The sequence below is a fragment of the Cucumis melo genome, chromosome 7 (genome assembly GCF_025177605.1).
Source record: "Cucumis melo cultivar AY chromosome 7, USDA_Cmelo_AY_1.0, whole genome shotgun sequence".
Lineage (NCBI taxonomy): Eukaryota > Viridiplantae > Streptophyta > Magnoliopsida > Cucurbitales > Cucurbitaceae > Cucumis > Cucumis melo.
The window spans coordinates 22,967,391-23,024,245 of NC_066863.1; the positions used below are offsets into that span (position 1 = coordinate 22,967,391).

Genomic DNA, 56,855 nt, shown 5'->3' on the forward strand with positions numbered 1-56,855 from the left:
AACATGGTGGGATATATATGTTTGGTAAGCTGTTAACTTCAAAGTTTGATTGAATATGGAGTGTTAGATAAATGGCATTTATATCAAACAAATTAAAACCTACTCTCCCTTCTTATAGCCAAAGAAGAAAATAATATAACTCTTCACTTTGATCAACCTATTCAAATTTGCTTTTTAAGTCCTATGTAATCTCAATCAATTATCTTCTTTTTCTTCTCTTTTTTCTTTTTCTAATTAATATATTTTTCTTTTTCTAATTAATATACTTCTCAATCACTAAATGCCATTTATAAATTATTTAATTTTCCTTCATTTATTTCATAATATTTCTTTATTCTTGAAAAATTCTTCAAGTCTAGTAATAGGATAGAGTTTCAAACTTAAATGATTGACAATTAACCATGAACCGAATCTTGGCTTGACCTACAACGTTTTATAAGATCATCAATCCTACCTATTTTATGGATTAGTATAAAAACTATAATATATATAATATTCAAAACATAAAGATATCTTTTTTCACGATTTTCATTCTTTAAAACTCATAATCCAAAAACAATTTCAAAATAACTCTGTTACACAAACCTTCACCAAACTAGTGGATTGAGTGAATCTAAAAAGACAACAATTAAAGAATTTAAATTGTTTACCATTGTCGAATAAAACCCTAAAAGTCCAAATCTCTTTGTGTTAATATACCTACTACTCACATTCGTATATAATTTAAGTATATCACTATAAATAGTATATTAATTTATTTTGTAAATCTCATATTATATATATTCTTGATTCCTACTATCATGAGAAACAATGAATTATGAAGGTTCCAGAAATTTTTCCGAGAAAAGTTATGCAAAAACCCTAAAAGCTCTTAGTGCTCTATCTACTTCCTCTCATTCAAACTCTTTGACAGTACATAAGAAATTTTTATATTCATTTGTTTCGTGGACTTCACATAAATTTAAGTGCTACTATTGTGACAAACAACAAATGAAGATAGTATGTACTAAGAAAACAAGAAACATTTAAAGATCAAGATAGGTATTTACGTGATTAATTATTTGGTATAGTGCATCAATAGCAGAAAGAGAGATTGATTTTATGAATAGAGAGAAGAATATGATAGGTAGCTATAAAGTTGTAGGGTTATATTAGATGTGATTTAAGAAAGACCATATACGTGCTTGGTTGGTTTTGGAGCGTTACATATAATTTTATATATGGAAAACATTTAATTAGAGTTTTCTCTCTCATATTGTACCCTATGTATGTTTGTTTGTGTCTCTCTACCCTACACGGCTACACCTACACTATTTTTTTCCCCTCTCTATCTCTCTATCTCTCTATCTCTCCACCCTACACTTTCTGAAGGGGTTTTGTGAATCATTGAGAGAAGAGGAGGGAGAGGAAGAGGACCAGAAAAAGGAAGCTCAGCAAAAGAGAAAAATAAATTGTTGTTAAAAAGAGAGGGCTGAGAAGAGAACACTGTACTCAATTCACTCACCCAACAACAACAAAAAAAAAAAAAAAAAAAAAAAAAAAAAAAAAGAAAAAAAAAAGGAGAATCTAATCAGTAATCAGTAATCACAGACCCCTTCCCTTTGGACTGTCCTTAACCATCTTCTCTCCCTTCTCTTTCTTTTTTGTTATAAAAATGATTTAGAAAATAAGTTTTGTCCTTTTCTTAGTTCTTAATAATAAATTTATATGACAAATGATCTCTCCTCTTTTAAAATTAGTCGAATATTTTATCACCATTGTAGTGGTTTTCTTCTTTTTTTTTTTTTTTTCTTTTTTAATTTGATTTGATTTTCTTTTAGAAAATGATAAATCTTTGTGAATCTTTTTTTAATAATTTATGAAAGGTGAGAAATTCATTTAAACTACAAATTTACTTAGTTAGTGATGTCTACTTTGAGAACTAAAAAAGGGGAATAGGTTTTGTTTTCTTGGGAAATTGAAAGGGAATAGTTTTAAATTTTACTTTATCTTTTAAATTGGTGTCTAATTTAATCGTAAAAAGTTAAAAATATAGAATAGATCTCAACTTTCAGTACTATATATACTTTGTTATGGAATAAATTCTTGAAATTTACAAGTATCAAATAAATTTGTAAACTAATCATTCTGTATTTGATAAAGTCCCCCAACTTTTTTATGTTGTGTGTGTGGATGAATACTTTGAATTTTTAAAAACTATTTTTGAAGGAAAAGAAAAAAAGAAAAAAAGATCCTCCAAGAGACAAAATGAGCCTTTGAAATGAAATGAGGGAGAGAAATGGGCCCAGAAATTGGAGTGTTATTTTTTTATTTTTATTACTATTTTTTAAGAAAAATAAAAAGGTGTTTTAAGGTCAAATAGCCATATCATTTCATTTCTCTCAAATTGAGAGAATACTTTGTTATTTTAAATACCAAATACCAAAAATTATTGAAATAAAAATATGTATAAAGAAAAAGGCATATATCTAAATTCTAATCTTACATTGGATTTTGTGGGCTCTTTTCATCACTTATACATTTAAAAACGTAGTAATAAATAAAATTGGGCAATTAATAATAGACTTTAATTCTTTTATTCTTTTCATTTGTTCATTTTGCCAAAGGGGCAATAAAGTGAATTGTGAGCAGACAAAATAATGACATTTCTTTTCTTTAATTCCCTTTTTTTTTTTTTTTTCTCCTTTTTGTTGGACAAAATAATGACTTAAAAAGTGTTTTAGAGATAACCTTTTCATATAAAAAGGTATGTTGAAATCAAATAACAATATTAAAATGTAGTCTTTTTTATTATAAAGTTGAAACCCATATTTTTCTATTATAAAAACCCAGTTTTTATTTGTTTCTAAAGTTTAAAAGTTTTTTACTTTAGTTGCTCCTATTCCAATCATTCTCAAATTCCGTTATTCAAAGTCAATAATTAAGAGAAAAGTATATATGTATGTATGTATGTATTTCATTTTTATCAAAGAGGTCTCATTATTTAAAAATTTTGTGCTTTTTCTCTTAGTTTTTATTATTATTATTATTTTATTTTATTTTTGAAAAAAAGAAGGAATTGTAGATAGTGAAAGTACATGAAGATGTTCATCAGAAGATTGTTTTCCCTTCCAATGAGATCTTTTTCACTTATTTATTTTTTAATGTTATGCTTTTTTGGAATAAAAACAAAGGCAAAATATATATTATATACAATCTAAATAATAATAATAATAACAATAATAATAATGGGAAAGGGGAAAATTGAAATAAGGCAAAAAAGAGGGTTTAAAAATATATATGGAAATATGAGTTGACATGACCTAAAAGAAAAACCTAATTTGTAAAGTACTTTAGAATCAACTTCCCCTATTGCTTTCTATAGAGATATTTTGATTTCTCCTAAGTTATGTCTTTCATGAACAATCATCGAATTTTTTTTTTTTTTTTTTATAAGGATAAAAAAGAATAAACAATATAAAGTTTAGTCAAATATATGATTCTCGTAGAGGAAATTTTAGGGTAGTGGTACACTCAAGTTCAAAATATGGGCTACCACCGTTTATAAAAAGGGATTTGAATCACATTGGGCAAAATTATTTTGTGAATATGATTCTCTAATTTTTCATTTTATTCCATCAATATCAAATTAGTCAACTTGAAAGTCAAATATTTAGTTAGAATGTAAATAGTCGAAAATTTAAATTTAGTGATAATTGAATAAATACAAACCATAAATTTTGTTATTATATTTGTGGTTCAACTTGAGGTAGAATGATGAATTTCTTTTCTTTTTTTTTTTTTTTTTCATTTTTAAAGCAACCAAATTATATGAGTGCAAGTATCATAATCATTGGTGAATTATTATTTGTAAAAGAATGCTTATAATTAAGTTATAACCATATAGAATCATTATGCATTTTGTTCTTAGAATTTTTTAAAAAGATAAAGAAAAAAAAAAAAAAAAGGAAAGTTAAGGAAACCAATGATGAAGGATTTGGAAGTGAAGTTTATGATAATAATTGATGAAAGAAAAGTTGAAGGAGTTCAAAGTAAGGAATATGTATGAGATGATTTGTTCATAACAACTAACACCCTCTTTCTTTTTGTTTTACCAAAACTATATTATATTTTCTATTTCTAAAATAAAGATGTTTACGGGGCGGGGTCGGAGATGACTTTTATATGTCCTTATCCTTAAAGTTAAAATGAGAAATTTTGTCGGTACTAAAGTGACCGGGTTTTTCTATGAGAAATTCACGGAATTCCTCGTAAAAAAAATTCTATGTTTCACTTTTAAAAAAATTATTTGAAATTTTCGATTATAAGTTATTCAATTTACCTGAAAATTTTGAATTTGCATAAAAATTATTTGAACTTTTTAGTAGAACAAAATAATTATCTACCAAAGTATTCAAAATCATAATTTGTAAGATCACTGTAAAAGTTAGATTTCAAATTCTCGTATTCTAAAAATTTTGTATTTAAATAATAAAAATTTAAAAGAATAATTAAAGTTAGAAGTTGATATTCTCACATCCTATATTAATGTGCTCTCATCTCCCACATTTGTGGAGACTATAATTCTATCAATTCAATTATTGAATCGTATTAGATGTGGATTTAAAATAAATATTACATCATCCCAACTTAGTTATTGCTAACAAATTTATTAATAAAAGAACATATTTGGAAAAAGTTTATTATTGGTAGGTGTAAGTATATGATCCATAATTGGAAGTTAGAGTATTAGAAATTTAAACTTGTGGCCAAAAGTTTTGTTGAAATTGAAAAGTAATGGACACATTTACATATTTTGCTGGTCATCAAATATGATTCTTTGGTGGCGATTAGATTTCTAAAGCTTCTAGTTCGTTTTTTTAAGTGATTTTTTTCTTTGAAAAAGTTTCTCAATTTAATTTGTTTCTATAAATATTTATTGATTTTGTAAATTATTCGAGAAAAAAAAAGTCCCCAAATTTTAGTTTTTAAGAAGCTTGATAGTATATGGTTGTTGGCATTTGCTTCATTACCTTGGTTTAGTGATATTTTGTTTAAAATTAAAATAATAAACATAAATTTACAAAAGGGTTTTGTATACAATATAATAATACAATGATTAATTAATTAAAACAAAATCAACCGACCAATCATAAGGCTTTTGTTTGTAAATTAGAGTGACTTTATAAAATTTAACTCAACAAACGTATGTATTATATGTAGGTGAGCATGGAGAAGTCCCAAATTCAAATTCACTCCCCCAATATACCTCCATGAATATAATATATTCCATTAACTTATCCACTATTATATTAATATTGAGACAAAATCCAGTAAACCACGTTAGAATTGACAGAAAAGATTTATGTTTATTTTAATCTTTATTTTTTCTTTTCTTTTCTTTTTCTTTAAAAAAAAAATAAATATAATAGAGAAAAAAGAAAAGATTCACAATGTTTACTTTCCAAAGCCACAAAACTCAAAAAAGAAAAGGATAAATTACCAATAAATGATTTATCGCATTTGTTGCCATTGGTAGTATGGGACTTTTTTATCTTGCTGTCAAAACTTGTTGAAGGATCTATTTTAGCCATATATATACTTGAGTTGTTAAATGATATATTAATTTATGAAACAAATTAAAAATAATGTGGTGGACAAAATTTTATTTTATTTTATTTTTATTTTTTGAAAAAATTGCCAAATATGATAAGGGGGTATTTTAATGCATCTTGATCCAGCTTTATTTTTGATCTTCCAACAAATGCATGAGCTACATAGGTCAGCTAAAGTACCTTTTGGAAACAACAAAGATCAAAAAAGAGATTTTAAAACTTCAATATTTTATAAATAAAATAGTAAAATAATAAAAAAAATGGTTGTAATTTACCAAAAAGTACATCTGCTGGAATATTGGCATCTTTTCCCAAACACCACAACAGACAACAATCACGGAAACCACCACTTTTATTATTCAATTAATTACATTTCTCTTCTTTTCTTTTCTTTTCTTTTCTTTTCTTTTCTTTTCTTTTTTTCTTCTACCTTATCATTTATTATTATTGGTATCTACTCAAAAACATTGTAATTGTAAACCCAGGTATCAATGAAAATGGTCTATATAACAGTAGTGGTTATGAATAATTAATCTTGTCACATTTGGGTATGATTTTGAAATGAAAAGATTTTAGTTAAGTTGATTTACATAGAGTGTGGGACTACGAATGTAAAGGTTGAAGTGATATATAAAATAGTTGAATATTTTATTTATATAAAAGAAAAAAAAAAAAAAGGGGGAAATGAAAACGAGAAAGGGAGAGATCCTTGAAAGGGACAGGGTTTAGATAACAAGTATGTCACACATCATTACGAAAAAAGCTTCAACAAAGACAAGAGAGAGTTGTGAACTCAGACGCTCCCACTCCTCTCCTCTCCTCTCCTCTCCTCTCCTCAGCGCGTGATTTCCAAACCCTACTTTTTGATGGAACAGCGAACAAACAAATTACTCTATCACACCATCTTTTTTTCCTCTCAGGTGGCCGGGGGACGGGCCTTGTCGGATTCTTTTTTTTTTTTTTTTTTTTTTTAATTTGGATGCCCATTCATGATGATCATAAAGCACACAATTCAAAATGGTGAACACGTTAATTTTACAAGATCAACAGATTAATAAGACAAACAAAAATTCCCCTGCCGTATTTACATAATACACGATGATGATGATGATGATGATTATGATGCCTGTTTTTGTGTTAAGAATTAGCAAATTCAAACCAAATCCGTCTATCATAAAGGGGGAAATTTCAGTATAATCCTAAAACATTGAGAGCAAAATGGAAAAAAAACGGGGTTTGGTTAGTGTTACCCAAAATTAGAAATCCCTTTTCTTCTAATACTCTCACCAATGGATTTTCCCTCCGCCCTCGGTATCCGTGATCCGTCGTGTCGTCGTCCGGTTACTACTACTACTACTGTTGCTGCTGCTATTCTGGTGGTTTCTGCTGCTTCCTCCGTTGCCGGTGAATAATAATGGTCCGAATCCGAATACAGAGACGGATTTTGAGGATCCTCTTAAGGAAGAACAAACTGGAACGTTTAGGACTGGAGTTACTCTCACGTTAGCAGAGTATGACCGTTCCATTCCTCTGTTTTTGAATTTTGGTCCGCCATTGAAGCTGCTGGGACTGCTTGAGCTTCTCTCCAAGTTGTGGAACACGATTTTACCTGACGAGTTCATTCGTGGGCTATCTACGGATACTCCTCGAATCCCTAATCTACTGGAGGATGACGACGATTCTCCAGGCGTACGCCGTATCGGGCTTCTCCCTACTCTTGTCGCCGATGGATGAGGATGATCTGCTGTTGAAGATGATCTTGGATTGCTCTCCGACTTGGGCCTCGGTTTCACCAGTCTCATCCGCGGTGGATTGTTGTGATTAGGGTTCCTATGGAGGGAAATCGGATTCGTGTTTGGCTTATTTTCGCAATCGAGTGACAGTCTGTGAAGATCTTCGTGTTCGTGACCTGAGGAAGAAGAGGAAAGAGATACACGAGAAGAAGATAGTGAAACAGACTCACTATCGGAATCCTTTAGTAATGGAAGGCTCAGAGACGAATCCAACGAGGATGACAACGACGATTTCGAACTCCGGTGAAGGAAGTACTTCAACGCCTTCGAATTAGCTTCGGAGAAGTAAGACGAGGAAGACGTCGTCGTCGTTTTGTGGTTTTCGTTTTTAGCGCTGCCATTGCCATTGCCATTGCCACTGCCACTGCCATTGCCATTGCCATTGCTGCTACTCTGGTACAGCTTTTTGAGCCCTAAAAGCTCCCTCCATCGACTGGAACACCGCGGCGCTTTAGGAGAAAAAAGATACGGATCCGTACTGCATTCTTCCTCAACTCTTCGACGGGACTGAACCGTAGTCTCTGGCGACGAAACACACCTGGTAGACTTCAAACCGTTGACTGAGGGTTTAACAGAGGAGACCTGAAGCGGCACGAGTTTCCCATCAAAAAACAGCTCATCTGCAGGGAGCATCAAGGAGACGGGATCTTGAAGACGGAACTCGAACTCACTAACTGGAACCAGTTCAGGATCCGGATCTCGAGTCTCGGACTCCCCAGCAGCAGGTTTGGTCTTAGATGAAGGTCCAACGAGGTTAGAAGGAGGGGAATCATCACGGCTGAAGGAGAGGCGAGGACCGAGCCAACCGTAGGAATGACATGGAACAGAAGAAGAGCAGTCGAGGAAATTTTCGGAGGAGATTCCGACATTGTTAACGCATGCGGAAGCCATGGATAGGGGTGGGGATGATCATGCGAAGGTGAAATGGAAGAGAGGAGATGGGGAGAAGGAAAGGAGGAAGAAGATGGTCAACGTCTATGGGGGAAATGACATGGGCTGAATATCCGGCGAGATCTGGAGGAGAGAGGGAGAGAGAGAGAGAGAGAGAGAGAGAGAGAGAGAGAGAGTTTAGGGTTTGGAGAGATGATGAGTTGGCGTTGTAGAAAGAGGACCGTGGTGGCACCGTACAGGAAACTGAGTATTTATATGTTAAAAAGAAAAAAAAAAAAAAAAAAGAAAAAGGAAATGTAAATTGATAATTGAAAAATGCAAAAGAAGCCAAAGATGGGAATGGCGCCATTTCCATTTATTTGTTAATTAAATAGGAATGACTAATGAGGAGGAGGCAAAGGAGGATAGGCATTGCAGCCCATTTACGCTCCCCTACTCCTTCCCCCTACCGCTAAATTATAAGATTTCATAATTATCAATTCTACACCCCAACCATTCACTATTCCACCTTTCTCTTTTCTCTTTTCTCTTTTCTTTTTCTTTTTCTTTTTCTTCTTCCTTCTTCCTTCTTCCTTCTTAAATTATTAACTTACGAACTTACCTTTTCATTTTTCATTACAACACACTTCTATAATTTCATTCATAAAATCAGTCTTATAACCTACCAATATCATTTCTCATTAATGTCCATTCTAACTATTCTTCCCACCAATACCAAATCTTCTACTTATTTTCATAAAACTCCATCCCTACCCCAATAAAATACCATAACATTTCCTAACATATAATACATCTTAACTGACTTATATTCATTTTTTTTAATATTTGTAACGCCTAACTTTATAAAATGTTCATCAATGAATTGAGATAAATATTGTTGATTGAAAAAATGGTTAAAAAAAAAATTATAATTACTATTTATATTAATAAGATCTACCTTTCTTTTCCCAGGCTTAATCATACCTTTATGTAATTCTATTGACCGACTTTAATCTTGATTTTAAAGGTTCAACTTCAAAGTGTTACAAAAAATAATTATTGTTTTCTTTATTTTTCTTTCCCTCTTTAGTGCCGGTCCGAATTACTTTAATATATATGTAATTATAATAGACAACAATTTTAGGGACGATAACTTAATGTATTACGACATTTTAAAAAAATTGCAAATGTAGTTAAATTTATCGTAGTTTATCAATTTATGGTCTATCAAGTCTATCTTTAACATGCTTTTTATATACTTTTAATTTTTTTAAATGTCGATATACATGCTAATACTTTGAATTTAATTGTTCTATTTGTCATTGTCTTAACATATATTCATCTCTTGTAGTTTGCTAGGTTTATAAAGTTTGTCCCCGTGAATTGAAAAAAAATTTAAAATTTATTCTATATTTTGAAAATAAGAGTTTAGTATATGTGATTTGATAAAATTACATAAAGGGTCCCCATGGTTTGATTAAATTCTAAAAATCATTTCTACCATGAGAACTATTTATGAAAGATTTTACCAAACCTTATGAACTAAATTCTAATTATAAACCATAACAACTAAACTCTAACTTTCTTCAAATCATCAATACAAAATTTGTAATTAAATCCTTTTGTTACTTAATTTTTTATTCTAACGAAAAACATGTTCATCATTCGTTAATTAATAGTCGTATATATGTGATCCTTCTTATGGGACATATTTTATATTGATATAGTAGTTACAAAATATTAATATACTTAGTATATATCAAAACTAAGATGATTTGCACCATAAATTCAAGTACAAAATATTATAACCCAAACTAAAATAGTATGTACCTTAGACACAAATGATTCTACATAAAACTATAGTCATTATTAGCTATAATAACCAACTCACCAATCCAAACACCTCTTTCTCAAATTTAAAATAACTCGATCCAAATAAATATATGTCTCCATAAAAGTTCAAAGAAAAAAGAAATTGAAATTTAACACTAAACCATTTAATTCTTTCATATTTTCATAAAATATGACCATTTTAAAGAGCTTATTATATTTGTGTATGTGAATGATAGAAAATTGAAGGATAGAAAGCTAAGATGATTACGAATAATTGCGAATTAATTCCTATGAACTAATTTCAGAAAGTAAGTTAACCAAATTCAAATTATATATATTTAATTTAGATCAGAATCTATGAATAAAAGAAACCTAATTATCATAATTTGATAGTTGAAAATCGACAAATAATAATTAAGGCAATTAAAATATAATTGAATGAAAGGTAGTGGGTAAACAATTTTGTCAAAGGAAACCAAAAATCAAAACCTATTGAAATAAAAACATCAATTACGATCCCCCAACCCTATAGTAATTAATAAATAGGTTTTAGGTTCCAAATTTACAATAGTTTTTCCCTATACACTATAAGTTTTAATCATTACTCAATTGATTTATCATATATAATTAATCTATGGTTGGCACTTAAAAATCACAAGTTACAAGAGTGGAAAAAAAAATCAATGAAAGACAAATATTGCATTACCATCAAGTAAAGTGATTGTTGGTCCATTATTGTTGTTGTTCTTATTATTATTATTATTATTATTACTGTCATAATTATTATTATTATTTAGGAATCAATTGTATAATGATTTTTCAAAAAAAAAAAAAAAAAAAAAAAAGAATTTCAAACCAACTTGATTGTTTTAAAAGTGATTTTATTCGCGGAGCAATACAGAATTAGGAGAGAAGCATTCAGGTCTCCCAAAATAGCTTAAAATGTTAATCCAAATATGTTTTTATTTTTTCGATTTCTTTTGTTTTAGTTTAACAAAAGATTATGCAATTTAAAAATCAATTCTCACTTGAACCATGAGAACAATATGAATACAATAGTATGAAATGGAGATTCTCTGATCCTTAATACAAGAAATTCAAATACAATACTTAACCAAACCAAATTCATTTTAATTCTCCTACAAGTTTTCTCCAATTAGTAATGGAATCTTAATTCATTGTTCTAAGTAATAGGGGCCCCTTCTAACCAACTAGATTCATAACAACTAACTTTACTTAAAAACTATCTCAAATCAAACCAGTGATTCATAAGAGAGAGAAAGAGAAAGGGAGAGTTAGGAGACAGAAGAAAGTTTGGGATAGGGCTCTCAATAATACCACCATCTGCCAAGTGATTCTGTCTTCAACCTCAAGCAGTCAGAAGTTGGAACTCCCAACTCATGCAGCTGCTTCTGCAACACTTCACATGGTAGCTGTTTTCATGAGAGGACACAACAAACATAAGCAATCTGCCTCACCAGCTGCCAACAAACTGCATTTTTCCTTCACCATCAGCTGCTCGGAGGGGAATCCGCTGCGGTTTTTACTTCAAAACGGCCGTTGGTTTTCGAACGGTAGCTCCACGGGAGTTGCATTGCCATAGAACTCTTCCAAGTTATAGAAAGCCCTCTGCTGGGGTAGAAAAATATGGATAACCACATCTCCTGAGAACAAAAAACAGCAGAGCAATTTGCTTTGCTTCTTAGTACATCGGTATCAAAGATCGATCGATGAACATTTTGGACTACTATTTTAACTGAATTCCAAAACGGAGTTCACACATGATATGAAAAAAGGCATAGCAGCAGCGATAATAAAGCGACAATGAAATGATCCTATAGTCACAAAGAGGTCTCGAAGCCATTTGCTCTATATTAAATGATGAGCTCCGATAGGTGGAAAATTACATTTCATTTTGGTAGACTTAATCTGAAATGTTTTTTCAAAGATTGAAGCATTGGTACTTCACGAGATTAGAATCTAATGCTCTTTGGATCTTCGCTATGGACATATATACAACAATTTCTTTTTCATATAAATGGGATGCCACCAAATCGAATGGCCTCACTACTTGCATTATGTTCGTGATCCATCCCTACTACTAAATCTCAGAAAAATTTTGCTCACTCTAAAAGCTGCTTTTAGAAACATCCACCAAAGAGCTTGAACTAGTACCTAGAAGGATATATCCAAACATTCCAAGTCCTAAACACCAAAGTTGCACTTTTTAATAGACAACAAGGCTAAATTTTAAAATTTTGTTTACACGCACTTTTTGTAAGTATCCTTTTTTCTTTTATTCACATTAACAGGAACCTTTTCTTTTCTCGTTTTGGTTCTCTGATCCCTTCGTTTTCTTTTCACGGTATATTTCCGGAGTTTTTTTTCCTCTCTAGGTATACTACGTATTTTCGTATAGCTATTAGTTTAATGCAAGTTGTTTCTTTCTAATTGGTTCTCTGTTCAGGTTTCTAGTGCATCCATCGTCTATAACGGAACACTCATATATCTTCAAATTTAAATACAAATAGTGCATACCAAAATCCAATAAAGTCCAGGAATTTGGCTTCACGTCACCAGAAGGACTTCTTCCATACTTCTTCTCGGCAAGATCTCTTATCCGGGATCTGCATCGCAAAATATAATTGAACACCAGTTTAAGTAAAACCTTCATATTTAGAGTCCAATTTTCCTTATTGCAAGTAATAAGAGGACAACAAAACCAAAAAGGAAGCAGTACCCTATAGCATCGATCTGAGGGCGAGAAAATGCTGTTGCAATGATGAAAAACCTTGTCCAATAAACTAGAGGTTTCACAAATAGAACCCGGATATCTGCAGCCTTTACATCACTTGCAACCTTCGCCATTGATACAGCAACTATAGAGATACATTGGAATATTAGTTCACCAACCATTCCATGTAATGAAGTTTTGTATTCACAATATAAGTGGACAAAATGCGTATGTTAATTATGTACCAATCGTTCATCCATAGCTTGTGGATTTTTGCTTTCTGCCTATTGAAAACTTGAGGTACCTATTGTTTTCTATCTTTGATTGCTCTTTGAGGTTTTTTGTAGTAATGTACAGCTTAGTGTGTCCTGGTGGTGTGTGAGAAACAAAATTCTTTTTTAATCGATTCAAAACTACTGGAAAGCACTCCTTTAGTTTCTAAAGAGGGGTCGCATCTTCTGCTGCCCTTAGACTGTTTTCTTTTGCTATTTTGTTGTCTATGGTACACATTATCCAAAAGGATAATTCAATCCCTTCAGAATGAATATGAGTTCTCTCAACTTCTGCAATTGAAAGGACTGCCCAGGTGGATTCGAGGATCTACACTTGCTTTTGGATAAATATGTAATTTGTATGTAACCATTTCACATCAAATGAGAGGGGAAAAGAAACCTCTGGAAATGCCAACGAAATCATGTTTTCCATTCCACTTCCCATTTCTGTTATTGATTCAACCAAAGAATGATAAGATTGTTCCATTCCTTTCGTTTAAATACTTCACAATTACACTACAAGAAACCATATCAAGTTAAGATATATCGGCTAAGATTACTCATTATACTCATAGATGAAGCAGACCGTTAGCAGGAAAATCACGATATGAACACAACACTTCTATCCACAACATGCTTATGTTTGTTTCTTGATCTTGCCAATTCAAAGAGACTTCACTTACATGAAAGGCTTTCTGCGTCATCGTCAATTTCTGCACTAGGAGGCTTTTGGTCATTGCTCTTGAATACCACATTCCCATATTTCTTGAACAATTCATCGTACATGTCATTAGTATCATCATTCATATTCTGCCAGAAATCATTGACTGGGTTGATCAATATCACAAGTAAAGGCAGTAATTCACAACAATAAAAGCATCGGCCATTTAGATGTGCGATAAATTGCATCAAGATCTTTACCCTATGGCAATCATTTAAAATAAATTAATATCAAGAGTTAGTGCAGATCAGTTTGATTAGTATCTTTTTTTTTTAGTTCGAGTCTGACAGTGTCGCAAGTAGTTGCAGTAATGTGCAACAGCAACAAAAATATCAGACATTTAGAATGTGTAATAGAATCCATAAGGATCTATACCCTAAGGCAATCATTTAAAATAAGTTGATATCCAGAGTTAGTAAATATCGGTTTGATTAGTATTTTGTTTCCTTTACACCAAATCCAAATTAAGTTTGAGTCTGACAATGAAAACATAATAATGACTTGATTTTCCTATGAAGATCAGCAAGTAAATGAACATACAGGTTCCAGAACAATTCAAAAGAGTGGCTTGGATTCTGCCTCTTCAATCTTCAGTTTCTTGTTTCCTTTTTACAAAAAGCATCATTTAGAACCAAGGAAACACAAAGTATGACTCATAGGCTAAATCAATGTATTCAATACTGAATGTTTAATACAGTTCAAAGTAACCCAATCCCACCATTATCAAGGAAAACTACAGAAGAGAGAAAGAGACAGAGAGACTTCTTTTCTCTTTTGAAACTTCCGATTTGATGAAGCTCCTCTCAGGCAGCTGCATCATCCAAAGATCAGAGCAAAGGGAAACTGAGAGAGAGAGAGATGGAGAGGCTAATTTTCTTTTTGCAAGTTACTCTCCTTTGAAAAGATTCTTCCCAAGTAGATCCAAGGAGGAGGGCTCCTGTTCTTTTTGCTAATAACTTTCTTAATTTTGACAAGGTTCTTATCAATTCCCAAATAGCTGAAGCATTCAATCAACCAGTGGAAAAGAAAAAAAATAGAAAGAGAGAGAGATGAGTGAGCTTCTTTTTCTTTTTGCAAATAACTTCCAAGTAGATAAGGTTCCTCCCATAATCCCAAGTAGATTCAGCTCCAAAAATAAAGGGGAAAGATAAGAGAGAGGCCTCTTTTCTTTTAGCAAATAACATCCATTTTGAACAACAAAAAAGTAAGATTTCGATCAATCAAGTTATGCCTCAACGAAAACCCAGAAACCACACTTCAATTAGCAACAAGAATTAAATCTATTCCAAATACATCAACGAAACATGATTCAAGTTAGTTCCAAACGAAGGAAATGAAAAGAAAATACCGATAAAAAGCCATCTTCAGCTTCTCCTCGGACGGCGAACAATGGCGAGGACTCAACTGACTTCAAATAGAAGTTATTTGCAGAGGGTACCCTCCAAATGCAGTTTCGGTATGGAAATGGAGACCCATTCCAGCATGAGCAGAAAATTTGTTTTCTGGGTCTTCTGAAAACTCCGAAATAATTGTGACCCAATTGCCAGAGCTCACCGCCGAACAAGGTTCCGGCGCCGGCGCCGTGAAGAGATAAGGTAGTGGATAACGCCATGCTTGTTCCTTTTGCCGTGAGGAAAGATATTTTTAAACGAGGAAGCAATGTTTATTTGTCAAATCGAATTGTCGCATCTTCATGAATGATTTCATTCATGTATGAAATTAAACTCAATATTAACCGATAAAATATAGGAGTGGTGTTGCTCTAGATTGTCTCCAATTCATGAAATTTCAAAGAAAAACACACCAAAGTTAAAACTTTTTTTAATGGAACATCTTGTGCAAGAGTCGCCATTTTTATTCAAATTTGTGAGCTTTAAAAAGTTTTTTATTTTAGTGTTGAAATTAGTAGTTAACTAAAATATTTATAGAATATGACTGTTAATTATTTCATATTCATAAGAATATATTTTTATATTTTATCTCTATCCAACTCTATTATTAATAGATCTAAAATTTTGTGATATTATAAATATTTTAAAAGCTTTATAATTTAGAATCATTTTTCTAAAATATATATATAAATAACCGGCGAGAAACTATATGTATATATATATGTATAAATGTTTCTTTTTGGGAGAAACGGATTAATATTACTTTTCACATCCACGTGAATTTTAACTAAAATGATTTATATTTTATGTGTGAGAGGAAAAATAAACTAATGATAAATATATATATATATATACATAAAAGATTATTAACTACAAAAACTTATCACATCTGATTTTTGTTTAAAGTATAAATATTCGTGTCAATCCCTTGAAAAAAATATTTAGTGTATCTTTTGTTGTAGATGTGGAACCTCTTCTCAAGTTTTTTCTTTTTGAATATATAGAAAAGAAGGGACGAAGGAAAAGAAGGGGAAAAGAGAGTGAAAAAAAAGAAAAAAGAGGAAAATTAGAAAATGAAAATGAAAGAACAAGTGCACGAACTGACCATATGTAAGACATTCCTTTTATGAATTCATTTCGTATCTTTTCCATAATGTGGTTATTTTGCTTATTTTGAAATAGTTTTATATCAAAGAAAGAAAATAAAATAAAATAAAATAAGAAGGTATTGATAGAGAGTGCATAAGTCAATTATAAAATTTAAACATCTATGACAAATATAGTCGTAAACATAACTCAAACCCCAAATATTGAGGACATTAATATGATTTAAATTTGACACAAAATAAAATATAAGAAAGTATCATTCCTCTTCTTTGCAATTCAAGTGCTCAACACACATATAGACTACAAACATATAACAACACAAAAACCCACAAATATTAGTTTATTTGAAAAGTTAAGTTTGGTTCCCAAGGAGCGATGCTATAAAGTTTAGTTGATATTGGTCCCAATATTGCAATAGACATCAATAATCCCGACTTCTTTTGGTGTGAAGCCCATGAGATTCAACAATTTTGGCTAACACTCATGTTCTAAGGTCTTAATTGCATTGCAACAATTTAAACTTAATTTCCATTTACGGTCATTTCGAAATAATGCTCGAATATCATTGATACATGTACCGATTTGAGATAGAGATCCTCAACAATCGAATATCATGTCATCCAACTTAAGTCTTGTTGCTAGGCTCACTTACAGATCATTTTGACTTACTTCTATTGTGGATGAGAAAGTCATAGCTAAAAGAAAAATAAAAATAAGGAGCTATGAAATGTAAGTCATGTTATGAAGAAATTTGATTCATAAAGTAGATATATGAAAAGGAAATAATTAAAGATTTGCGTTTGTGTCGATGTATTGTGTCATTGAAGATACATATAGGGGAATATTTGGTTTAGATTATATATAAATTGTAGTGAGAAATAAAGATATTTACCAAACAAAAAGAGGGAAGAATAGTAATTTTGCAAAAATTGAAAGAAAAAAAAGACATCGACAAAAAAAACAATCCTCATGAATATTCCACAAACTTCTCATCCTTTTCCGTATGCATAATGGGCTAATAATAGTGAGAGATAGATTAGGTAAGGAATTGAAAAAAATGAGAGAAATTCACCTTTCACTGGTTCACCTCATCCCATAAAAACATCATCCAAAATTCTCTTTTACCATTTCTCCACCATCATCCATCAAAGAGGCCGATTCACCAGTCATTTTCTCTTTAATTTCTCCTTTTTTTTTAAGGCAGTTTATCTCCATATTTCTCTTATTTTAACTCATTATTCCTAAAATAAACCAAACAACAAAGAAAAGAAAAAGAAAAAAAGACCTTGAGACTCGCTAAACAACATTTATTCTTACATAACAAAGAACCTGTGTTTTCTTTTTTTCTTTTTTTTTTACCTTTTACAGGACCACCAAGAATAGAGGAAGGGCATGATGTTGCCTCTAAGGACAATGCGTTGATCCATAACATTTGTCGTCATATTGAATATGATGAAAATTCTAAAATTGATTAGAATATTTGTACTCAACCAACAAATCATAGATTTTAACTCGTATTCCACATTCTTTCTTTGTGCCTAATAAGATTAGGAAGACTCGCACAATAGATCTCTTAATCACTAATATATTTCTAAGTCAATTGAGCTATACTCAAATTAGCACCACCACACTAGAAGTTTGCTACAAAAAAGATAAATAAATATATCCAAAATCCTCAACTTTAAGCTACAAAAGCTCCAACTAATAGAAAAGAATGCCAAGTAAAATGTACTTAATTGCCCTCAAACAAATTCCAGATATTCGGATATCTCCATTTACCCAAGCTTTTACTTGCATCATCTAAACCAACTCATCATAACTTTTCGTGTGTTTTGAAAATGAGGATAAATCTACAAAAAGAGAGGAGGAAAAGAACAGCATCATAAAGAAAGAGGAATCTCACAGAAAAAGAACGTGAATGGAGAAAACGGTGGGAATCAGGTTGTTAACACATTAATCAAAAAAGAGAATTCTGCTGCTAATGCTGAATGTTGACAACTATCTACGTACCTATAACATAAGAAGCCATACCTTGAAGGAAAGGCAAACAATAATATAAATAAGAAAACTAAAAAAAGAAGATATGTACATGAGATTGGGAAGCGTACAAGTTAAATCTTCTGGAAGATTGGGATTTAGCTTGAATTTTGAAGGGGGTGAAGAAACTAAAGCAACAGCAGCAGATATATTTTCAATTAACATAGAGGACAAGATTTGGAGGTACTTGGAATTGAGGCCAAAAAGTTACAAGGGATCTCATGCTTTAGATACCTAAGAGGATGTGCGAGAATCTAAGCAACACAGGCTATTTGCCTAAGCTTTGGATTAAACCTGCCACCGGACCCAGTGAATCCTATATTATTGTCGACGTTATGTCTTCCTCGTGATTTTGATAAGTCTGGGCATTCTTCCAGCTGGTTGAGTAAATTGTTTCTCATTCGTACCTTGTGAATGAGAAGGTGGCACATGCACGTTTCTCCTTGGGAATAAGCAAGCAATACTGCCGAGACCCAGGTCTTTGCGGCTCTAGCATGATGTTCTTCGCCATTGTTTGCTCCCTATCTTCTGGCCCAACTTGAATGGACTCCAGCTCTTTCTCCGTTTCGAGGTTTCGCAGAAGAGACCAGAGGCTAAAGCCTGCTGAAGCCACAGCTCAAATTCTTCCTCGTCTTCATCCATCATTTCAGCATCCAATTCCCAAGGAAATCTACTCGACTTGGATCGTTGTGTGGTTTTCCCTAAACCGACCATGTTTACATGAAAGCTCGGGCGATGAGTATTGGGCCTGCAAGCCATTCCCTGCTCCAAAGTCCAGTTTACTACTTAAATCCTTGAAGATCAGAACATGAACCCAAGCTATAAAATTACAGACTATCAACCACTTACTTGACAAATCGCCCATTCAGACACATCAAAGATTTTGCTCTCAGCACAAACAAAAGCACGTGGAATATCCATCTACAAGAAAAAGTAATGTTTAAAAGAGTAAATCAACTTTTTAGATGGACAACAGTAAAATATGCATATCAAACACATCACTTTATAAGACAAGATGAGAACAAATATATAATGGAACCCCATGTTTCTAGATCTAAAGTTGAATATGCAAAGTCAATACAGGGCAATAAGGTTGGGACTTGGGACTTCATTTCATGGACATTTTACTATCAACGAAAAGAAAAGGAAAGAAAAACATAATATTGTTGGTAGAAAACTTGAAAGAGGCTAGAGAGATCTAATTAATGATCATATTCATTAGATACTCTCCTTCATGGTTGATTGAAAACAATGGGTGGAAAAGGTAAAGGGAACAAACAAGAAAAAAATGCTTGAGCTTGAGCATGTGAAGGAACTTACTTTCTGAGGTTTATCAAAGACTAGAGAACCTTTATATTCGACCCATCCGTCTCCATCCTTAGCTTGATGATATTGACAACAATCCTGAAATCAAAGCATGTACCAAAACGAACTTATTCTCAAAATTAAAATTTACACAGATTCAAACAGAGAGTAGATATAATGCTTAGGGAATAACCTGACACCATCTTGCCTTTGTCTTATTCCTATTCGTGCAGACCCATATGTGTGAATGGCCGCATTTACTGCACTGTATGCGTCTTGACTCCTCAGAGCAGTAATCGGAATTCATCTGCTTACAGAGTAGATTAAAAGGTACTTATACAATAGCAACTTGAGAAATGCTCAGACAAGAAGGAAAAAGCCTTCAGAAGCCACACTGACAAACTAATTCACTTCAAGTAGTCACAAGAATCTAACAGAGAAGCATGCATAATAAAGGATTAGGTACAAGCTTCTTCTATAAGAGGCGACTGGCATTGCCACTTAAATCCTTTGGGCCATTATCTCAAACGGAGGTTATGAAACTAATTCTTAAAAAGGTACCAAAACATAGACCAGTTCCTCTCCCTACGTCTATCTTCAAAAATAATTTCAAGCCATTAATTCACGGTTAATAATTTAAAAAGAATCATACAAATCTACAGAAGAAACTACAATGGATTCCACCATATAAGAAACAAAAGGACAGTAGTTTGTGGCTGCAATTAGGAATGGGTTGAGCGGTTTATAATAGCTCACTCAAACATTTGGAGCGGGGTTTAAGAAAATGGGAGGAAGGGCTACTTGAACTCCATGTTTGCTAAGGTAGCACTATTTTCATCTCAATGGTTAAAATAACCGTCTCTCTCTCTCTCTCTCTCTCTCTCTCTCTCTCTCATGTTTCTAATGACTCCACCAACTGACAACCAACTCAGACGACTCACTCCTGCAAAAACCACCAATGACAACAAATTTCAGCAACAACCATCTTCAGTGATTTGCTTTGATAACTACTTCCAACTGTCAACTTTGACAATCACCTCCAGCAACCACCTATACTTGGTCGACGACCAGTGCATGGTAATAGTCTTCTTTTATTGTAATTTGGCATTAGTAGAAACATTTTGAGTGTAGAGGAAACCAAACAAAATTGTGTAAATGGAGTTGAGATGATTGGTTGCTTTTGTGCACTTTCAACCCCAAAATGACCAAATGGACGAGAATCACGTAACTTAAAATCTAACGCATTTTTAAAGATTGGCAGAACCAATATTTTTGTTTCTATTTACAAAATATGATATTTAGATATCACAATTAAGAACTCCATGTTAAAAAAATCAGCAACCTAAACACATAAATTGTACACTCGAACTAAAATAATTCACACCCAAACATAAACTTCTTGAATCCAAGCTCAAATAGCATGCATCGCAAATACAAACTTCCTAAATTCAAAGTAAAATAATCTTCACCACAAACACAAACTATATAGTCAGACTAAAATAGCCTACACCCCAAAGTCAAACTATTCTAACTCCACAAAACTATTATTAATCCCACAAATTACAATAACCACAAACTACGGCAACTCTGAACCCAAACAACTCCACAGACTATGTTAGCAAATGCTTCAAATCTTATAATGCTGTCTAGACGTAACTTCAAGGTATAATGAACCCAAGAATAAGATTGACTAATGCCTAGAAGATGCTTCATTCTCTCTCCCTCCTATAGAGTCTATTCAGAAAGAAATTGCCATCTTTATTAGTATAATAGTATTAGCTTCCTTTCTAATTACCATATATCTCATCTGAGTTAGAAACAAATGAACATTTATCATGAATGACTCAATGAGAACATGCATAAATTAAACTATAAAATGCCAGCGTCAATCGTACAAAAATTATGCACAACCTGTTGTGAAGTCCCATAGGACTGGGACCTCTGGCAGACACTTTTGGTCTTCGATTCCTCCTTTCTCAATTGCTCATCATAGTCTCTTTTCTTCACAGAGTCAGAAAGAACCTAATTTCCCATGCAAACAGGAGTAAGAGATGATAATGGCCATAGATTTGAAAGCCACTCAACTCTCCGGCAGATATGATTGAAGAAACAGAAAGCTAAGACAAAAAATGAAAATTACCTCATATGCACATTGAAGCTTCTTAAATGACTCACTCGCCAATGGGCTTCCCATATTTTTATCAGGATGCACAAGCACAGCCTAAAAGAAAAGACAAACATTAGTACAATTTTTCCTCAAGAGATTCTAGGAGTGACTAAATACTAGAATGTTGGCATCAAAAGCAAATGGAAAGGAATTTCATTAGCCTCTGACATCATTTTACTTTTCCCATAGAATATTCCCAGCTATGTAGCCGGGACTGAGACCATGGGAGTACAATAATTTTTCCAGGCAAATTTATCTAACTTCTTTGATATTATTTCACCCAAACAGTGATCAATTTCAAAATATTACCCTTAATATTTTCTTTCGAAAAAAAAAAAAAGCAGTATACCAGTATACCAAAACTGATTAAGAGTATCATAAATATTTTAATATGATACAAAAGATTAAGTGTAGCATCTTGTCATATGAAATAGCATAGACATGAGTCACATGACATACAATCACGAATAGATCACTATATATTTACATATTAAGTTAGAAAATCAACATGTCACTACATCTGACATATGTCTCAGTGTAGATATAGAATTCTGTTACAATTATAGGTCAATTTCCATTAGATAGAGATGGTTTTAAGAATTTTCATGAGGAACTTGCCTAACAGGAAAAATATCTAAGGAATATAGTAATGTTTCATTCACAGAATGCAAGTCAGTTCCCCTTCAAGATATATTTTTATAATTCACTAGAAAAATGTGATCTCAATGACTAAATTACATGATCAGACCCCCATAATTTTTCAAATGTGAAAAAGGGAAATCGTGTCCCAAAATAATGAGCACACCACATCACCTTTTTTCTGTATTCCTTTTTTAAAACTATGACATCAATCTTCTTGTGACGTGGAAATCCCAGCGCTTCATAATGGTCCCCACTATTTAAGATCCTTTTCATCTCATCAATTGAATCAGTCTGATCTTTGGTCACCTTGCTACAAGAAGCCTCTTTTTGGTTATCAACAACAGATGTCACAACAGTTGGGCTGGCTGACTTACATGGATGAACCTTCTCGGACTCACTAGTAGGAATAGAGTATTCACACTCTCCTGAGAATTCATCTCCCGAAACTGTTTCAGATTGTTTCTGCTCTTCAAAATGTGAGCTTTCACTCGCCTTATCACACCATTGGAGCAAATAATTTAATGCATCATTGGATAGAAATGCAAGATTTATTGAGAGAAAGACACCCGGCCATCCAACACGAACTTTAACACAATATATAGCATATACAGTTGCCATCAAGACCACCAACCGTGCATGATTAAGAGAGAACAAATAACCTGCAAATAAGAAAGGATAACCAAAAACCCAAATCAACTGACAGAATTTCAAGATTCATATAGCAATCTGATTGAAGTGGAGTACAGATTCATCAAGAAAATTTACTCTTATGGGAAACGGATATTAAAGTGGGCATAAGGGTGAATAGTCGTGTGTAGAAGTATAAAAAGTTCATATAGATCTTCATTGCAACCACCACAAGCAGTGTGCAGTAAATTTGGAAAATATTAGAAACATCTATCTTCTCTACTTGTCATTTCTAAATTTAAAATAATTATATTGGAGATAATATGCCCATAAACATCTTCCCTCCCAGTATTATGGACATTTTATTCGTACATGTAACTCCATACAAAAGGAGAAATTAGTTGATACTCTTTGTAACACCTTCGTGACAATTCACAGATGGGATATCAATCTTGGAAGATGCACAGACGACATTTGTATGCAAAATAGCACTTGTTCAGTCAACATAACATCTAATATGGTGAAAATTTTGCCATACTTCCCCTTCCCCCACTATCTCCAATAGACTTATTTATGAAATACATGTGGAAGATGCTTTTATTTTTTCCTTTTTACCCCGCTGATTACAGAAAAAGTTATGGCATTGTGGAAAGCCATACCACAGATTGGAACATTGAACCTTCAATCACAAAAAAATAGAAGTAAACTATGGTTATTGGCTACTATGAAGACACACAAACCACAACCATGGAAAAGATCTAGTAGTCAACTCTGTACCACAGTTTTAATTATTAATATGTGTCTGTGTAGGAAACCGAGAACGAGAAGTGTGAAAAGAAACATGTATCATAGGGAGGGAAAAGAAATGGAGTCTCAACCCTATCAACAAGAACATACCCTAATCTAAATGAATTTATGAGACTAAACTGGTAATTACAAAGAGCCCAATTTATGAAAAGAAGTTTGTACCTCCAACTATAAACAACGTCCCTGTAATCCAAAAGTTAGCATACATCCACAAGACTAGAATAGCAAAGAGCCCCACAATAAAAAGTCCAGGAGTGTAACCGAGATATTGAACAGCAACTCCTGCAGCTCCCTGAAACAGTGGACTAAGCTATAAATATAATGAAATGAAATTTCATTTTATTGACGTATTACACTATTAAACTAAAATAGAAGGAACCTTGTAAAGCAACTTAACAAATAATTCTATGAAAGTAACTTGAAAATATATCGACTATTGCCCACTTCCATGACATTGTAAATCTACTGGGATCGTAATTCAAAGAACAGGACTATACGCTAGAGAAGGGAACAGGAGAGAATTCTCGAGTCAAAAATGCACTTTTACAAACGGCTACCAATACCAAAGAGTCAGCTATTAACAGAACAATAAACCTCAAAGTACCTCTACAGTGATGTTTTCAACAAACTTACATCATGAAAATAAAATCTAAATCATTCATCGTAACCCTAACTCAACCACGAGTAGCAAAACAACGGCACCACCAAGGATTATATGGAAAAGTAAGGTAGTTGAATACTAGTATGAACCTTTGTGGATGGAATGTTAAACATCTCTAGCTTCTCAATTGTCAAATTTATAACAGTGAAGATCCAATGTAAAGTTTTAGCCACAAGTCAATCATTTAACCAATTGTTGCCGTTGGGAACTTAACTTCATAAATCTCGTTATCATTTCAAGCAACATCCAGATCCTAATTCTGAAATAACCCAAAATAACATAAAAAAAACTTTTTATCGGGTATCAGAGAGGAATATACCATACTAAGAAGAACGTAAACCAGGCAGGACATGGAGGTTAAACTAAGAAAGCAACTCCACATTATAAGAAGCAATGCAGCAGAGCCTAATCCAATAAGCGATCTGAAGCCTTTTATAATGCAGTCCCACCATTGAAGCACTGCTAAACGTAGTAAACTCCCCATCCAGGCACAGCCACGGCACACTGTTGGCCAATGTCTCTCAATAAACATCCCAACTTTGTCTCTGAAACTAAAAAACGCAGTTCGAGCACGCGAGTAAGTGTGTTTCTGCGACTGAAACCATTTCCATCCTTGCTTGAAAAGACCTATATCCTCCATGGCAGCTAAAAACCAAAGCCAAACCCTTTATTGAAATACCCTAGAAGAGAAGCTACTGCTATTGCTATAGATAGCAATCAATGCTACCAAAAAACACAGTCTCCCTTGAGAATTTGGATGTAAAATCTAAAATGCACCCCATGGAAAATGAATCTAAAACCTTGATCTTTCCTTTAGACTATCACAAAAAAAGAAGCCCATGAGCCACTAATTCACGGGTTTCCAGCTGCAAGAAGATCAGGAAACTTCTTTACGCACAACCACACGTTAAAGTAAGTAGGGAAACCCTTTGTAAATAGTGGAATGAGTTAAATTCGATCACGATAAGGGGTAGTCAGTTTGTTCAACGCAAATTGCTTCACATGTAAGTTTCCACGAAGAAAAAAAAAAGACAGAAAAAAAGAACAACCAGCAGAAACACTTTTCTAAGAAAAAGAGAAACAATCAAAAGATCCCACATACTACCATCCTTGAAAATCAACAGAAACCCAAGAAGAGTACCCGAAAAAGGAATATCTCAGTTTCTTCTTTAGGCACAAGAATCAAGGAGAAGAAACCCATGTCGGATAAGAAATCAAAAATCAAAACAATGGGGGAAACAAGCATGACAGAAAAAACAGCACACTGGGAATCAGAAGAAGAAATAGAAGAACCCAACACAAGAAGAAGATGAATGGTGCCCCAACAGACAAAAAGGTGTCATTCAAATCCTTCAATCAAAGCTTTAAATGAGGGAATCAAAGCGAAACTAATCTGGGTAGGGAAGGAGAGAAAAAATGAAATGAAACCCTAACTCTCTTTTTTTTCTCTTTTTTTCTCTTAGAAGCATAACATTGCATAACTCGTGAAAAGATAAAGTGCCCACTTGAAAAGTTTGAAAAAGTAGAGAGCTTGGAGCAGAGTTTTGGTCTTAAATGGATGAGAGAGTAAAAATGGTGAGAGAGAAAAATTGGGATGGACGGAGCTGGGGCAGCCGGAAGAGGAGGAGAGGAGCTCTTGCTTTAACATTAATGATTCTGTGGGATCCACTTCAATTTTCTTCCTCAAGTTTTCTCTCAAAAATTAATCAATCTTAACATTCTTATTAATTCTTGATCATTTTGTTCTGAACTTTTATGAACATTTTAAAAAAAATTCACTCATTAAAATTCTTCATTGTTAAATTATTGTACACTATGAAATCTTCATTGCAAGTTATGGCAAAATAAAGACTGTGTACTCTATTGTCATGACTTGGGAAAGAAATGTTCAAAACAAAACTAATATGCCACCTTCTCTTTCTTTTCCTTTTTGTTCTTCTAAATATATGTTTTATTTTAGTCCTGAATAACCAGATTTAAAATTCATAACATCTTTGACATCGAAACTAATTAAAATCTGCTTAGACTGTACCGATAATACAGCATAAAAAAACTCATTTTGATTTAAACTTTTTTAAATATGATAAAAAAATCACCATTTATTAATGATGAACTAGATTGTTGTCTGTGTCCATATGTATCATGATAGACACATATATTATTCTATCTTGATAGCTATACTTACAGATATTTTTTTAAGTTTTGCCATTTAAAATATTTTTTTTATTACGTTATGTTTTAAGTATATATATTATTTAGCCATAGAAAAATCAAGTCTCTTGAAGTGAATAATATAAATTTTATCAAACCGTCCCTATTATGTATTGTATGTATTGTTTGTTAAAAAGTTACATATCATTATGGTATTGACTTAGATCCTCTTTTTGGAAAAGGAACATTTTTTATTTGGAGTAAGTGTTGTTGGAATAATTTGTTTTTGAATTTGTAGGCTTGTTATTTAGATAAGTTTATTATTGTTTTCTTTTTCTTTTCAAAAATAAAAAGGTAAATATTTCATTTAAAATATTTCTTTTCTCCATTTTTTAATTTGAAATAAAGATAAAAGAATTTGGTCTATGAAATCCAACCTTTCCTCCCTATACAAATGTTCATATAGTTTAATTTCAAGCTTTTTAAATATACTATTAAGTTAAGTTTCCATAGTTTGATTATTGTTAGTAAGACCAATAATTTGTAAATTGTTTTATATTGAATTTGTGAACTTTGTTGAAAACTTTATAAACCTTTTATTACATTTTATGTTTCAAATTTTAGTTTCCATTTAATTGTTTAATAAAATATCAACTATTTTTCATATGCCAAGTTTATAAAATAAAGTTTATATCAGTTTTATTTTAAGTTATATTAATGTGTAAAATCTTTTGTAATTATGTGTATAATATTTTGTTTATTTTTTTTTATTTGTTTCCTTATTTACCAAATATGTCTTTGTATTTATTTCCATTTTCACTTGATGTAATTACATAGAATATTACTCAATAAAATATATCTCCACATGGTATCATAGATTTAACCTAGGTTTATTGTTCAGTCGTCGTCGCCGCTCCCTCTGACATGAAACTCGCTGACGGCGTCCTTCGTACACCTCCCAACTATTCTAACCTTTAAAGTCTTTGGTAGTGCTTGCTTTGTTCTCCCGCATCCTCGTGAACACACTAAACTTGAACCATATGCCCGCCTCTATTGTTTTCTTGGCTATGGCACAGAACATAAAGTTTTTATTTGTTGGGATCCTTTTTCCAACAGACTTCTAATATCTCGTCATGTCACATTGTGGGACCACACTCGCTTGTCCTCCTTCCACACCTCATTCTCTAGTCTTTATCCTTTCTTCACTGATACATCTGTTGAACTTTTTTCTCTTTCTGAGTTCACTCCTGATACCGAGCTTGCTCAATCTACACCTGAACCTACAGTATAAAGAAGGACGTTCTACTCTGACGATGGTCCTAAACCTACTCCAGACACCCCTCGTCGTCGTTCTACTCGGGTAAAGGAACCTTTCATCCATCTCCAAGATTATCATTGTTTTTCCACCATCGTTTCCCTTGTTGAACCTACCTCTTATCAAGAGGCTAGTACTGACCATTTATGACAGAAAGCGATGAATGATGAATTACAAACTCTTGAAAGACGCACACTTGGGACCATGTTGATTTAACTCATAGTAAAAGACCTATTGGCTGCAAGTGGATTTACAAAATCAAGACTCATTCTGATGGTACTATTGAGCGTTATAAGACTCGCCTTGTTGCAAAAGGATATTTGGAAGAATATGGTATTGACTATGAAGGAACATTTACTCCTGTGACTCGAATGACGTTTTGAAGTTTGTTAGTTGGTGCTGCAAGTAGTGGCCTATTCTTTAGATGGATGTCAAAAATGTTTTCCTTAATGGCACTCTTTCTAAAGAAGTCTATATGAAACCACCTCCTAATACTTCTCCTCCTCCTCACAAGGTGTGTCTTCTGCATCGAGCATTATATGGTATGAAACAAGCTCCACGAGCTTGGTTTGCCACATTTGGCTCTACCATCACTCAAGTTGGATTTACTTCTAGTCATCATGACACGACGCTCTTTACTCGTCACACACCACAGGGTATTGTTCTTCTTCTTCTCTATGTTGATGACATGATTATTACTGGTAATGATGCACAGGTCATATCTGATCTCCAACATTATCTTAGTCAACATTTTGAGATAAAAGACTTTGGGTTTCTCAACTACTTTATTGGCATTGAAGTCTCTCGATGCTCAAATGGGTATTTATTGTCTAAAGCCAAATATGTCTCTGATTTTTTAGTCCGCTCAGAACTCACTGACTTCAACACAACTTCGACGCCATTAGATCCCAATGTTCATTTGAACCCTTATGGTGGTGTTCCTCTTGAAGATGTGAGTTTGTATCAGCAACTTGTTGGCGGTCTCATCTATTTAATAGCCACTCGTCCAGACATTACATATGCTATTCATATTGTCAGTCAATTTATAGCTGCTCCTCAAATCATCCATTTTACTGTTGTGCTACATATCATTTGATATATCAAGGGAAACTTTGTGGTATGGACTTCACTTTTCTTCACAATTCTTTCTCGTGTATCTAGTTACTTTGATGCAGATTGGGCTAGGGATCCTACCGATCGATGCTCTACAACATGTTATTGTTTCTACTTAGGAGATTCTCTCATTTCTTGGTGTAGTAAAAAACAAAGTGTTGTCTTTCGTTCCAGTACTGAATCAGAATATCGTGCTCTTGATGATGCTACCACTTAACTCATATGGTTTCGTTGACTTCTTTCTGATATGGGTGTTCCCCAATAAGATCCCACCCTTCTTCATTGTGAAAATCGTAGTGCCATCCAGATTGCCCACAATGACGTCTTTCATAAGCGTACAAAGCACATCGAAAATGACTCACTTTATTCGTCATCATATCTTGACCAACACACTTCCTTTACGCTCTGTCTCCACCATCGAGCAACTAGTAGATATTTTCGCCAAAGTTTTACCATTTAACTGCTTCAATCAATTACTTACCAAACTTATGTTGACGCTACGCTACCACTTTAAGTTTGAGGGAGGGTATTAATATGTAAAATCTTTTGTAATTAGAAGTATGATATTTTGTTTATTTTGTTTCCTTATTTATCATATATGTCTTTTTATTTATTCCCCTTTTCCCTTGATGTAATTATATTGAATATTTTATTCAATAAAACATGTCCGCAAGTTTAATGTTTTTCATTTTCTTATTTTATATCTAATATATTTCACAGCCCAATAATTCGTTTTTTTTTAACTAACTGGCTAATTTAAATTTTATGTGTAATCTATGCAATTTTAAATATTGGAAAGTAATTAAGATGGAAAATCTCAAAGTATATGCAGCATAATAGCATATATATATTTTTTATAATAGGTGGAGGTGAAGGCTCAAGCATTTAACATTTTTTTAATATATATATCATAAGCTAAGATCAAACACATTTCGTTGGCTCAGTTTATCCATCGTGTCCTACAGATCTGCTACAATCCTTCGATTCTACTAAAGACAACTGGAATCCAACCCCCCTTGTCCATAAATTTCAATTATTTTCAAGCTATATATATATATATATATATAAACACATGCACATGCTGAAACATCAAAAGTTATCAATAACATTGTATATTTAGGTGTATATGTTGTTAAATCGCCGATTTATCCAAAAGCTTAAGTTGATGGACGAAGTCAATTTTAATACAATTTCCAACACCAATATTAAATGGGAGGAAACAACGTTTTAAGATGACAAATTTAATAATAATATTTTTGCCATTAGAAAAGAAAAAGAAAAAAAAAAGAATGTGGAAGCCAAGGAAAGCAAGGGAACGCATATAAATTTCTACGATATATTACAAAGCCTTCCAATAACTCTTCCGACCAAAAGAAAAAACATATCAAACAATGTAACACTCTTTCCCAAAACTCTACGACCTAAGAGAATAAATTAAATTGGGTTTAGTCACTTTCACAGTACAGATGAGAAAGTATTCCTGTCATATTGTGCAGTGAAGGTTGCTGTTGTAACAGTTGAGGCTTCAGATGACATTGTTGAATTTCCAAGGATGTTTGATCCTGAGGACAGACTATCAGAAGACACCCCCTCTTCTCTTTTCCCTTTCTTTTCATCTGGATTCTTTACTTTTAGATCCATGAAGTCCGAAATCAGCCCCGGTTTCGTTATCTTTCTGTCTTCGATACTCATCTCGCCCGTTAGCATCTTTACCACAGTCGACATGGATGGACGAAGTTTTGGACTGTCTTGTGTGCAAAGTAGGCCAATCTTTAGATATTTACAAGCCACCTCAGCATCGAAGTCCCCGTTTAAGGATGTATCAACTAGGAGAACGAGCTCTCCTCGTTCATACAGATTCCATGTCTGCAACATCCAAACATAGATTCAACATGTTAGTACACAGCAGGCAATGAAATTTTAATCTCTGTCTGTTTTATAACAAATGATCGGTGATCAAAAGATTTGCTCAAGTGAGTTCCAAGATCTAAATGGAAACAAAACTAGCAGCTGAATCAATACAGATAGAGTTGAATTTAAAAGGCAAAGATATTGAATGGAAGTATAATTGGATATATTAGCCGATATATTAGCCCACTTCACGTCTCTACAATTTTCAAGTCTTTGTTCATTTTGGCGAACAACCCCTTTCTAACTTAAAAATAATATAATATATTTCTTAACATAATCATAGTTCGCTACTTATGGGAAGAATAAAGAGAGGACAATGAAGAAGAAAACGGATTAGAGAAACCTGTGCGTACCCTTTCAAGAAGATATTGTTCTCCAATTGGTAATTGTGTATTAGTGTTCCATCTTCCGCTGACTATTTCCACAAGCAAGACTCCGAAACTGTAGATGTCTGATTTTCTTGTCACCTGCCCTCTTATTGCGTATTCCGGAGCTAGGTAACCACTAAACAAACACGAACATAAATAGAAATTAAAAGGCAAATTTCATCAACAGAGACAGACAAGCGAATGAGAGAGATCAAAAAGATAAAAGATCGTTCTCAGGTTGGAAACTGAATTTTGGTTATTGTGTTACCTAGGTCTCAAGGCTTTAGTGCTTATAAATTTAATGTTTGTACATTCAGAACAAATGCAAAATATCACTGATGCTACGGCCAGATAAAACTATTTGATCAAGGCTGGCAAACATACAAATTTAACACAAAAACATACAGCTGTATGACAAACAATCGATTAAAGAAACTCTGCCTATACTGCGATGTGTCAGAGCCACAATTCCACAGATGAACTACCAAAAAACCAGTCTTTCTTCAAACATCCAAAAAAGTCTTTTATTTCTATAAGATACACAAGAAATTGTATGCATAATCAAGAAGTTTAATCAGAAATAAAGTGGCTTACATTGTTCCTGCCACTCGTGTACTGACGTGAGTCATGCTGGCTGGAATAAGCTTCGCAAGGCCAAAATCTGAAATTTTAGGAGAGAGGTCGTGATCGAGAAGAATGTTGCTAGCTTTAATATCTCTATGTATAATATGTGGCTGTACATCCTCGTGCAGGAAGGCAAGCCCACGTGCAATTCCAATGCAAATCTTAGACCTTGTTCGCCAATTAAACAGGATGCTACTGTAACCTCGTCCTGAAAAAGAAACAATATCTTGAGCATTGAACTGCAATTTAACAGAACAAACAAAAGCATGCCCTCCGAGCCTCTATTCACAATGTAAACAGAAAGCAGATAATCCTAAAAAAGAGGGACGCTCAACAATACAACTCAGGCATATAAATTTGAGAATAGGATTCAGTTCGTACCAAGAAGAGTTTGTGCAAGGCTATTGTTCTCAAGGTAATTGTAGACAAGAATTCTATGATTATCGTCCACACAGCAGCCATAAAGCTGAACCAGATTTTCATGTTCTATCTCAGAGATGACATTAATTTCTGTCAAGAATTCCCTCAATCCTTGTCTTGACTCAGCCGAAAGAACTTTTATGGCAGCAATCTTTCCATCTTTTAGCTTTCCCTGATCATAGACAGTAGTTCTCAAGGTTATATTCATGATGAATACAGGGGATGACGTAACTTAGAAACGCTTTAGATATAAAGCAAAACAATTATAGCTCATGTTAAAGGAGATATTCAGCTACCTTGTAGACAGAACCAAAACCACCCTCCCCTATTTTATTCGCCAAGCTGAAATCTTCGGTTGCAACTTTTAGCTCTTTGTATGTGTAAAATTTAACATTTTGCATGCTCGAAAAATCTATTGCAAAGAAGAATGAGAATGTTAGAATTCCTTGCAGAAAGGACTGCACAGAGTCGCACACTCATTTTACATATTTAAATTTTTAACAACAAGAGACTCTTTAAATATGTCCATTAAAAGACGAGGTTGTGCATGTCCGGTGATTAATTTACCTTCTTCGTCGACCAAACTTCTTGTTGGGGGTTTTACCCTCTTGCTGAACAAAAAAGGGAAGCAAGTCATATCTATATGATAAAGCAGCAGCTTTTGTATGCTCCTTCAAGGACTGTTAATAATATGACCAAACCGACTTAAATACTGAAACCTGTCAGTGAAACAAATCAGATTATAATTAGACGTATGGATAGAACAGAACAAATGTAAAAGAATCTCAGATGTTAACTTTTAGTAAGAAGATTATCTATGCAGAGACCGTCCATGGAGGCAAGTATAGTATAATTATAGTCCAGAAATAATATGATTTTCTTAGTTCATATAATCTCAAGATGGAAAATGTGTAGTTCTCCAACTTATAAATACAAGTTTATTTGAGGGGAAAAAATCATACAAAAAAATGCCAAACAAGAAACAATCAACAATGCAGCAGGTTTTCATCGTGACAAGATCCATATCCGATATTACTCAGTCCTCCCCTAATTCAGAAAATGTGCATATGAACAACAATTCATTATTGATTGACATTTGCAAATATTATTTTGATCAGATATAACGAACAAACATATGTTGCTCGCCACTGCCCAACAAAAAGCAAACCACATCCCCAGTCATCATTCACCATCAGCATCCTTTCAAGTGGAATTAGCTAGATGATTTTCTAGATCTATGGGAATTAGTAGAATTTTTAGGACTAATTGCTAACAAAAAGAAATGTAATACAAACGTTGAACCCAAATGGAAAATTGAGAATCGTAATTAAGAATAGTTTCCTCATAATTGATAAGATATGTTTATCGTAATGGTATGAAGAAAAAGCTCAATAGCCTTCAAGAAGCAACCATGAAAGATAATGGTGAGCAAAGCATCATCCAGCCGGGGACACCTCCAGAGAAACAATTTACCTTCTGAGTTTCCTGAACCCAGAATTCACTTCCAAATTCAAGTTCATCGTCATCTAACAGAGGAAACTCAACAAACCCAACAAATAAAATTGATCAAGCAACGAGATCCTTTAAGAACTAGCAAATAAACGATTCAGACTACTAACCCAATTCCCAGAGTTCTTTTCAAATTTCAAGAACAACAAAAGAAAATGAAGATGGGCAAATCAACGATCAAAGCAGAGCTAAGAACACGATCATACTTAACTAGAATTAGAACCCAAACCAACAGAAATCAAAAGAGACCCAGAAGCTAAATTGACCTTAGAAGGTGAGTTGTGAAATCGTACCTATGCAACTTTGAAAGGAAAGAAAGACAAAGAACATTAAACATTAAATGCGTAAAAGGGAGACGGGAGTTGGGGGTTCTGTGGAAATTTCTATATAGCAACTCTAGTCTAGGCAAGTGGGTTCTTCGATCCAGCTACGCGTACACCCCTTTTGAAAATTCAAACAATAGTCGCCAATGTTTGCTGCTTTAATCCTGACCCTTAAACCAAATTGAAATGGCTGCCTTGATTTAATTTCTTGTACCAACAAATCGATGACGTTGGTTTATTTCTTGTGTCGTTTGTGAAGCGGTTGAACAGATTTAGTATTTTTGCAGTGTGAAATGTTCCGAGTCTAGTCTTCTGCACACCCGTTGAAAATGGAAAAAGGCAAAAGGAAGAACTTTTTTTTCCCTTAAAAAAACAATGTTATGTCAAACAAATGTGATCAAATTGTCAATGCTTCATTAATTAATTGCATAACAATTTGTAATCCCATTAATTTTAATCTTTAAAAATATTTTAATACTAAAGACTACACGCTGCATATTTCATATTTCCTTTGAATGCATATTTCCTTTATATATATATATTAATATAAACTAACAATAATGTAGCTCAACAAACATTTTAGTGCGTTTAAAATGTTCCAGGTTCAAATCAATATCCTGTAAAGACCTATAAATTAAGTCAAAATTGTTTTCATAGAATTTAAAAATTCCTTTGGGATGATTCTTTATTTCGTTAGGTTAAGGGGTCAATCATGTTTTGCGTGTGACCAAAATCAACCTTGTTAAGTCGAGCCGCTTTCACTCGTATTGACCCGTCCAAAGAACTACCTTGTTTTAGTCTTAGGGCAATGCTTTAGTCTAGGCATATATACCGAGACATGACTCATTGTTAATTTGCCCAACCTAGCCAAACATGTTGATTTGGGTTTTGACTTGAGCTAAAGCCAACCTCTCCTCCTAGATTCAAAGGAGTGCTTTCTTAATTTTTGGTCGATATTTTTTCAATTTGTCCCTACTTTACGTGGATGATTCATTAGTAGAAATTTTATTGGGATAAAAACGGTAACACTTATTTACGCTTCATTTTTTCCAATACGATAAAATTATAAGGCTATTGTTTACAGAGACTTCCAAAGAAATATAATACAAGAAGTTGAACTTGTATTTATGTTGTTTTGATGTGATGTGGTTCGATCTCTAATATTTGATTATCTGATTCTCTTTCATTGATGTTCTTGAAGTTAGAGCATTTGAAGAATATTTGTATCTTCAAAGGAACTTGAGTCTTCAAGTGTGGTTCAATCTTTAGGAGTTAGAAGTTTGGTTAAGTCTTCGGTCTGGTTCTTGAGAGAATTCTCTCTAAGCTATTTGGAGAGTAAAAAAATTATATATCCCCACAAAAGAAAATAACTCCTTTAGAATCATCTGATGGGCTTTGTTGGTCAAAGGATTAGATCCATGTAAATTTTGGTCATATTTAGCATTTGGGCTAAATTAATCTTATTTGTTCAATTGAACTTTAGCTCAAATAAATAAGACTTAATTATTTCAAAATAATTAAGTTGATAAGTTGATCCAACGGTCATGATGAAAGTTATTATTCATGACAAAATTCAATAAAACTTAACTTAGATAACCAACGGTAAATTTTGGTTTAACTTTTGAAATATGTTAGAAATGTGAGGATCAATTACAAATATTGATGAAATGACATGCAAAATACCAAGAGGACATTGTCAAATATAGTAAAAGGTTGAAAGTATTTAAAAATTATAATAAAACCTATTAATTTTTGTTTTCAATACTTAACTGTACAGTATAAAAAGATTATATCATGCATGCATAATGTGTATTGAAAATAATAAAACAAAATTCCAACGGTATAAGAAACAAATGATAAAGTAAAGCAAGTGTAGTCCAACAAGACATGACGCTTACTACCAGTTTCCACACACCTCGAGCATCTATGAAAGAAGATGGGATGTTGAAAGTTCAAAATCTAAATCATGGATTGGAGTGTGGTCAAGAAGTGGTGCAATTCTTTAAATTGGTAGAGCATTTAACAGGTGTGAAGCTGGTGATTGTGCACGTAGAGTATTGATTTGATAAGAGTTGTTGACTTTGAAAACAATTAAATTGGCTGGGGGTAGAACTTAGAAGTGGAACGGAAACCGTTGAATTTCGGGTATTTCATGGATATTCCATTCCATTAAATAGTAACAAAAACTTGGAGGTTTATTTAATTAAGCAGGAATTGTTTCTCATGCCGTTGAAGTCTTAGGTCCACAAATTTATACGGTAAGAGAAACAATTATCTAACATAGTATAACTATATTTTCCTACCATAAATAATATTTTGTATTTTCCAAAAAGTAATGTCCTACATCTTTTAAAACCTTTATTTCCTACCACATTTATTTTATTTACTATTTTAATCTATTTTAACTCTTTTAAGTTTATTTATTATTATATAAATACTATTATTATTAATTAATTAATTAATTAATTAATTAATTGTTAAATTAAAATAGTTTTCCCTTCGCATATAATAATAACAACATGTACCATAAACATAAACTATTATAACTTAATTATCATAATCAATAATTATAATAACTAACTCATTATCCCGAATGCATTATAAATTAATTCAATTAGAACATAATATCGAAATTCTGATTTCAAAAGAAGGAGTGTATCGTATGATAATTTTCACTAAGGTAAAACTTAATTTGATTTTTATGGAACTGATTAAATCATATATTATCAATTGAGAAGTTCATGTCGTGTTTAGATTTTGGAACTCCAGGATTTTGAGGAATTTCAATCCTTAACGGATTTTAAATGAATTTCGTGGTTTTGTACGACAAGAAAGAAAATAATTTTAAAATCCAAAATGATTTCAAATATTGTTTTTACTTAAAAACTTTCGCGGCCAAAATGATATATATGATTTCACATTATTTCAAAGTAAGTTACATAATTAGGACTAGGACGTTATAATTTTCCATTTTTCAATTAACACATTTCTAGATAAAAGCATATATTAGTAAATTCTTAACTTTTCTTTTCAATTACCATCCAAAAATGAAATTATAAATACATTAATTTAAAATATTTCTCGTTACAAATAAAATAAATAATTTCAAATTATTTCTTAGATTTCAAATCACAAGACTTACAATCATTTATTCAACTTTCTGGAATCCAAACAAAGAGTTGGAGTTTAAATTTTTACGCTCACGAGGTACTCAGTTAAAAAATCTAAATCGCTAGTCACATTTTCTTATTCTTTTTCTTTAACTCGACAATAATCAATTTACTCATGTGCATCAATTAAAATAATAAAATGTCTTTTGCATATCAATGGCATAAAAATGATATTGTACAAGTAAAACAAGAAAACTATATGGGTTGTGTTTGGGAGGGGATTTAACATTGTGGGGTTAGATTAGAAAAATCCTAACCCCCATTTGGATGTAGGTATGGAAACTTTAGTTTTAGGGTTTCCATAAACCCGGTTTTGCCCCTCTAATCCTTTCACTCTCTCGTTTGGTACTCTGTCGAATAGTATCCATCACCGTCCTTCTTCAACCTATCTTCACCCATCTCTTCAACTCGTGTTTGCATGTCTATCCATCTTTCCCTTCCATCACTGATTTCTTCTTGCTTCTTCTTCTTCTCCCTCTTTCCCTTCGATTCCGATTTCAAGTGGCTTGTGTAACAGCTATATTTTTAAGTCTGATTTCTTCTTGCTTCCTCTTCTTCTCTTTCCCTTTGATTTTGATTTCAAGTGGCTTCTGTAATAGGCGTATTTAAAGCCCTTATGTTGACCAAAAAAATCAACCCCCTTTCATCCGAAAAATCCCCTTTCGACCACGTCATTTCCATCTCTAGATCTCTCCTCACCATCTCTCTCACCCTTCAAAAATCGAATGATTTGTTGAAGGCTTAGTTGAAAGGTCTTGCCTCTAAAACGTTTTAGTTTAGGGTTTGTGGATTTTGTTGATCGATGAGGACTATTCCTTGCCTCTAAAATGCTCACTCACATGTTCGATCTATGTTCTCCATGAACATGCATGTTCGGATTTAGCCGATTCAAAGTCCCCTTGTCGCTCCTTGTCTCTTGATGTTCCCCTTGTGATTGGTGTTTTCCTTCACTGATTTTGAACCGATGCTACACGCCACACCGTTTTGTGGCAATCGGTGTGGGTGGAGCATGGTAGGGAGGTAACTGCATTTTGTTGTATTTTCTTTCTTTCTTTCTTTTTGGATAGTCGATGATGAGTACATTTCTTGCGGACTGAATTGTAAATTTGTTTGCTAATACTTGAACGAAATTGCATTTTTTCTTTCATTATGTACAAGTTTGGCTATCATACTTGTTCCTTTCAGTTCCATTGAAAATAATTTTTGTTTATGTTTGTAAGTTTTTTTTTTCCTTAAATTGTTCTTTGTTTCGGCTCTGTGAGAATCATAACTTTTGAAACAATTCATTTGTGAATATGATTATTATTTCCATTGATTGCCATTATGTACTTTCTTCATTGTTTTGTTCATGTCTTCACTGACTGTTGTTATGGGGAATAAATATTGGCCGCCCAAATATTTTCTTTGTAGATTGTTTTGTCCCTTCAATGTATTTGACAATCTACCTTTTCTGTACTAGATTGTTTTGCTAGTGGTTAGGATTTGACCAAATGTGTCACTTTTGTATGCTCTTACACTATCATTTGCAGAGGTTCCTTGATTTCTTTTGGTGTGCGGTCATTAAAAACATAATAACTTCCCTCATCCACCCCTATATATTCACCTTTCCTTTTCTATTTTAGCACTCCCATTTTCGGACTTCCTTTTGCTACCTTGTTCTGTCTTTTGTTGTATTTGGCATGTAATTTTTTTCTTTCCATATTCTCATCATTTGTCATTCATTTTTGTCCTGTCATTGTATGACTTTTCCATGTACTTTGTTTATGCATTGTGTTGTTCCCATATTAGTACGAACGTGCCATCAATTTGTGCCTTCTCTTGTATGTATGCTTGATGATAGTAGTATTGTACCTTACCTATTTTAAAATCTGTTAAGTGGTGTTTCAACCACTATGAACCTCGTGTTAATGTCGTTAAATGGCTTTTACTTTGTGCGAATCATTTTCTTTGTTGTCTTACGTGTCGTCTTTACCTTGTACTTTGTCTCTTTATTTTTTTTGTTCTTTGTTTTTTTTCCTTGTAATTGATGTTTCCACTACTATGAAATTTGGTTCAAATTTTTGAACCGATTTCATTACTCTGAGGCTCCTAAACATGTTTTTTCAAAAATACTATTTACATTTGATTTTTGTTTTGTTTAACGTCTTACATTTTCATTCTGCATTTCGAGTTCATTCATCGACGTATAAGGTATATGTAATTGCTATTTATCTGTTTTTTTCTTCATTTTGGGTCCCTTTAAAAATACTTTCTAACTTAATTTTTTTCTTATGCAGGACATCCGCTGTCACTCCACCCTTGTAAAAGGTACTACGGATTAGCCGTTTCTAGTTTCAATGTTCCTTTTGTTGTGTTTTTGTTTCATTTTTCCTTAAGAATGTGTACTCTAATTTAATTGTAGGGGACAAACTTTCCGTTATATAAGTTTGAATTTTTTTTTGTATGGACATTTCACATTTTTAACATCGTTTTGTATTATTTTTTATTCTATGCACGTCAAACTTTCACATTATTTCTTTTTGTTACATGCACGAGCCTTACCTTTTTGAACGAGAAGTATCATCCCAATCTAACACTTTTTCAGTAGTTCAACTCACATTACTCTAACAAATTATTCGACTATAGAAAATTTTCCCATTACTCTTACTTACTTCCTTTTGGAAACAATCATATGCGCCAAACGTCAATCATTAAAATGTAATAAAAATTATCACTTCACAACAAAAATTGGCATGTCACTTTTGAAGAGTTAAATGATGCCCCTAAGTCCTTACAAAATTAAATTAACAACATTTCTAATGTCCTATAGTTCTAATATAACGACATTATACTTTTTTCAATCATGGCCTTATGTTGTTTGTTTTTTTTTTTAGGAAACATAATTGTAAAACTATAGTAATAACGTTTTCAAATTTAGCCGCTGATTTGTTTTAAAACACTGTGCAATTTGCGTTTGAGTGATATGCAAGAACTATTTTCATTTGTTTCTACAAGTATTTATTTGAATATTCACTCACTAAAAGTAAACATTTTACACAAGTTAAAGAAAGAATTTTTTCTTCATATCCCGTTTCATCACACATGTTTGAGCGATACGTTAGGCATTGTCATATTACATTTTTTAAACGTCTCTACGGTTATAAAATATGATTTTGTTAAATAGTTGTAGGTAGCTTCCATATCCGAGCTTGATGCTCACTAGAGTAGTTTTTAACATGTATATTAACATTGTAATAACACACGTACGTAATGATTGTTAGAAAATTTGATACTTTCAAATGGATCCACGAAGCCTTGTTGTAGTCCTAACCGAGTTCACAGTTGCTCAACGTCAACTACTGCTAACGTTGGAGGTACTCAAGAACGACAATAAGTGGCTGTCACATACACTATACAATATTAGATATTGAATTAGGCTGCTTGCGTACTTTCGCATGATACACGAGCCTGATCTAGTGTGTCACCAGGACATATGCAATTCTATGTCTTTTATTACGGATTGTTACTGGTTTAACGTTGACGGAGATTGTTGATGTTGAGGAAATGGTTGTCATGTTCTTACACGTCCTTATCCATGACGTGAAGAACCGAGTTATACAGAGGGAATTTGTCAGGTCAGGTGAGACTATTTCACGATATTTCAACCTCGTCTTGTTGGCTATGATACGACTTCACGATGAGTTGATAAAGAAACCTGTGACAGTAAAAAACACCTGTACAGATGCACGGTGGAAGTGTTTCGAGGTGTGCGTAGTCGAAATCATCTTTATGTCAAATCTAATTACGGCCCACTAATTTATGTCGATTTGTTTAAATCTGCAAAATTGCCTATCAGGCATTGGACATGACGTATATAAAGGTCAATGTGTCACAAATCGATTGCCTTACATACAGAACGCGAGGGGAAAATTGCCACTAATGTCCTCGACGTCTGCAACAAAAGGAGATTTCGTATTCGTACTAGCCGATTGGGAAGGATCTGCAACAGATTTGCGCATTCTTAGAGATGCGCTTGCACGACCAAACATACTGTACTATCTATGTGATGCGAGCTATCCAAACACAGAGGGATTTCTTGCCCCATGCAGAGGCTAGAAGTATCACTTGCAAGAGTGGCGTGGCGCTGGAAATGCATCAACCACTGCGAAATAATACTTCAACATTAAACACTCATCCACGAGGAATGTCGTGGAAAGTCATACTACCCCTCCAAGTGCAGTGTCGCACCATCGTAGCATGTTGCCTACTGCACAATTTGATTAACAAAGAAATGACGAATGGAAAAAACTTAGACAACGTAGACGGGGAAGACTCAGTGTACGCGACGACCACCGCATGTGATGACATTCAGTACATTGAGACCACGAACGAGTGGACTTAGTGGCGAGATGAATTAGCAGAAGCGATGTTCACCGAATGGTAATTGAGTAACGCATAGCTAAAATAATTTGAAATTAGAACCTCTATTTTGTATGGAAATTTAGATTCCCTCTACTCTTTAATTTCAATGTTGAATGTATGCGTGCATGATTTACATGAATGGAAAAATGTACATTAAAATGACATGACATGTAGTTGTTTAGCCTTTATTGTGTTTTTATTCTCATCATTCCAAATTACTTACATACTTCATGAAATTTTCATTGTTAGTATGGCAAGCTCATCCTGTGCCCCCAAACATGTATAGACAAAGAAAAAAAAGGCTACTTTAGTTGAGTGTTTGGTAGAGTTGGTATCCGCGAGTGGATGGAAGTCGGACAACGGGACGTTCCGACCAGGTTACATGGATGTCGTGTCCAAGCCACTACTGTAACAGACTACCGAATAAAGACACTGAAGCAGACCTTCCAGGCTGTCGCACGTATCCGAGACGACGCGGAGCGACCGACGTCCTTAAAAAAGGGTTCATTTTGAAAACAAAAAAGGGGAGTCGCCACCAATCTTTTCTACGGTGTGATTGGACACCGAAGTAAAATAAATATTAAATAAAATAAAAAAATGGTATGCGAAAAAAACTAGAGTTGAGTTCAGGAGTCATTTGTGTACGAGGAAGGTGTTAGCACCCCACAACACCCGTTTAGAAAATGGTGGCCAAATTTAATGTCTTGAATAAAATTCATTTAGAAAAAAAAATGATTTTTTTTATGTCTTATTTCATTGCTAATCACTCCAACATTTGAAACAATGATTCCATAAAATAAGTGGAATACACTCCATTAATTAGACTGTATTGAGGAATTATTCATTTAGAAAAAAAATGATTTTTTTTATGTCTTATTTCATTGCTCACCACTCCAACATTTGAAACAATGATCTCATACAATAAGTGGAATACACTCCATCAATTAGACTGTATTGAGGAAAATTTTCTCACCTTAAGAGAATAAGAAATTATTACAATTTCTCAAGTTCTATCATAGGCTAGTCTTCAAATAAAGTTTTTTTTTTTATATATAAAAAACATTGATTAAATTCATTATTTTTAGGATCAAACCTCGGACTCCCAAAGATATTGATCCCTCACCTCAAAAATCTAGATAACGGACTCCTAAAAGGTTAATTAGAAAACTTTACGAAATATATATTTAATTTTGAATTTAAAAAATAAAGAAATATAATTTTAAAGCAAAAAATAAAAAAATAAAAAAATCTAAAGGGTTTAGAAAAGGAAATTTAAGAAAGATTTCAAAATCACTTGTAATTAAGGTTAAAAATATTTTAAAAACTTCAACAAATTTTTAATGAACATCAAATAGGAATAATGCACAATAGTAGTAGTAGAGAAATAGGTTTCTTAAAAAAAATTTGCAGAGCTTCTAAACAGTCAAATTTCTTTTTTTCTTGAGATTCTTTATAAACAAATTTTTTCTCCCCCTTTCCAAATGACCAAAGATCTCTATTTATAGCCCCGGGTGTACCACAAATTAGGAAAAATTAATAAGTATAAAATCAAATTAGATATTATGTGATTTTATTAAATTTCTTTTTTCTAAAAATAGTAAAAATATGGTATCAAAAGATTTTGTCCAAATATGCTTTTTTTCCTAAAGTGATAAATCAAATAAGATATCAAAAGATTTTTTATAAAACAAATTATTTTGTTTTTCCTAAGTTAAATGTGATAAATTGGTTTTTTTTTAAATGATAGATATTTTCATTAATGATTTTTATTTTTCCTTTTAATAAAAGATAATAATAATAACCATAACAATTATCATAAAATTTTATATTATTACAAAAAAATTTTTACCTTTTTTTTCTTTTTTTTTTTAATAAATAAATAAATAATTTAGTCATTATTACAATTACTATATATTTTAAAAAATAATAAAAAAAAAGTTGTAGGATAAAATTAGGTAGCTACACAGGCTATCGCTGAAATGTGTGTGCTATCGTGTAGTGGGTTCGGGTGGAATGATGAGACGAAGTGCATCATTGTCGAGAAGGACCTGTTCGATAACTGGGTTAGTGTAAGGAAAGTAATGAAAATGAAGAGCCTCCTTAACAAACCATTTCTTCATTATGACGAACTTGCATTTGTGTTCGGGAGGGATAGAGCGACGGGATTTTAAACGTCCGATGGGAACAATATGGTGTTCCCAAGCATGTACAGTCAGGGGTTTGACATGTCTCAGGATGATGTATGCATTTCACGACCTGATCGTGCATCCGCCGTAGGGCCAAGTCGAGTGGGTCAAAACGCAGGAGGGGAAGCTAGTGGATGGGTGAGATTGAGATGATACATGAGGTGCTGGAGTGTGCGAATGACCAGTTGAGATGATTGTCGAGTGGTCTTCACGCGTGTTCCAGAATGATACCACAGTTCACTAGGAAGTCCTATGCCAGTTACGCGTCATGCCCAACCTAAGGTTGGGCAGGGCGCGCTGCTCGTGGAGCCTTTTTCGTAGTTTGGACAACATGCACGACTTCATTGAGATAACTGGCGATGAGAGGTTGGACTATTACACAGTTCTCCTACGAGATCTTCCTTGACTATTATTGTACTTCCATCGGCTTACTGTATTTTCTTTTACTTCGGTTCTTATTTGATTTGGACTGTTCTTCGTACTTTTATTTTATGAAACTTTTTTAATACGTACTATTTTATGATTTTTATATGATTTGTACTATTTCTGCTACTGTTATTCGTAATGTTCTACTATCTCTAATTTGGTTTACGAAGTGTTTTGTATGATTTGTACTGTGTGTGTGACATTTCTAAAAAATTGGCATTTAAGTGTTACGTTGTAACTAATTCAAGCATGTTAAATATGGACAAAGGCGTTAGAGCATGTAAGCGAACATGTTAAGAAAAAAATGTAGGCCACACTCGAAAATAAAAGATACCCAATATTACATTTTTATATTTTAAAAATGCCTTGAAAAAAAAAATTGCACACATATGTAAAGAAATTGTTGGAAAATTGGTGGTACGTATTTACTAATTCAATAAAGGTGATAGTGGACATTGCCGTTGGCGAAAGTAAGGCAAACTGTTACAACAAATTTTCTACACTTTCGGAATAAAATAATATGCAATTAATTTTTTTTTACATTTACAATATGAATCGGAAAAAATAAATTTAAAAATAAAACACAAAATTCATAACATTATCTACATAACCTTTCCTCCAAACATATCTTATTCATAACACTATCATAACCCGTTCCACATAATCCTTCCCCCAAACACCTATTATCATAAAACTACCTTTTTCAACCTTTCTCCCAAACACGATTTATGATAAAACTAGGTTTATCATAACCCCAATCCTTCCCCAAATACATATATGCATGAGGTTTCAAAGAGTGATTTGCTAAAATCAATTTCAATAGTATAAAAATCGATTCATAATTAACAAAATCAATGAAAACAGTTATAGTTTATTGTATAATAGATAATATTAACTTGCAAAATTATACCGTAATTTTATTTTTTAAAATTATCTTAAATAATTTTTACAATATTTTTAAATATAGTAAAATAAATTAAAATATTTATAATATATTCCAAAATTTTGGATTTTAACAGACTTGTATTAGTGTATATCAATATAGCTAATAGAAACATATCAATGTCTATCATTGATAGAATCTGAAATTTTACTATATTTTGTAAATATTTTGTTAAATTTTTCATTTTTAACAAGTCTCCTGTATTTTTTCACCAAAAAAAAAATATATATATAACTCTTTGTACTCGATCGTAAGTAGTTTGCCTATTTTGTCATTTTAACGATTTCTTTAATTTATATTATGTACTCTTATTTATATAATTGAATTGAGGTCTAAAAATATATACAAAAGTCTGAAAAATAGAATTAAGTGTATCAATTTAACTTTTATACTAAATTGAATTCAGAAAAAAAATAAAAAGAAGTTTATATCTTAAATCAACAATTGAAAGAAAAAAATAATTGTTATTTACTTAGAATCTTGAAAAAATAAGTCGTGCAAACAAATATAAACGATTATGTACCAAATTTTGAAAAATAAATTATTTAGATTTGGGATAGCAAAATTTAAACGATTTATTATTTCAATTCTATCGTTTAATTTGATTGCACAATCTTTTAATTTGGTTACTCGTTTAAATTTGGTTACATAATAGTTTATATTTATTTTCAAGATTCTTTTGATATACGATCGTTTAAATTTGTTTAGATAGTTATTTTTTCAATATTATTTGGTACACATTTAGATTTGGCTAAACGATTTTTTAAAATTCTTTTAGTACACAATAGTTTAGATTTAGCTACTCCAATCTAAACAAATCTAAATGATTTTTTTCAAGATCCTCTATATATGATTTTTTAGATTTGGTTACGAACTAAAAAAAGAAGAAAAAAAAACGATAGAAAGAAATCGCAACGAAAAAAAGAAACAAAAAAGAAGAAAGACGAGAGAAAGAAATCAAATTTGGTTACCCAAATCTAAACGACGTAAAAAAGAAAAAGAAAAGAAAGATGATGGAAAGAATTGTAGCGGAAAAAAAGAAGAAAAAAGACGATAGAAAGAAATCGTGAGGAAGACAAGAAAAATGAAAGGGCAAACCTGAAATATTTAAAAAAATGACTAATTTTGTTACGTGAATCATGGATATTTTAGTAGGTTGTTATATTTATGAAAATTAACGAAGTTAAAAGGTTAATAAATGTAATTAAAAATAAAAACTTTTTTTTTTATATTCGTAAAAAGTATAGAAATACTTAAAAAGGGAAAATTTGTAATAAAATAATAATGTACTGAAAGTTAAAAATTTTAAAAATTTGTACAACTTAAAATTTTTGATTAAAACATATTTTTTATATTTATTATCATTAAAAGAAGCCAAATACATCCTAACAAAAAATATTTGTACACTTGACTCAAAAACTTCTTCCCCTCAACAAATATTGAAAGCAAAACTTGTTATGCAATAATAATAACAAAGACAAAATTCTCAAAGTGAATTTTTGGCCTTGATTCGTATGGACATCCCATCCATTTTTGTACTCTTTTACATGTATATCTTTGAACCTTTTCTTAAATCCCGAAATACTATTGTCACACATAAGTCAAACAAAAAATGAAAGTTAGATTAACCAATATAATAGAAGTTATAAAAGCAATATAAACTTAAGTGGAAGAGAGCCGATCTATGTACAATCTTATTCAATCACCGGTATGGACGAATTTATTAAGGGTCCCCTTCACATTATCGATTTTCAAAATTTAATATTAATTTTGAACTGTCAGATTATAATATATATTAAATAATATAATTTTTCATTAAAGTCCTATTCTGGTGTAGTGGCTATGCCCCTATTTTGTAACAATAAGTCAAAAGTTCAAATCTTGTATATATTAACAATAATAAGCTTAAACTTACGTGAGGCTCTTTTAAAACAAAAGCAAGACTTTTTTAAATAGCATGTTTGACCAAGCACAAGCTGTACTTGATTTTCATTAATACAAAGTCTTGCATTCCGTGGACATGATGAGTTCTTTGAACTATTGCTATGGTTATGCAACCATAACAAGGATATTGAAGCCGTAACTTTGAATGCTCCAAATAATTTGAAATTGATTGCATTTAATATTAAAAAAGATATAGTAAATTGCATTGCAATATAAATTGTTAATATAGTTATAAGAGATGTGAGTGACAAACAATTTTCTATCTTGATAGACAAATCAAAATATATATCTTCAAAGGAGTAGATGTGGATGAAGGTCATGTGATTAAACGATTTGTTGGAATCATCCATGCCAATAATACAAGTGCCCTATCACTTAAGGAAGCCATTGATAGTTTTTTTTCTCAACATGGGTTAAATATTACTAATTTGCGAAAACAAGGATATGATGGAGCAAGTAATATGCAAGTTGAGTTCCATGGCTTGAAAGCACTTATTTTGAAAGAAAATGAATGTGCTTACATTCATTGTTTTGCTCATCAACTTTAATTAACTCTTTATAAATACTGCAAAAAATCGCGTGGAAATTGTCGGTCTTTTCTTTATTGCTACAAATGTAGTGAATGTTATTGGAGCATCAGCGAAACATTGAGATATTCTACGAGAGAAACATAACATGAAAATTTTTGAAGCTTTAAATAATGGCGAAATATCAAGTGGACAATGATTAAATCAAGAGATAATGATTAAAAGACTAGGAGATACTCAATGGGGATCACATTACAATATTTTAACGAGTTTAATTACAATGTTCTCTTCAATAGTTAATGTGCTTGAGACAATTGTGGACAGTGGATCAAGTTCAGAACAAAAATATGAAGCACACATTCTAATGAATTCAATCTTGTCATTTGATTTTATTTTCAATATGCATCTCATGAAAAATCGTGTTGAAGTCTTCTATGTTGTCATTGATATATATGCAATTTCAAAAGTTGAATAATCGTTTTACTGAATCAAGTATTGAATTGTTTCTTTGTATGGCTTGTTTGAATCCGAGAATTCATCTACTTCTTTTGATAGACAAAAACTTAGTCTACTTACTCAGTTTTATCGAAGAGACTTTTCAGCTATTGAATTGATCTCTATGCTTGAGGATCAACTTTAAAATTACATTATTGTTATGGGTTCAGAGTTTGTTGAACTAAAAAGCATGAGTGATCTTGAAGTGAAAATGGTCGTTACGAAAAGAGATAAGGTCTATCCATTAGTTTATCGGTTGCTTATATTGGCAGTGATTTTACCGGTTGCAATAGCTATTGTAGAAACATTTTCTGTTATGAATATTGTGAAAACTCAACTGCACAATCGAATGAGAGATCAATGGATGAATGATTGTATTATAGCTTATATTGAGAAAGATTTATTAGATAATAAACTTATAATGGATAGATTTCAAAACATGAAAATTTGCAGAAGACAATTGTAATACGTATTAAATTAATCTTTGAAGCTATTAATATATTTTTTTTTTACATTTTTAGTGTGTTTATTATATAGTGCCCCTATACAAAATTTCTAGATCTGTTAATAGTCACCAAGTATTATGACATAATTAAAATCATGTTTGAGTTCAACATAAATCAAATTATCATCCAAAGGCCAAAATACGTTTTCATGTCTTGATTTTGGAATTGATATATAAATATAACCATAGGCTTAAAAATAAATAAATAAATAAATATATATATATATATATATATATATATTGAACAATTTGAGTAATCAAATTTAGTAAATTGAGAATAGTCCGATACATGTCCCATTAATCAAAAGTCACATGGTTCTACATCTAACACTAAAAATGACTGTTTGCTTGGTCACTGTCAAGAAGGCAGAGATCATGGAGCACGTGGACGAATGCAGCCCACAAGCTCGCGCTCCTTCCAATGCCTAGACTCATACACTGGTTCCAACAGCTGCCTAAATTTTTTGAGGAAGAATTGAAATTGTCCAAGTGAGAAACAGCACCGCAATGAGCTCCGTTCTCTCTAAAGTTGCCGTTGTAGGAAGTGGAAGTAAGCGAATCATCGCCTTTCTCTCTCGCTTCTGATTTTGTTGGCTATTAATTCAGGGATGATTTGAATATTTGTTTTGGGTTTATGGGGCAGTTTCTGGAGCCGCTTGCGCATGGAGTTTGGCCAGAAATGGGGTCTCCGTCACCTTGTTCGAGTCTGGCAGAGGCCCCGGTGGAAGAATGTCCCAACGGAGGTGAGACGAATTTCCTCCCGTTTCCTGTTTGGGTGTCTTTCGATTACTTGGTTTTATGGTTGCTGAAAAACGAGGGATCACAAACTGCCGAGTGAGATTTCGTTGCTGCTTCTTGCTGAAGTTCAGAAAAGATCTCATGAAAGTCGTTTTATAATTTCGAAGAAGAGTGCTCGAAGTGTTTATAAATCAAAGCGAAAAAACCTGAAAATGGATGAACAGGATGTCAACAATAATAATGAATAAAAGGATATCTGATCAGACTATTCTGATTTTTACAATTTTACATTTCCAACAGAGAAATTGCAGAAGATGGGAGAGAATTGCATTTCGACCATGGTGCCCCGTACTTTACTGTCAGCTCCCAGGAAGTATTGAGTCTCGTTCGTCAGTGGGAATCCAAAAATCTTTGTGCTGAATGGAAAGAGAGTTTTGGCATTTTTGATTGCTTTTCCAATCAATTTACCAGCACAGAACAGGTTAAAACTCACCATGTCCGTAATGTATTTTGTTCTGAGCATATTATATATCTACTATCTACTTGTTGCCGCACTTGTTCGACCTTGTGTCCCCTTTGCAAGAGAGATGGACGAAGATTTTAAATGCGAGTGGGTGAAGAAAGAATACAAATCACTGGTAGGTATCTAGGATGTGAGGATTAACTATCTTGAAAATATAAAAAAGGAAACGATTGGGATGTGAAATCCATACATGTTTATTGTCAAAAGAGATTTGAGAATCTACCAAGTTTCCTTTGCTACATTAAGATGAACTTTGACAAATAAGTATGGTAGCTGCTAGTTTTATCTAATTCACTATATAGCATCTTTTGAAATTGTAGCTCATAGTATAATTGAGTGACTGTATCTTTTACCTCGTGATACTTGTGGGGCAAAAGGAATTATGGTTGAGCTCAAGTGTCTCTCTTGAAGCTGCTATTCCACATATAATGCGAACAATTGCTGCAGCAGGAAAACTATTTAACACGATTGTTTATGCTAATTATCAAGATTCAAGTAAGGAAATTATTCCCATTGAATGAATAAATATGCAGATCAAGCCTCATTATATAGAGAGCTTAAGGTTAGTTTACAACTAACAGCTTTTAACTGTTTAATAACAAACTAGCTAACTAATTCTTATTTAGTTAATGCTAATCATATCATGCTTTCTATGGGATCAATTTGTCTAAGTATTAATACTATTTAGGAAGGCGCAAGTGGCAGATATGTGGGTACTCCGGGCATGAATTCTATTTGCAAAGCATTATGCCATGAACCTGGTATATAACCTACTATTTTAGTATTTTCTCTATAAGTTTCTGCAATTCAAGTTTTCAAATGAAATTACGAGGTGCTTATTTTCAGTGTCTATTCAGGTGTTGAGAGTAAGTTTGGGGTAAATGTTGGGAGAATGGAATGGTTGGAGAAGGATAATTCATGGTTGTTGTTGGGAATTGATGGACAAAGTCTGGGTCAGTTTGAGGGTATTGTTGCATCAGACAAAAACATAGTTTCACCAAGGTCTACCAGTGTATCAGGACGAGTGCCACCTCTAGGTAAGTTGATTGCTGGATCTTCTTCAGTCATATTTGTTTCAAGTATCTCTTGCTGCTGTGCATGATATATTTTGGCGTATTGGAGCTGTGCATTATCTGTATGATAAGTCAATTTGACGAAACTATCATGTTTAGCATTAATTTTTCATCTCCTCCTCCTCCTCTCATCCCTTCTCTCTCTCTCTCTCTCTCCCCCCCCTCCCCCCCCCCCCCAATCTTATTCTTCATTCTTTTGTTTGATATTTTACTACAATATTAGACTTAAAATAATCTATTGTAATTGATTCTAGAGCGTAGAGAAAGTAAATTCCCTTTCCATTTTTCTGTCCTCTTGCAACTTCAACATTCAGATATTCCCATTGTGCTCTGAACTGAACTGCATATTTATTTGGGAGTGCAAGCAGCCAAAAGTCTTACTTTTTGATAAATCATGGTTAGTATATAATAGGTTCATCGGACTCTTAACAATTATGCAGATCTTAGTTTGGTTCCAGATTTGGCAATTAAGCTGCAGAACATTCCTGTTATTCCGTGTTTTGCTCTGATGCTTGCATTTGAACAGCCTCTCTCTATGGTAATATTTTAATTTCAAATATCCAAACTACTATAGAGTTGCATACAATTCCCAATAAATAGTATTTTTTGAAAGAAAAAAAGAGCATTTGTTGACACCCATCATCCTTTACCTGCAGTACAAAATTTTCCTGAATCAATCTTACACTGAAAATCTTGGTTTAAATTTTACTCTGACACCGGTTTTATTTTGTTTCCATGGAGATACATTGACCTAATGAACGTCCTTGTTCAATTATCAGATGCCCTTCAAAGGTTTCTCGATAAAGAATTCTAAAGTTCTAAGCTGGGCTTACTGTGACAGCAGCAAGCCAGGGCGTTCGACTGCTTGGTCTGTTCATTTCTATGTCTTGTAAAGCCAAACTACCAGCCTTGGCTGGGCTTGCCATTTATAATCTGTTTGCTTCATTCCTTCTACTCTCGTTTTTGTTAGAATAGTGAAAGATGGATCTTGCATTCGACGAAGGAGTACGCAGAGAGAGTAATTGCTGAATATGGGCTTCAGAAACCTTCAGATTCCACATTGAAAAAAGTGGCCGAAGAACTCTATCAAGAATTACAAAGCTTGGGACTTTGCACGCCCCGTCCATTCTTTATGAAAGCTCATAGATGGTAAGCATTTGCATTGGAACCACCTGTTTGACTGTTAATTTCACTTAGTATATCTGTATAGGCATCAAGTACAGAAGTCATGACTCTGCTACCAATTGTGTTAAGATGATACTAGATATTTTTGCCTCTTAAGCAAAAATTCTGATTGACTGCTTCTATTTATTTTTCTTTCTAGTGATCCATAGTTTTCCAAATAGTTTTGCAATCAATCAAATGTTATGGGATTTGAGTTCCTCTGACAACTTCCGGTTTTTTTCCTCTTCAACTGGTTCTTTTAGGGCAATCTTGTTCTTTTTTAATTGGTTATTTTGGGTCGTGGAATTTCAAACAAGGTTTTATCAAAACTGAAAACCAGTCATATCTGAATTTTTTCAAAGAATTTTTTAGGGTCTGGAGCTTGATTTGAATCTAGGGTTTTGGCGGTTTTAAGCCATTATTCTGTTCTCTGCACTTCACCTCTATCAAGGGGCCAGTGCAATAGCTTTAAAATCCCCATAATACCTGTAGAGGACGAGGTTCTGTTTCAAATCTTGTGGCGATGAATATATTATGGGTGGAGAAGACTACTGATACACAAGAGGTTAACATTGCAAAGGCTAACAAACTTGATAAAAAAGGGAGTTTTGCATTATGAATCCGAAATGAGTGGATAAATAAGTTTGGAAAAGGTTTCCAATTATGGTAGATGGCTCATCTGGAGTGCCAAATGCTCTTCATGGAAACAGAAAACTTTTAGAGGGTATTTGGCTCTCAACTCTAATAAGTTGTGGATTGTGGAAGTATAAAAATTACTGAGCATATACCATTGATATTTTGATGGTATATGGGAATTGAGTTTGTGACAATGGGTTCTTCATTTGCTTGTTTATAGCTCGTATAGATTAGTTACGCTATGCCAACACAAGCATGCACTATTTGATAATATAGGGTTCCATCTCAAAATCAATTGATAATGAGAGGAGTGTCTACCTTATTAGGAGTACGAGTCTCTTTGGGTTTTCTAACGTGGGATTTTTAACATCTCATCATGTACTTATTTTCTTGAGATTGGAGATTCAATTCTTCATTCCCTACGTTTGTTGTACTGAAAAATATTAGAATATAATACTATAAAAGGGTGTGATTCTCAATTTTGGGTTTCATGTACCGCATGAAAACGTTCTTAAGGATAGACAAGGCCAGAGCTTACTATTTCATGTACTTTATGTTCACTTCTTCCACTTGTGAGAATGTCTGTAACCGTAAAGGTGCTCTTTCTTTTGTTTTGTGTGTTGTTTTTTTTTTTTTTTTTCCTTTTGGTAGGGGGAGTGCTTTTCCAGCTGCAAGCATAGCCGGAGAGGAAAAGTGCTTTTGGGATGAAAGCAAGCGGGTAGCCATCTGTGGAGATTTCTGTGTAAGCCCTAACATTGAAGGGGCCATTCTTAGTGGCTTGGCTGCCGCTTCTAAATTCCAAAAGATTGTTAGCTCTTTGTAGCTGGAATCTTTTGGAATGAGTGCTTAAAATTCCAACAGCGTTTCTAATCTTTTTTAATAGAAAATTTAACTATACATTTTTCTGAAGGTAGTTCTAGAGTGAAATTATAGATTGTCTTATGCATTTACTTACCTATTGGTAATCATGATTCTAGCCGAAGGCCGTGAACTTATTTTCATGAATTACAAATCGAATAAGTATTATTCCAATTTTCGTTGGAATTAATGTAAGATTCTCGTCAACCAAAATGTATGCATGGATATTATTATGTGTGATGAACCATTAATCATATATGAATGTAGACATTGAGTGATTTAGTATAGGTTTAGGGACCCTCAACTTTATCCTCTTAATATAATATATTTTTTCTTATTATATTAAAAGTGGCTTTAGGGTGAATCATTTTTTGAAATTTCTACACTCCAAAATTTAAATTTACAATATTCCTTAATCATATATGAATGTAGACATTGAGTGATTTAGTATAGGTTTAGGGACCCTCAACTTTATCCTCTTAATATAATATATTTTTTCTTATTATATTAAAAGTGGCTTTAGGGTGAATCATTTTTTGAAATTTCTACACTCCAAAATTTAAATTTACAATATTCCTTAAGTATTAATGTGAATCTTAAGTTATTGTTTTTAATTTATAAAAAAATAATCACATATCGTCATTTTCTCATATTAATGTCAATCTTAAGTTATTTTCATTTAATTTACTTTATGAAAAAAACTTTACCACCTCTCCTTATTGTTTGTAATAGATAATCATTTTAATTTATCATTTTAATATTCATTCCATTTAACAATAATAAACAAAATATAAATCCTATAATAAATTAAGGGAGAAAGTCTCCACATATGGCCAAGTAAACTATAATTACGTAGGTGTATAATATTTTTAGAAATTATTTAAAACACTTGATACCGTAACCATTTTGCATTCAAACAAAATATGTTTGGTTTTTCAAATTTCATAACTTAAAATATATAAGTTGTTTGTAACATGGAAAATAAATGATTTGTAACATTTTGTATGCTTATTATAATAAATAAATTTTGTCTTTTAAAATTCTATAACAAGAACCATGAATGATCCAATTTTAATATAAATATAGATGCATCATGTGAGTTAAATTTACTATCTAAAATTTTTGTTGCTTTCAAGTTATATCTATTCATTCTTTGTGTCAACTCAAAGAAAAATTCGATCTAAGGTAATGCTTATATTCACATTTTGTTGCATTTTAGCTAATTTTTATTTCCATTTTCAAATCGCAGACTTAATGGAGCGTATACTAATACGAGGTTTTGAACATTTTCAAAATAATTGGAGCCTCAAAGGAAGTGTTATTCGTAAAAACACCGTTGAAAAATATAAAACTAAAAAGAGAGAAATGTTAGTAATATTGAAATGTGTTGTCTTAGTTGAAGAGGTAAACCATACATGTTTGTTAAATTTAATGGTTTATCACCTACTTCTTAATTCTATTCAAATTGTTAGTAATATTATTTATTAAGATTTAATTATAGTTTATTTGTAAGCTCCTCGCATTTGTTACTTAAAATTATATTTATACAACAATTTACTTGGTGTACAAAATGTAACATGTTTTTCTTTTGGCAACAAATTCAAATTAGAGACACATGCAATGTCTTGATCAAAATGTTCAATGATGTTATAGAGAAAATAAAATATCATACCATTGGTAATGGAAAAATGAGTATTGTGAATTGTAGATATCTAAAACATGTTTCGGGGAAGGGTTATTATAACCCTAGTTTAACCACCTCTCAACCCTTCCTCAATCCTTTTTTTTTTCTCATTTATAATTTCTATGCTTGTGAGTTTGGTTAATTTAATTTTTTTTAAAAAAGAAAATCTTGTTTTTAAGTTATGAATTTGGTACAATTACATTATTAAAATTTCAATTTCTTCCCTTATTCTTGAATTAGGTAATTTATTGTGATTACACAATTAAAATTTTAATTTAATTACCTTCAATCAACTCTATGTTCGAAATCATATCAATATATTTGTGAAATTAAAATTTTGATATCAATCTCATAAATATAATACGAGATTGATACCAAAATTTTAATTTCACAAATATATTGATATGAGTTCGAATATAGAGTTCATTGAAGGTAATTAAATTTTGATATCAATCTCAACCTTATTGTTTTCGGTACTTCGTATTTCCAATTGTTATTTGCACTTATTAACATATTTACGGGTTACATGTCACATTCATAAAAAGTAATTTACTGAAACGTAATGTATACTTAAAAAAAAAGTTGAAAATGAATGTTGTAGTTAAATAAATTAACGTAAATTGTTTTTTTAAAACTAGGATGATTTGGTAAATTAAATATACAAAATTTGTGTATTGGATTTAGAATATGAATTATAAAAAAATTTATTTGAACGTAATACTTAAAAATGTTGAAAATGAATCTCGTAGTTAAAGAGATTAAGGTAAATTGTTTATGAAAACTAGGACGATTCGATAAATTAAATATACAAAATTTGTGTATTGGATTTAGAATATGAATTTAAAAAAATTATTTGCACGTAACTGCTTAAAATGAACGTCGTATTTAAAGAAATGAAGGCAAATTGTTTTATGAAATTAAGACGATTTGGCAAATTAAGTATACAAAATTAGGATTCATAATATGAATTAATATATATTATTTTATAACGCTACCTAACTCTTCACCCAAACACATCTTATCATAACACTTCGTTTATAACTCTTCTCCCAAATACATCTTACATAACACTTTTTTTATAACATTTTCCCAAACACATCTTTATCATAACCTTAGGTTTACCATAACCCAACCCTTCCCCCAAACGGCCCTAAATGTTTATGATGAGATTGAAATTACATTCACTTTAGTAGTGAAATTGAAGAGATCGAGAATATGCATTTTTGTAATAAAGAGATTAATCGTATTGATTTTTCATCCATCAAGAGCAATTTTAAACCTCGAGTT

General features: G+C 32.4%; 5 protein-coding genes across 8 annotated transcripts; 1 reads left to right on the top strand and 4 right to left on the bottom strand.

Moving 5' to 3' along the window:
* Nucleotides 1-6,627: 6,627 nt before the first annotated feature.
* Nucleotides 6,628-8,644, bottom strand: LOC103492991 (uncharacterized serine-rich protein C215.13). The gene has a single exon (XM_008453598.3). The coding sequence runs from the start codon at nt 8,276-8,278 to the stop codon at nt 6,878-6,880; it is 1,401 nt and encodes a 466-aa protein (XP_008451820.2). The 5' UTR covers nt 8,279-8,644; the 3' UTR covers nt 6,628-6,877.
* A 2,455-nt stretch (nt 8,645-11,099) lies between these two features.
* LOC103492992 (protein Iojap, chloroplastic) lies at nt 11,100-15,703 on the bottom strand. Its single transcript, XM_051087047.1, has 5 exons — nt 15,166-15,703; nt 13,780-13,906; nt 12,831-12,969; nt 12,629-12,717; nt 11,100-11,754 (listed from the first exon to the last, which is right to left on the bottom strand). The coding sequence occupies exons 1-5, from the start codon at nt 15,427-15,429 to the stop codon at nt 11,639-11,641; spliced, it is 735 nt and encodes a 244-aa protein (XP_050943004.1). The 5' UTR covers nt 15,430-15,703; the 3' UTR covers nt 11,100-11,638.
* A 2,531-nt stretch (nt 15,704-18,234) lies between these two features.
* Nucleotides 18,235-26,207, bottom strand: LOC103493249 (uncharacterized). The gene is made up of 9 exons (XM_051087048.1): nt 24,881-26,207; nt 24,063-24,192; nt 22,638-23,125; nt 21,798-21,878; nt 21,569-21,679; nt 19,851-19,964; nt 19,673-19,756; nt 19,202-19,273; nt 18,235-19,114 (listed from the first exon to the last, which is right to left on the bottom strand). The coding sequence occupies exons 1-9, from the start codon at nt 25,199-25,201 to the stop codon at nt 18,842-18,844; spliced, it is 1,674 nt and encodes a 557-aa protein (XP_050943005.1). The 5' UTR covers nt 25,202-26,207; the 3' UTR covers nt 18,235-18,841.
* A 4,225-nt stretch (nt 26,208-30,432) lies between these two features.
* Nucleotides 30,433-34,631, bottom strand: LOC103492993 (cold-responsive protein kinase 1). 4 transcript variants are annotated; one of them, XM_008453601.3, is made up of 7 exons: nt 34,266-34,631; nt 33,031-33,182; nt 32,760-32,875; nt 32,425-32,635; nt 32,014-32,251; nt 31,405-31,555; nt 30,433-31,006 (listed from the first exon to the last, which is right to left on the bottom strand). In XM_008453601.3, the coding sequence occupies exons 2-7, from the start codon at nt 33,098-33,100 to the stop codon at nt 30,596-30,598; spliced, it is 1,197 nt and encodes a 398-aa protein (XP_008451823.1). In that variant the 5' UTR covers nt 33,101-33,182; nt 34,266-34,631; the 3' UTR covers nt 30,433-30,595. The 4 variants fall into 4 exon arrangements, with proteins under 4 accessions (XP_008451823.1, XP_008451824.1, XP_050943006.1 ...); XM_008453602.3 differs by having other exon boundaries at nt 34,239-34,595; XM_051087049.1 differs by lacking the exon at nt 34,266-34,631 and adding an exon at nt 33,937-34,265.
* A 14,642-nt stretch (nt 34,632-49,273) lies between these two features.
* On the top strand, nt 49,274-54,079 carry LOC103492994 (uncharacterized). The gene is made up of 9 exons (XM_008453603.3): nt 49,274-49,442; nt 49,536-49,635; nt 49,931-50,111; nt 50,842-50,914; nt 51,011-51,190; nt 51,667-51,764; nt 52,006-52,094; nt 52,202-52,375; nt 53,678-54,079. The coding sequence occupies exons 1-9, from the start codon at nt 49,400-49,402 to the stop codon at nt 53,847-53,849; spliced, it is 1,110 nt and encodes a 369-aa protein (XP_008451825.2). The 5' UTR covers nt 49,274-49,399; the 3' UTR covers nt 53,850-54,079.
* The last annotated feature ends 2,776 nt before the right edge of the window (nt 54,080-56,855 follow it).

Bases quoted from the DNA above. Each gene is read 5' to 3' on its own strand.
- LOC103492993 (XM_008453601.3), bottom strand. From the start codon at position 33,100: ATGACTTGCTTCCCTTTTTTGTTCAGCAAGAGGGTAAAACCCCCAACA. The intron at 32,876-33,030 runs GTAAATTAATCA...TCTTTGCAATAG, and splicing joins AAGTTTGGTCGACGAAGAAG to ATTTTTCGAGCATGCAAAAT. The intron at 32,252-32,424 runs GTACGAACTGAA...TTTCTTTTTCAG, and splicing joins CCTTGCACAAACTCTTCTTG to GACGAGGTTACAGTAGCATC.
- LOC103493249 (XM_051087048.1), bottom strand. From the start codon at position 25,201: ATGGAGGATATAGGTCTTTTCAAGCAAGGATGGAAATGGTTTCAGTCG. The intron at 24,193-24,880 runs GTATATTCCTCT...CCACTGTTTCAG, and splicing joins TTTACGTTCTTCTTAGTATG to GGAGCTGCAGGAGTTGCTGT. The intron at 19,115-19,201 runs GTAAGTGGTTGA...ACTTTGGAGCAG, and splicing joins CTGAATGGGCGATTTGTCAA to GGAATGGCTTGCAGGCCCAA.
- LOC103492991 (XM_008453598.3), bottom strand. From the start codon at position 8,278: ATGGCTTCCGCATGCGTTAACAATGTCGGAATCTCCTCCGAAAATTTC.
- LOC103492994 (XM_008453603.3), top strand. From the start codon at position 49,400: ATGAGCTCCGTTCTCTCTAAAGTTGCCGTTGTAGGAAGTGGAA. The intron at 50,112-50,841 runs GTTAAAACTCAC...AATACTATTTAG, and splicing joins AATTTACCAGCACAGAACAG to GAAGGCGCAAGTGGCAGATA. The intron at 52,095-52,201 runs GTCTGTTCATTT...TTGTTAGAATAG, and splicing joins CCAGGGCGTTCGACTGCTTG to TGAAAGATGGATCTTGCATT.
- LOC103492992 (XM_051087047.1), bottom strand. From the start codon at position 15,429: ATGGCGTTATCCACTACCTTATCTCTTCACGGCGCCGGCGCCGGAACC. The intron at 13,907-15,165 runs GTATTTTCTTTT...GATTTCTGGCAG, and splicing joins CTGAAGATGGCTTTTTATCG to AATATGAATGATGATACTAA. The intron at 12,718-12,830 runs GTACTGCTTCCT...TTTGCGATGCAG, and splicing joins CCTCAGATCGATGCTATAGG to ATCCCGGATAAGAGATCTTG.